Genomic DNA, 72,089 nt, shown 5'->3' with positions numbered 1-72,089 from the left:
TTATTTTCCGGTGATTGCACGTTGGACAATAGAACGGATGGTAGAGGCGGGTTACCCACTCGCCGACGAATTCTCACAAGGCACCCCGAACACATCAAACACACCAAGACAGTCGTGAAGAGGGCACGACAAAGCCTATTCTCCCTCAAGATTTGGCATGGGTCCTCAGATCCTCATAAAGTTATACTGCTGCACCATCGAGAGCATTCCGACTGGTTGCATCACCGCCTGGTATGGCAACTGCTCGGCCTCCAACCACAAGGCACTACAGAGGGTAGTGCGTACAGCCCAGTACATCACTGGGGCCAAGCTTCCTGCCATCCAGGACCTCTATACCAGGAGGTGTCAGAGGAAGGTCCTGGAAATTATCAAAGACTCCAACCACCCTAGTCATAGACTGTTCTCTCTGCTACCGCACGGCAAGCGGTACCGGAGCGCCAAGTCTAGGTCCAAAAGGCTTCTTAACAGCTTCTACCCCCAAGCCATAAGACTCCTGAACAGCTAATCATGGCTACCCGGACTATTTGCATTGTCCACCCCACCCCACCCCCTCTTTTACGCTACTGCTACTCCGTTTATTATTTATGCATAATCACTTTAACTCTACCCACATGTAAAAATTTCCTCAATTACCTCGACTAACCAGTGCCCCCGCACATTGACTCTGTTTCGGTACCCCCTGTATATAACCTCCCTACTGTTATTTTATTTTACTGTTGCTCTTTAATTATTTGCTGTTTACTGTAATGTCTACACCTGTTGTATTCTGCGCATGTGGCAAATAAATTTTGATTTGATTTGATATCCGCCCCCTGTATTTCTGTATTTTCTTCTCGATAATGACTGGGATTTGGGCCTGGTCTCGGAGAAGCAGTATATCCTTCGTATCGGACTCATTCAAGAAAAATCTTTATCCAGTTCGAGGTGATTAATCGCTGTTCTGATGTCCAGAAGCTCTTTTCGGTCATAAGAGACGGTAGCAGCAACATTATGTACAAAACAAATTACAAACAAAATAGCCCTGTTGGTTAGGAGCCGTAAAACGGCAGCCATCCCCTCCGACGCCATTATCTTAATGTCAAGTTCCGCTGATTAAATAGTAGCTGGGAGCTTGCAGTGTCTGATACTAGTGAGATTTGCTTATCACATTTTGCGGTGGAACACATGAAAATTGCATGTACTTTCAGAATTGTTTGGCGAGCTACTCATAGGTGGTCTTCGAGCTACTGGTAGCTTGCGATCGACCTGTTGGAGACCCCTGAGCTAGGCATTCAAATGTTTTCTGTCAGTCTCTCCCATTGCAATATAGACGTGGTACATTACCGCGTCATAGATAGTCCTGAGGAACTCAAGCTCATCAGTAAGACAGTCCCGCTTGGCCTTCAGCTCCATCTCCATCATGTAGGCAGCATCTGCATCCTGAGAAAGCATAGCAGAACATACCTGGTTCATGTACTTTTCTACTTCAGCCAATTTTTGTGGTTAAGCAACAATGCACTGTAAGTTATCCATGTAGGGGGGCTTGTAGAATTATTTAGTCTACTGACCTTCTTGAGGAGAACAAAGTTGTTTTCAGACTCAGTACGCTTGTTGATCTCATCCTCATATCTGAGAATAGAGCAAGCCCATCAATCAAACAAGAAACATTGCTGACAAGCTTAAAATTAAAGAACGTTTAGGATTAAAGATTTGAATTTATTCAATCAAAAACAATAGCTCCTTGAAATCATAACACTGTATTTGAGACTCAGATTTGGGTCCCTCCTAGTCAAAATGTTTTAATTCTAACTATACAACATACACCACTTATAAGTTAAGAAAGTAGTTCAATAATAATCAAATTTGAGTGAACTACCCCTTTAACTTTTAATGTCAAACCCACTCACTTGGTCTTGAAGTCTTCCACAAGCCCTTTCATGTTGTGCAGGTCCAACTCCAACCTCATCTTCTCGTTGCCCAGGCCGTCGAGCTGTCTGCGCAAGTTGGAGATGTAGGCCTCAAACATGGCGTCGATGTCGGAGCGGGTGGTGGTCTGGTCCTGCAGGAGGCTCCACTTGGTCTCCAGCATCTTGTTCTGCTGCTCCAGGAAACGCACCTGCAGGGACAAAAAGGGAAATGGTCAGTGTCATTGACTGAAACTTGTGAATGACTGGATGAATGAAGGAAGGAAGGGATGGCCAAGGTGAGAGAGGAAGGAAGGGTGGATGGATGGATGGAAGGCACGAACAAACAAATGAATGAATGGCAGGATGAATTAATGTATGAATTAATGTATATATATTATGCATGAATGGATGGAGCAAAAGTGTGAATTTATGTACAGACTAATGAATGGCCAACAAACAAATGTGTGTCATTGAAGCAGAGTACCGTGTTTCAGCATGATGTGGCACTCTTTCTCAATCAAAGTTACACACATGATTCATGTTGTTCAAGTGTTTTCTTTTGACCCCCTGCCCCTGGGTGGGGTTCCACTCAAACACAAGCATGGAGGAGAGAACAGAGGAGGTGTGTATCTCTAAGGTGTGGAGGAGGGGTCGAGGAGGGGTCGAATGCCGCACATAGGTTAACCTGGCGGTAAACATAACTGATTTATGGCTTAACCTGTAAATTGATCCTTGAATTCTTTGGTACTTTACAAATAAGGGATGCTTGAAACATGTAATCAATGTAGTTGACAGTTGATAAGCCCTGTGCAGGAATGGGCTGATATATCTGACAGTGAACCTGCCAAATCCTGTTTGAGTGTGTAGGCCACAATGGCACATTGAGCAGACAGGATCCTGTGACAAGATAGATTCCTGCCCAACAACAAATCCCTAGTAGCCTACAAATTCTGCAGACAACAAAGTGTCACCATATATCATTTTGTGGACTTAAGAGTCAGTAGTTAATTTCTAGAAGGGGTTTCCAAACAACAAACTCTGTATTCATACAACCAACCACATATTGTGCCTCTGGCCCTATTTAATAATAATAATAATAATATGCCATTTAGCAGACGCTTTTATCCAAAGCGACTTACAGTCATGTGTGCATAAATGTTTACGTATGGGTGGTCCCGGGGATCGAACCCACTACCCTGGCGTTACAAGCGCCATGCTCTACCAATTGAGCCCATCATGCCACTCTTTATTTTACAGTAAAAGGGGAGTGGTCAGTGCGGGAGGGTTTTCTGTTGAAAACCAAGTTTGTATTTTATATTCTTGCATGCCTAAATAGTACCCAATTAGTCTTAGAATGTATTTCCATAGTTTTGTTGACAATATACATTCAGTTTTGTGCACAATGTTTTGCACACAATGTATATTCAGTACGGATTGACTGGAGCAGGGAGCTTATTCGATGAAGTTAAAAGGAATTGTTATAGCTAACATAAAAAATCCAAAACAGATGACCGAAATCACAAGTGAATCTGCCCCTTCCCAAAGGCCAAGTTAATACAAACCAGACATGGGTCAGGTATTTTACTGTGCAATGCTGTAAAATACCTGATGTGAGTTAGATTTAGCTTGACCGCTGTGCAGAGTGGGCGAGGTTTGCACCTTCAGGACTACTCCACCATTGTAAAAGACAAGCTAAATCAAGCTCAGCTCAAGTGTATGAAAGTATTTGGCATGCACTATGCATTTGACCCTGGTGTGATCAGAACTCATGAGTAACTGACCTTATCGATGAAGGAAGCGAAGCGGTTGTTGAGGGTCTTGATCTGCTCCTTCTCGTGGGTGCGGACCACCTGGATGTTGGGGTCGATCTCCAGGTTCAAGGGTGCCAGCAGGCTCTTGTTCACCTGAACAGCGGTGATTTGAGGGGGTCCCGTACATGTCATCTTCCCACCCCCCATCCCCATACCACCACCCATTCCCAAACCACCACCAACACCCATGCCCGCATACCCAAACTCCATCACGCCCCCTCTTTGCCCGGACCCACCAGCCACGTACCCCCCAACTACCCTATAGCCACCTGCTGCCACACCCCCGGCACTGCTGCCAACGCCCCCATAAGAGCTGCGGACGCTGTAGCTCTGTTGTCTGGCGCCGCCGCCATAGCCGTCGGAGAAGGAGTTGCTGCTGAAGTTTTGAGGCCCCATGCCTGCAGAGGAGGACCTCACAGAGTAGCTGGTGCTCTTCACAGCTCTGGTGGACATGATGACTTTGGTTTTAGCAAGTGCTACAGTAGGTGGTCTGTGGAGACTGGGAGATTCGCTGCAGAGAGAGAGAGACTCGTGCAGATGGAGCTCACTGTTCCCTGGCCCTCTTTTTATCTGGAAAGGGGAGGGTCCGAGGGGTGTTGTGATTGGCTAGCATGCAGTAGGGGAGCGCAGAATGCTGGAGAAAAAGAATAGAGTCATGTTACATATTTACAGCACACAGAGTGAATTTGAGAGAATACAAAACTTACATAACAGGGATTGGAGCTGCTTTTCCTTGTTTGCAGCATTATGTGCTGTTATAATGATATTCTGACCATTCATATTATAAATGTATTTATGTTAGAGTCTCAATGCATCTGACCAGTGCAGAATGCATTCTTTGCATCATCAAAAACCTCTTCAAAATTCATAATTAATTGTACAAAAACAAAGTACAGGTCTGGGAATGGGCTCTTGTTAGATGATTGTTAATGAACTTGGTGCTTGGCATTATCATTAACAGTTTGTCACCATTAAGAATGTACCTTGCTGCAGCAGGCATTTTGCGTGTGGAAAAAGTAACTTTCTAATGCCCAGAACTGTATTAGTGAGCTAACATACAGTATATAGTGCAAAGATATTCCATTAGTCATATTCTCCCAAAATCAAGAGGCGTATTTCAATATGACCAATGAAATCTTACACAGACCAACTGCACTTGTAAGCCAGTCCTTCTATACACATTAAACCTCATACAGCAGATTGTGCAGCTTTTTACTGTCAGATATGGCGAGTCTGTGTTGATAGTGACTGAATGACTCACAGTTGTGGGAAAAGTGGGTTTTAACGTAGACTTTAGTGACATTCCATATCTTAACACCCCTTAAAGTGAGTCACACATACTGTATAATATGTTGCAATACATTTTTACACAGACAACTTTATTGTGTGGAGAGTGTCACATAGGCTATTGATTACCTTCCTCTCTTATCTTCTGAACGAAGAGCAAACAGTGGTTGTTTTAGTTTCCTCTCTATAAAGAATGCCCAAGCCCACCTTGGTCAGACACACCCTTTTTCCCCTGCACCATGAAAAGCAGTGTATGACCCGTATTCATAAAGTGTCCCAGAGTAGGAATGCCTTTTAGATCATAATAAATAAAGACTATATGGACAGGTGGAATCTGATCCTAGATCAGCACTCGTTTTATAGATACTGGCCAGACATCTATACCTGGAAGTCACATCCTGTACAAGTTGTCGTTCTTGTACCTGTACATTTCTTTAAAGTACGATGTATACTGTATCTTTACCTTCGGGCTTCACTTCTTCTAGTGTTGACACCGTGATTGACTAGAATAAGACACTCACTGTACTTCAATGGAAATAATGTGATTTAGTTGATTAATAGTTAGCAGTTAGAGCAGGGGTGTCAAACAAACCACCCGCGAGCCGGGTCCAATATGGGCCGCGGGTGGTTTGAGTAAAATATTTTTCTGGGGGGGGGATACGAACCCAATATACTTTAAAATGACTAAAACCAAATCGAAACTGTGTAGAAATTATAATGGACCTATATTCATACAGTTTCTTGACTATCCAGCTCACTAGTAATTGCTGTGCACAGTCAGTAGACCTACATTCATATAGTTTATTTGCTGTCCAGCTCGCTAATAGTCACTAGACAGTCAGGGAGCATGGAAAATTCCCAAAACGATGGATAGAGGACTATTTTTTGCAAATTCTGAATGCAAGGAAATATAACCAATTTTCAATGCGGCCCTCGGGACCTCGTTGAAGACCGAATGCGTGTTTGACACCCCTGCTTTAGAGAATGGGGTCCTTGAAAGAGCCTGGCCTATTGTGTTCACATGCAAAGCAAGGGGCCCCTTTTTTTTATTTAGCCCTGAGCAATGAAATGCTCCTATAAACACGTGGAGCACTGTACAGGATGACTGTAATGACAAGAGCATATCAAATGTTCTGAGGAGAAAGTAAAAGTCTGTGCTGACTGTTGACCCAGACATGAAGCATGTGTATGGATGTGGGTGTGTAGGTGTTTTACCCATGTTAACCCATGCACTCCCCTGGGAAAGGCTTATCAGAGTTTAACTGCTGGGTTGAAGAGATAAGTAATGACTGTCACTCAATGAACTCAATAACTCACCTCAATGAAGTCAGTTGGGGGGAAATGATATAGTATTTCATTTTTCTAATAATTTAGACTGCTCTGATCGAGTAGTAAATCAATATTTTTCAGTTTATCCCAGGTATTGGAAACTTGAACTCCATTTGTAAACAGTCCCGAAGTTGCGCTGTGAAGAGTTTGCACCAATGGATTACTGTATGTATATTTTGCCATACGGAAGTAACATGGCTCATGTTTGCATCGGCCATTGGGAGCCTTATCTGGCTCAAGCGTTACCAATGACCTATTGTTAAACACATTCATCACTAAACAAACAAAAACAGCTGCAGCTCTCTAATCCTATCGACCTTAATAACTGACATACGTGGGACAAAATCTCTCTTTTCCTTTCTGGGAGAAATCACTGCATTCCTCATCTGTCGTCAGAGACCTTGGGTAATTTAAGACGCCCTTTGACATCTGACCCTCTCGCCCCGTTGCCTCCAGAGTCGAGAGATGTTTTGGTTTGTGTGCGTCGGTCTTCAAATGCGACACATAAAGATTGGAATGTGCTGAGGTAAACACGTCCATGCGATGAGTGGGTGAGCGTTGGAGGGGCAGAAGACAACGATTAGCGCTGAGAAGATACAGACCCTCTTTAGAAAGAGTCAGAGGGGCTGCTGTTCCAAATAACCCTAAGGACGTGTCGGTAGGGGTTGCATAATTGCCCTACAGGCCTCTTCCTGCCACCTACATCTGTGTCTGAAGTGTAGTCAACACTAGGGTAGCGATATTAGCATCCCATAAAAACAATGGGATGGTCAAAGTACGCCTGCCCGTTTGCACCTTGACTGCCACACCTTGACTTGGGGCTGGCTCCCCCTAGTGCTCCTTCGGAAGAATCTGATGCTTTCAGCACAATACGCTGTAAAATTGGTGGACTGTAATGTGTATGTAAACCCCTGTGTTGTTTTTTGTCTTGTGATACATCATAAATGCAATAAAGCCAAGCTTGTTTAATAGGAAAACAAGAAAAATCTTTTTCAAGGTGATTCAATAAAGGTAAGTAAGTAAGTAGATAGTTACTAACTAACTAAGCTTTATTTTACAGTCCCCTATCTATCTGGTATTTACCTCCCAATGACAAGTTAAAATGGAAAAAAACATATTTGATTATACAATCAAAATAATGATGTGTTGGTTCCTGGAGTGAGTTTGTTGAATTACCATGCATTATTGTTACCATGTAATTTCATTGCAAATACAAATAAATACCAGCCAAAATAGGACTGTAAAATGAAGTGTAACCAGATGTTCTGGTGTGTGAATGTGTGTGCAGGCATACTGTCTTAATTTTCCTGTGCAAGGATCCTAATAGAAAAGAGGTGTCATCCAAATAACCTTTATTCCTATGTTCCTAAAGGAGGATGAAGGCTGACTATGTATTTTCAGTGGAATTTTATAGACTCATGAACTGTAAGTCTACAGGGAACATGTTAAAGGGATAGTTATCAGTTTCCTTACCCCGTAAGCCAGGGTTCCCCAACTGGCGGCCGAATTTGGCCCGCGGGTGGTTTCATTTGGCCCTCCAAGTTTTCTGAGCTTCTATAATAATAATAATAATAATTTTCATTGTTGTACATAAAAGACTAAAAACACCAGGAAATCAGCTCTAAGTGATTTTAATTTAAGAAATCTGTTCCCAAGTATTCCCACACATAATAGAGAGACATGTGATCGCATACAAATGTAAGCAAGTTTTGGAAATGATTATGTTTTAGTCAAACATATCCTGTTTGGGCTTGCAGTAAATGTGTAGTTACAAATTATTTGTAATTATATTCAGGCCGCCCGACCATCCGCTCAACAGAAAATTGACCCACGGATTAATCTAGTTGATGATCCCTGCTGTAAGCAATCTAATATAGGATATTGACTTGCATTGGTTTTGGTCCACAAATGCTAAAAAGTTAAACAAAACCAAAGCATGGATTGATGTCATACCTTGCCCATAGACTGCTTATAGGTTAAGGAAACCATTATGCAATTTGTATTTGGGTGAACTATCCCTTTAAGAGGCTATTGTGGTGATTGACTGCATTTTCAGTAGAGGGTTCGTGTATTCGTTGTCATATATGTGTGCAAGTTAAAAGGGAGCATATTAATTAAGTGACCATTGTGCTGACTATGCATTTTCAATGGTGTGTTACTGTATTTGTGGACATGTGTAAAAACGGAACATACTGGTACTAAGACTCTAAAGATGGACATGACAACTCTGAGAGAAAATGGCCCGTAACTGTCACATTTCACTCATGACTGATAAGTGACCTTCACACCTTGACCATGGTCAGCACAGACCCCCATGGCCACACCTTGCTCGTAAAACTGGAATTCCCACGCAGATATAAGAATGTAAGCAGGACATCCAATAATGCTCAGGGTCTCAGGGTGTCTCAGGTCTTTATCTAAGATTTATACTCCTAATTTGCTATAAAGAGATCAAGATCCACCCTCCCTTTTCTTACCCTTGTTCCTCTTTTTTCCCCCACCCTGGCACAAGTCCCGGTCATGGGATTGAGTGAGTAACTGCCCTACTGACATATGACATTGGCACAACGTTGAAGCACTGTAATTTTCTTAGCTGGGTAAGCACTCCCGAGTTTAGGGGTAACAGAGTGGAAAGTTAGTAAAATAGAAGAGGAGAATAAACAAGTCCAAGTTCATCCAAGAAAGATCAAGCTGGGAGCTTTCATTCTCTGACAGTTGTCCAGAATCCCTGAAGCACATAAGCTCCTGTTGAGTTTCCCAGAATCCTGCTGTTATTGGTATGAGTCAGAGTCTCAAGTTTCTCCTCAATTTTCTTCTCTCTTTCCCTCTCTCCCTTGGCCTCCCTGGACTGAGGGTCTCCAGAGCTACTAAGGCCTGGATTTCTGCACATGCAGCAGTTTGAAGTGATAGTGCCTCCCGAAACAAACGTTTGTCAGATTAGTTCAAAAGAGGTCAAATGTTGAGATAAGTCCACGTCTTGAGCTTAATGCATGCTCCAATGGATTTAAAGCTAGACCATGGCCTGTATACAATCAATTGTAGAATGTGGATTTTCACTGACAAACTTAAATTTCAAAGTGGACAATCATTTTAAACATTTAGAAATGGCGTAGAAGCAGTGAGGTGAGTCACTCTGATTCTATTGAGAAGTTCCTCTTCTTCTGCCATTAAACTGTTTTAAATCATTGAGGTGTACTGTCCAAGCTTTGTGTGATATGACTGGACATTGATACATACTGAATGATATGAGAACTGTTATGATGAAGAGGTGAAGCTTTGAAACTTGATCAACCATGAAGGTGAGGTAAAGTCAGAGTATAAAGAAAACAGGGGAAGTGTATGAGCTTTAGCCAACTTCCCCTGGGTACTTTGTTTTGTTATTTTGTCTCTGGGGTCCATTTTGTGAATCCGCCCTAACCAGGGCATACAGTAGTGTCGTCAGTGAGGGTCATTGGGAACCTGTTATTTTCCACTGCTATAAACGCCACCACCTATTAACTTTGAGACCATCTCCCTAAGGGCACAGGTTTTATTTTGGTGCATTCTGTTACATTTCCACAAACAAATAGCCCTTCATTTAATTATGTCTATGATATAGCTGTAGTAAGTAAAAAAGCAAGTAGCGTTAAAGGGATACTTCGGGATTTTGGCATGCTAGCCAATACCCATAGACTTCCAGTCGTTGCGCTAACGCTAGTTAGCATTGGCTCGCAAAACTACTTCTAACTTCCTTCATACTGGACACAGAAACATAAAAATGGTATCCCCGAATTCATCGTTGCCAAAATCCTGAAGTATCCCTTTAAGCCTTGTCCGAGCAAGAACGGCCCATGTTTCTGTAGCGTGAGGCAGCTTGACATACAAGTACACACCCTGGACATGTGCTAGTTTGAGAAGATAGTTTGAGGCTATGAACTTGCTTGTTTATTGTCAAAATAAAAGTGGCAAGAGTCAGAGTCAAATGTTACATACTGCATCTTTCAAGTCTGTCCATTCATCTATTATGTCATGCTATGTTGTTTCTGACCTTTGAGAGGTAACGTTTCCACTCACAGTCCTTTTCTGGTATGTTTTCTTAAGAACAATGGATATTGATGGGTTTTTTGTGTACTGGATGAAAAACTCAATGGCTCTGTCTGTCTGTGTCTGTGTGACCTTATTACCTTTCGGGTGACACAATCAACATTCCTGATGATCAATGAGATACAAACCACTAAAAGATATAATTCAGCCTGTCACAGCTATCTGCAGACGTCTTCTCAAAGGTATCACCTTGAAGATATCAACTACTCAACCAAGGAATTTCGTGAAATCAGTGTCCGGCATTCTATCACTCAAAGGTGACTCAAGAGCACCCCCTCCCTTCCCCCAATCCTATCGCCGAAGACAGAGAGACAGAGACACTGTGGTATCAGCTTACCAAAGTCTTTGTGCACATCACCTCATTTACAGAATGTGCCGTTCTAGGTGTATTTGAAGCTTGGGTGTTGCCTTTTTAATATGGGTGATGGGGCGTTTCAATACATGCTTATTCTATACACTAATGGGAATAAGCTGTTCTTGTGATCATTACATACATTGCAACAGCCCATTCTCTTCACTGTTCCCCGGGCGCCGATGATGTGGATGTCGATTAAGGGAGCCCCCCGCACCTCTCTGAATCAGAGGGGTTGGGTTAAATGCGGAAGACACATTTCAGTTGAATACATTCAGTTGTACAACTGACTAGGTATCCCCCTTTCCCTTTCCTTTCTGCAAGCCAGTTTACTTTAGCCCTGCTGCTAAGTGTGTCCGTATCCAGTTATTTTGGGGGTTTGGCTGATCAAGTACATATAAACTACACACTGGGCACAGATGTCAGTTCAACATCTAGTTTTGATTTACATTTGGTTGAGTTGTCAACTAACATGAACTCAATGTGAAATCAACAAAAAATGTCACCATGTCATTGGATTTAGGTTAAAAGAAAAAAATACAAAATTCCCTTACATTTATGTCTTTTTTCAAATCCAATCAGTTTTCCACTTGATTCAATCCCACCTAGCACATAACGTTCTGAGAACCATATGTGTCTTAGAGCTTGGTGAGAGCCTGGTTGTCCTATGGTTATTTTGCATACAACCTTTTCACAACTTCCTGGCAATGGAGTTCAAAACAGTTAACCTGAACTAAGCTAGCAGTGTTATTAAAAGTCTTATGGAAATATGTTCTCAGAACTTTATTTAATGACCTTCAAAATGTTAATAAAACCTCGTAGGAAAACTTTAAAGGAACCATAGTAAAACGTTCTCAGAACCTCCCTGCAACCTAAAAATGTAAGTTCCCAGAACAGGTGACATTTTTACTTCCGTTCTCAGAACGTTTAAGAAATGTTCCATTTTACAGGTCAGGAAACTTCTGGCTTCGTTCCCAGAACCAATTGGGAAAACAAAAATGTACGTTCCCACAACTTCCAAGGAACCAAATGTGCTAGCTAGGATGTTATTCACATAGAATTGTTTGGTTGAAATAATGTGGAAACAATGAGAACGGCTCATAATAATGGTCGGAACAGAGCAATGGAATGGCATCAAACACCTGGAAACCATGTGTTCAATGTATTTGATACCATTACACAAATTCCGCTCCAGTCATTACCACAAACCCGTTTTCCCCTATTAAGGTGCCACCAACCTCCTGTGGATTCAACCCATTTTTGCCCAGTGGGTATGCAGCAACCATTCCAAATTATGCCTTTTATGGGAAAAACCAAAGAATGTCAAAGCATGCCCAGGATAAAACCTTGCTTTCTTTAATTGTTTTCTTCATCATTAACTCCAGTCTTCTCTCTTTTCTTCATTTTGTGTCTCTTTCTTTTTTTCTTTCTGTCTTACATTTTCTTTTTGCAGTGTGAGGAATTTGTCATCTGAATTGACAAGATAGAAAGTTCTCTTGTATTAGATTTCACAAATATGTGTTTTACATTAGATTCATGCTAAAATAACATAATTAGCAACGTTTTGCATGTAGATAGAAGTTGAGGAGTGTCCAAGGGCAAATGCAAATGCTAGGGAAAAGAGTGTGGAATGAGAGCATGAGAGAAGAGGTGGGAGAGTAGGAAAGAGAGGATGGGGGATGTGGATATAGGCAGGGTCTTGGAGGCCGGCCTGGAAAAGAGAGAGAGAGGAGGGTTGTGTGGGGGAAGTATAAGTTCTCCGGTTCACTCTACCCACGTCACTCTTTCTGTAGCTCAGCTCAGAGGCTCCTTTCTCTCTCTCTCTTTTCCATTTGTTCATTCGTTCCGACTACTCCATCAGCAGTCATGAGTTACAGACCGTCCAACAGTCACATCTCCTTCCAACGCACCATGCCCGTGTCCTCCTACCGGGCCGCCAGCACCTATGGCGGGGCCGGCGGCCAGGGCACCCGCATCTCCTCCGCAGCCTACGGGGGCCTCCGCAGCGGTGCCCCAGCCGGCTCTTCCTCCTACTCCTCATCCTCCTTTAAGGTGAGCGGCGGTGGTATGGGCACGGGCATTGGTGGTGGCATGGGTGCCGGCATGGGCGGCATGGGTGGTCTAATCAACGCTGCGGCAGTAGGTGGTGGCAGTGGTCACGTCATGGGCAACGAGAAGGGGGCCATGCAGAACCTGAATGACCGCCTGGCCAACTACCTGGAGACGGTGAGGAACCTGGAGCAGGCCAACGGACAGCTGGAGGTGAAGATCCGAGAGGCCCTGGAGAAGGGAGGACCGGACGCCCGCGACTATAGCAAGTACAGCACCATACTGGACGACCTGCGCAAGAAGGTGGGGGTGTGAATGAGAAAGAGAGAGGGGGGTGTTGAGCCATATCACATTCAAACAAATACAGTATCGTTACAAGAGTGATAGAGACAAGAGAGAGAGAGGGGGGTGTTGAGGAAGAATAATGTGTGTAAGAAAAGGGTTAAATTGAGGAATTTGTGGTTTTGTTGTCTTTTGTTGCTTTAGATTAGTATGTTGATTTGATCAACCAGTAAATCAAAATATGAATGTAATGTCACCACTCCTGCAACTTTTCGTTGAACTAAAACCCATTATGGTATGAGAGAAGATGTCTGTCCAAGAATGAGTTTAAGCATAATGACAATTATTTATTTACCAATTTACTTTGCTTATGCTTTGACTTCAACATTTCTGTGGGGAACCCTGCATTGGAACAACTGGCTTCTCAAAATTCCTAACTGAATAGAGGGTCAATCATGTATCTAAACCCTGATTTTGCTGATGCTATGTATTGGCCAATGAGATACTTTGAAGCCACCAGTCGGCCACATTGACATTCCTCAGAAAAGCAGTCCTCCATATGAATGAATGGAATTCTACAGTATTTCATTTAAATGTTTCAAGGACAAAATTACATGTATTTGAGTATTTTGTTGTTGTAGTGGGGACAGTAACATTAGTACTTTCAAAAATTAATACTTTAAGGACATTTATTTGTTATATTATTAAAATGTAAATGTTTATGTTTAGCTCACAAAAAATAATTAAAAAGGTATGTATTAAGGTGTCGGTAATAGAATACATGTGGCAAAAACAAATTCAGACCTTTGTAAATACATTTCTATAGCTTCCAAAAAAATTAATCCGTTTTTACAACGGTGGGGGAGTGCCAAGATGGAGGCTTCAAAACAGCGCCCCCTGTGAGTCATCTAGTGTATATATAAATCATTGTAGAGGGTGTGGCAGGCCAGTCAGATAGCCACTTTCCCTCCCCCTCCTTCCCTAGTTCCCTCACTCCTCAATTTGGTCAAAGAGTTCCTCAAATGAATCACAAAAAACGGAACAAAACCCATACACAACGTTCCAAGCGTTTTGACCTCACCAGGTCACTGTCTCCACTCTGGGGCGTAGTGTAGTGTGGGAGGGACCAGCGATATGAACCAGATGTGTGTGACAACACACAAAAAGAATTCCCTGTGGGATTGGAAACACATTGCTGGCGGGTGTGTTGTTTCTATAACCATTATAGCTCCAAACAGCACAGTCAAAGAATTCCAACAAGATCTCACGAACTCCCTGCAAAAACAGACATTTGTTCAAAAGAATTCCAAAGTCCTCTATAGTTTATGATGACACTCTTATGATGAATGTTAGCCTTGTTCCACTTGCCGGACACATAAACCGACAAGAGTTCCCCTTTTTTTTGTGATTCACATCAGAATGCCATAGTTACAAACACACAGATTGAGGGGGAGGACAGGAAGCCTGGCCCGTTTTCTCTAACAATGCAAACTGAGAACAGACAGCCCTGGCACGGAAACCCATTTTGCTGCTTTTCCGTTTCGCGGGTTCCTCTTTTTCAGGTGCAGTCGTAGTTATATGGCCGTAACCATAGATTCAGTTGTGTTTTGGTCCCATTATGTAATCACTCAGACTCTGCGGTTTCAATATCACCCCCCTGGGAGGCGTACATTTTAAACACAGGTTTTAGGATGGTGATGAGCAGCAAATCCTATGATGGAACATATTAGTTCTTCTTTTTTATTGCCAGCTAATGTATGACACACAAAATTATAGTTAGAAGTTCATATATATTTGCATTAAACAGTAAATGGGGGAAAGGCCTTCCTCTATAACTGACATGGATTCAAAAGTCAAGGAAAGTAAAGCATCATAAAGCAGGCTTATGTCACATGCAAAAATAGTTTCTGAAAATATTTTGTCTTTCATGATAAATAAGAAGTAAGTCCATTATATCTCTTTTTGTATATATTCAATGGAAATTAACTATATTTTTCTCCAATAGGTATTCGATGCGACAGTGGACAACGCTAGTATTGTCCTCCAAATCGATAATGCTCGCTTAGCTGCAGATGACTTCAGAGTAAAGTGAGTTTACCACTGTAAATGACATCTTTCTGCACGCATGTTGAGCCATAACTTTGTATACAATACAGGGGTTCATTTGGGATTTTGTTTTTCTGTTATGAAAATCAATTGATCTGTTCAATTTCCTACTGTACTTGTGCTTCTCACAAAGTTCATTGACTCAAACCCCCCACTGGGCACAGATGTCAGTTCAACGTCTATTCCACATAATTTCATTGAAATGATGTGGAAACAACGTTAGTTCATCCAGTGTGTGCCCAGTGGGCCACTATAAAGTCAGCCATTAAGCAAGGAAAAACTCTCAAGAGTTTGAGACATGCCAGACCCACAAGAGAGGAAGTCTTGTGCCGGTACCAGTGTGCAGAGTTGGCACAGAAAGTCTGATCTCTCATAATGAATCTGTCATCTTGGCATCTGTACGTGAATGTCTGATGTGCATGTAACCTCTTACATGCAACCCCTATGCTGCATAGCTCTTTTAACCTTGGTGAACTGCTCCAGAGATAGTAATTGCCCACAGACACAGATCTAGGATCAACTTTCCCTCCCCAAAATTCTAATGATAATCAAAAGGAGGAGAAAAATACAAAATTGACCTCAGATCAGTGTCTGCTTCAACTCCATCCTACTCCTAGTAAACTGAAACATGGCAGCCATTTTGTGCCTTTACCCCAAAATGTCAGTGTATTTCATGTCAATGCAGAGTTTAGTGAGTGTCCCTGTGCCCACAGATTTGAATCTGAGTACAGCATTCGTCAGTCAGTGGAGGCGGACATTGCTGGGCTGAAGAAGGTCATCGATAACACCAACATGGGCAGGATGAATGTGGAGAGTGAGATCGAGGCCGTGAGGGAGGAGCTCATCTTCCTCAGGAAGAACCATGACAATGTGAGCTATAGCATTGAGATCGAATGTCCATATCAAATAATCATTTGAAATATAACATTTTCAGTATGGAGAATAGAAATAGAATAAATGGAACAATCCAATTCCATGAAGAACAACGATAACGTGATAATATCAGACTAACATTATCACTAGCTATGAACTTTTCAAATTTCACAGTTGGCTAATATTGGAATGCCTTACTTTCCTTTGTCTGTCTTTTTTTCTGTCGCTGTCTGTTTCTGTCTCTCTCTCTCTCCCCCTCTCCCCTTCCTCCGACCCCTCTCCAACAGGAGGTGATGGAGATGAGGACCCAGATATCCCAGTCAGGGGTGCAGGTGGACGTGGACGCCCCTAAAGGTCAGGACCTGAGCCTGGTGATGGAGGAGATGAGGGCCAACTACGAGAAGATGGCTCTGAAGAACGCAAAGGACCTCAAAATGTGGCACGAAAACCAGGTACCCCATCTTATTTTCAGTGTCCAGAAGGTACATCATTGTATCATACTATCATTACACACCACATCAAACCTATAATTATTGGTTTTTGATCTGCAATTGGAACTAAAATGGAGTAACCCACACCCACTGGACAACATAAAAAATGTTATCCACTGAAAGTGTAGCTTTCCATTGAAAAAATGTTTTGTTGTATGGGTGGTCTAGTCAGACAAAGAAAGCCTGAAATCCAAAACATGAATTAAACTTTCAAGATGACTAAGGGCTCTTTTCAATCCGCATCGCGGATGTTCAGCTTTACAGCGCGATTGAAATGTAAGGCAATGTTCCCGCTTTAGCGGAGACTGCATTCACGGTAAACGCTGCATACGTTGGCGCAATCGGAAATGACCTATAAATGTATATCGCTGAATCTGTAACGCTTCAGCATTACAGATTGAATAGAGCCCTAACTTTCCCTTCTTCCCTAACTCCTTCCCTTCTTCCCTCCTTCCATATCTCCTTCCCTTCTTCCCTCCCTCTCTCCTTCCTTTCTTCCCTCCTTATCTCCTTGCCTATCTCCTTCCCTTCCTTTATGCTGTGGTATAGATCTCAGACGTACAGGTGCAGGTATCCCAGAACACAGAGGCCCTGCAGGGGGCCCAGATGGAGATGAGCGACCTACAGAGACAGTTACAGACCCTCGAGATCGAGCTCGCGTCCCAACAGAGCTTGGCAAGGACATTCTTTCAATATGATAACATATTTCCGTAAAATTCCTTAATTCCTCCGAGTAAAATTGAACTGATAGTAGCCCATGTATGTCCTCTATGTACGACCTCCTTTTGAAGTCCGCTGCCATACCTTAGCCATACCATCCATATCTCCAACATTCTAATAATCCCAGTATCATTCAACAAAATTTCGAAGACCATTCCCAACATTCCCCTGTTATTCCCAACAGAAATCCTCCTTGGAAGATACCTTGCGCAACACAGAGATGCGCTCCAACATGGAGGTGGAGAAGTACAATGCTATCCTCATCCGTCTGGAGGGTGAGCTGACCAACCTGCGGGGCAACATCCAGCAGCAGGGCCAGGAGTATGAGGCACTCCTCAATATGAAGATGAAGCTGGAGGCCGAGATCGCCACCTATAGGAGCCTGCTCGATGGGGGAGACTTCAAGTAAGTGGACGAGGGACTAAAGGGGCTAATGGCTGACTAGGGCTGTGTCTCAGTCTAAAGTGGATTCCTTTCAAGAGACTTCAAGCAAGTGGATGAGGGGGAGTGGCTGACTGACTCTCCTCTGCTTGTTTCCATCATCTGCACTGAACTAAAGACACATGGATAGGTGACTGTTATAGGGTGGTGGCTTTGTCCACCAATCCAGTTCCTTACACATTAGTGAAGGTGAAGGAAAGGATGTGAGAAGGAGATGAAGCAACTTTTGACAATTGAGATGCACACTCTGCTCTTAGGCTTGAGGATTGATAGTAATTAAACTGTTTATTCTTTTAGCATCTCAATGCTTATGTCAGCTATGCTTCAAGTTAAAGTACCACAAACGGCCACAGAGCATAGTTTAAATAAAATTGAGGGAGTTAAAACAGGAAATAATGATGGGGAAGTGGGGGTGACACATACCATTATTCAAATACTTGGAAATTGTGACAAAGTGAAATGGGAGAAACACAAATATGATTTTGGACGCATCAGTAGCAATTAGTGTGTGAAGTACAGTACTTGAGGTGGTTTGACGCCATCTACAGTAAAAACTAGGTATGGCAGTATCATCTGTCCTGTCAATGAATTCATTTCCTGTGTTCTAATACCTATTAATTCTATTCCAGGCTCCAAGACGCTATGGATGAACTGAAAGCATAAGGGAATGAGGGCGGACAAAAGTGATGACCAATTGTAAACTTCATGGAGAGAGAGATATACACCCACAGACGCAGAGGAGTCAAACCCATCAAATGGGCATAACATCGTGTCATAAAAAAATCATAACAACAACAAAAAATCAAACTTTGATGCAATAAATGCAATGGTTACCATTTAACATGTTGTTTCTTATATTTGTTTCTTGCACCATGATGAACTGAGGCCATTGCGAAATTTTAGGAGTATCTCAAATGTATATTTTTTTAATGTGATGGATAGAAAACTGTTATTCCATTTTTAAAAATCTTATTTATTTTTCATATTACCAAGTACTGGCAATCAAAAAGTCACAAACTCATAAACACCTCTTAAGTGGCAATACAAGAAATACAAGTAAAGTTACAAAAACCTTAAAACCATCATGAAAAAATCATAATATGTGATTGGAAAAAAAGCTTATCACAATAAAACTAAGGATGGTGTGGTTTAGTAATGAGGGAAGATATTGATGAATATTTATCATGTGTATAACCATACAGTCATAATTTAAACCAAATGTGAGGTAAACAACTAGAAACTAAACATCCATAAAGTACATAATCACAACACATACAGAAAATCATTCATTATACAGTGGGGAAAAAAAGTATTTAGTCAGCCACCAATTGTGCAAGTTCTCCCACTTAAAAAGATGAGAGAGGCCTGTAATTTTCATCATAGGTACACAACAACTATTACAGACAAAATGAGAAAAAAAATCCAGAAAATCACATTGTAGGATTTTTTATGAATTTATTTGCAAATTATGGTGGAAAATAAGTATTTGGTCAATAACAAAAGTTTCTCAATACTTTTATATACCCTTTATTGGCAATGACACAGGTCAAACGTTTTCTGTAAGTCTTCACAAGGTTTTCACACACTGTTGCTGGTATTTTGGCCCATTCCTCCATGCAGATCTCCTCTAGAGCAGTGATGTTTTGGGGCTGTCGCTGGGCAACACGGACTTTCAACTCCCTCCAAAGATTTTCTATGGGGTTGAGATCTGGAGACTGGCTAGGCCACTCCAGGACCTTGAAATGCTTCTTACGAAGCCACTCCTTCATTGCCCGGGCAGTGTGTTTGGGATCATTGTCATGCTGAAAGACCCAGCCACGTTTCATCTTCAATGCCCTTGCTGATGGAAGGAGGTTTTCACTCAAAATCTCACGATACATGGCCCCATTCATTCTTTCCTTTACACGGATCAGACGTCCTGGTCCCTTTGCAGAAAAACAGCCCCAAAGCATGATGTTTCCACCCCCATGCTTCACAGTAGGTATGGTGTTCTTTGGATGCAACTCAGCATTCTTTGTCCTCCAAACACGACGAGTTGAGTTTTTACCAAAAAGTTCTATTTTGGTTTCATCTGACCATATGACATTCTCCCAATCCTCTTCTGGATCATCCAAATGCACTCTAGCAAACTTCAGACGGGCCTGGACATGTACTGGCTTAAGCAGGGGGACACGTCTGGCACTGCAGGATTTGAGTCCCTGGCGGCGTAGTGTGTTACTGATGGTAGGCTTTGTTACTTTGGTCCCAGCTCTCTGCAGGTCATTCACTAGGTCCCCCCGTGTGGTTCTGGGATTTTTGCTCACCGTTCTTGTGATCATTTTGACCCCACGGGGTGAGATCTTGCGTGGAGCCCCAGATCAAGGGAGATTTTATCAGTGGTCTTGTATGTCTTCCATTTCCTAATAATTGCTCTCATTTCTTCAAACCAAGCTGCTTAACTATTGCAGATTCAGTCTTCCCAGCCTGGTGCAGGTCTACAATTTTGTTTCTGGTGTCCTTTGACAGCTCTTTGGTCTTGGCCATAGTGGAGTTTGGAGTGTGACTGTTTGAGGTTGTGGACAGGTGTCTTTTATACTGATAACAAGTTCAAACAGGTGCCATTAATACAGGTAACGAGTGGAGGACAGAGGAGCCTCTTAAAGAAGAAGTTACAGGTCTGTGAGAGCCAGAAATCTTGCTTGTTTGTAGGTGACCAAATACTTATTTTCCACCATAATTTGCAAAAAATTCATTAAAAAATCCTACAATGTGATTTTCTAACTCAATTTGTCTTTCATAGTTGACGTGTACCTATGATGAAAATTACAGCCCTCTCTCATCTTTTTAAGTGGGAGAACTTGCACAATTGATGGCTGACTAAATACTTTTTCCCCCACTGTAACTCATTGTGAATAGGCTACTATGGAGCAGAATGCTTTAGGAAGCAATTGATGCTATTGCTCTTCTTGAATTTAAGTAGGCTACTCTGTTAGGCTACATTTAAGCAATAAGGCCCGAGGGGGTGTGGTATATGGCCAATATACCACGGGTAAGGGCTGTTCTTAAGCACGACGCAACGCGGAGTGCCTGGACACAGCCCTTAGCCGTGGTATATTGGCCATATATCACAAACCCCTGAGGTGCCTTATTGCTATTATAAACTGTTTACCAACGTAATTAGAGCAGTAAAAATAAATGTTTTGTCATACCTGTGGTATACGGTCTGATATACCACGGATATCAGCAAATCAGCGTTCAGGGCTCGAACCACCCAGTTTATAATAGGTAATAAATAAGAAAGACTAGAGTGCAATGCATAGTTTATGCTACCTATTATGAAGGTTAGTAGGTTATGTTATCGATATATCTACAAGCTGTCACTCAAATACTGAATCAATAGCCTACAACATGGATAACATAAGGAGGAATAACTGTACTTCCTTAGAATATTGATCTATTTTGGTTTATAAAAATAAAGATGTGAATCTGCTTGTTTTTTTCTTGCAGTGAATTATCCTTGAGTGCAGCAAACTTTCAGTTCAATAGCACAAGATGAGATGAAGCACAAAAACACACATGGAGAGTTAGTGAGACACCTCATCTTGGCACCCAGAACCAAATCATGAGACTAGAAGACATAATATTGACATTAGGTACGACTGTTTTTATTGGTCAGGTTGGTACTATAATGAATTAATCGAATGAATGAGTAAATGAGTAAATGAATGAATGGGTTGATGGATAAATGAATTAATAATTATTAAAAAATAGACAACAGCATGTAAAACACATATCCTGCCTACATATAAAAAATAAAAAGTATGAAAACGCTTTGAGATGCCTAGAATTGGCCAGTACTATGTAGGCATACACACGATAACAGAATATTGTAATAGAAAATTGTCCTAATAGAAAATACACGGCATGGGCAAGGCGGGAGGGATTTGAGGCTCGCGACCAAAGATGCGCGTTCTCGTAAATAAACTTCGGACGTCTTCATCCGGATATCTGGTACGGACTCGCTCTCCAACATGGCGGCGGCAGGTGAGGTTTATGTGGGTGAACGAGTTGGGAGATTTCAGAGGGTATCAGCTAATATTGTTTGACGGTTGTTTACACCTTGTCGTGTCCTATGTGTATAATTGTATCAAAGGACTGTTTCTGAGGGATAAAGACGGCCCGGCCGGCGAAGGGATGTAACGTTAAAGCTAGCTAGCGTTACGCGAGGCAGCGATTTGCAAGTTCAATCATTTTGTCCCGCCGGTGTTTTTGATAATGTTACGTGTAGCAAGTTGACTTTAGAGGTAGTCTTTTGCTTTCATTATAAATTGTTAAGCAGGTCGTTATGTGATGTAATGTTGTTATACATAAACAACTAACGTTACTGAAAGAACGCCCACATTGTGTCTAACGTTAGATAGTGGACGATTTACTGTGCACTCAGACAAGCTACGCTATTGTTAGAGGCGCAAGCGAATTTCTTGGAGGAGGGGTTGGTTGAATGAAATTCCCCACGTGCGCGTTTTTGGTAACGGATGGGTGAAGTGCGACAGTTGCCGGACACTCGTACTAACCATCACTGGCCTCTCCCCAACTTTTAGCAGGCTGGATAGCCAAGTCCTGTTCTGGCGATGGCATATATCAGTATGTCATAGCCACTAGGCCTTAAAGTGGAGCTGAACTCGTTTTAACTACTTTGCAGATATGAAACAAACATACAATAATAAAATCTGTCAAATATCAAATTCCGAGTTTATGCTTCAAAACCAACTTTATACGTTTTTAAAAGTAGGTTATTTGACTCAAAATTCCATGACATACAGTAATGCATTGTTGGCAGAATAGATGGACGCAGTTCAATGCATGATGCTCCCGAGTGGCGCAGCGTTCTAAGGCACTGCATCTCAGTGCTTGAGGCGTCACTACAGACCCCCTGGTTCGATTCCAGGCTGTATCAACAACCGGCCGTGATTGGAAGTCCCATAGGGCAGTGCACAATTGGCCCAGCGTCGTCCGGGTTTGGCCGGTGTAGGCCGTCATTGTAAATAATAATTTGTTTTTAACTGACTTGCCTAGTTAAATAAAAAAAATCTGCAATATAACTTTCTGGGTGACCTGACCAAATTTATAATAATGATAATAATATGCCATTTAGCAGACGCTTTTATCCAAAGCGACTTACAGTCATGCGTGCATATAGATCTGTCATTCTCGTTGAAAGCAGTAGATCTGTTCTATGTGCGTTATTTATATGCTTCCCGTTAAGTTTCGTTTTTGCATCTTTTGCTTTCGGTTTTGTACACCAGCTTCAAACAGCTGAAAATACAATATTTTTGTTAATGGAAAATATATTTCACAGCTGTTTAGATGGAACAATGATTCTCTACACTATACTTGCTTGTTTTGTCACAAACTGAAATTAGGCGAACTATTAGAATTTCAGCAACCAGGCAATGGCAGAGCGATTTCTGCATAGTGCATCTTCAATATAATTAACCAATACATTTCTTGATAGTCCAAAAAATATTGCTATCAGGTTGTAAATCACAGTTGGCATGGTACATTGGTTGCTGCCACCACCCATTCGGGATGCACTGCTTCAGTTTTAATGACTCAATATTTTGAACAAAAACGGACTACTGTAACTAAGGCTGGGAATGTCAATACAATCAAACTAGCAAGGGCAATGAGTCAGTCATAATGTGGCTAATAGGCTAGCGCATATGTGTGAAGAACAAGGCCCTCAGGCCGAATAGGACACAAGCGAGTATGAAATTACAGCCTGATGCGCTCTCATCGGTAAATTCAACGAAAGGAAAGTGTACAGACACATGCCACAGTCCTTGCTAGGCTACTAAAATGTTGCAGTTTGGCTTCGGTGTTTAAAGCTTGACAATTAATAACCAAAAAACAAAACCTGCAACAAAACACCATGCGAAGAAGAAACATGTAGGCCTATTACAGCAACATTTGAGCAGTAGCCTAGGCTTGCTACTCAACTATAATACATTTTGAGTGCACCATACAGCAATGCTACATTCAACAACGTTGATCCATGTAGTGCAAAAACATGAAAAACATTTTCTAAGTTTAAACGTTACAACGACCTGTAGCTATGTTTTTGTTATTGAGTTAAATACTTTTTGATTAGGGTCGCAGCATATTATGCACATCTGCAAGCATAGCAGCAAAGGCTGGACAAATATTATTTTTCTTTTGTTTTAATATCTTTAAAATGCTTTATACTGTGTCATAAGTGGACATTATAAAGGGCCATATTTTTTTCGAATAAAGCAATGGGCAGTTTGGGTTGCAAGTTTTTGTGTAAAATAAAATGGGCTATGTCTGGCCCGCGAATTCGTTGATTTTTTCAATATGGCCCGTGTGCTGATTGACTGACACCCCTGGGCTAGCGTATTTATTTATGTAGCTAGCTGTTTATTTAGCAAGCTAAAAACACGTAGCCTAATGTTAGCTAGCTAGCTGCCAGGAGGGTGTCATGTCATTGGAGAAGTGGGTGAACGACCTACTTTTTCTCCTTATATCGTTTTTCATTGGCTACAGCTAGAGATGCAGGTGTCATTTGGTTAGCTAGCAAGACATTTGAATTGCTTCGCTAGCTATGCTGAACTTGAACGACTGTTATCCACAGTTAGCATATCTCTTAGTTGTCAATCAAATGTATTTGGCATCGATGAAATTGGCGGGCAGGCAAGTTCCCATTCAGTTCTCAACGTGGGTTAGGACAAATATGCATTGGCAGGCAAGCTGCAGAAGGATGAGCAAGCTACTATTCCCAATCGTTTATCAGTGGAATTTTGATGGCCAACTAGTTGAAAAAGGTTGAAGGTTTATCTAATGTTCCCTCCTTAGATTTGAGCTCATCTCTGTTATGCTAACATTAGTTGTTGATCTTGTTGATGTGCATTTGCAACTGAGGGAGAGAGGGCCTACATTTTCATGGTTGTTTGATCAATAGGACAGAAGTTCCCAAATGTAAGGGGACTCCCGTGGTATTTACAGAAATCCATTCAGGTGGCTTTTGGCGAATGCGTTCTAATGACCTAAAGTCACGTTGTCTCTGCCTGTAAACACACAGTCCCGTTCAAAGTGAATTATGGCAGGCCCGTATGACTTATTTGCATATAGGCCTACTGTAGCTCTGATTGGCAACGCGCATCGGTCTGCGTAGACTCCGGTCCTGGACAATAAATATTTTTGTTATTCGGTTTTATTTGCTGCAGTGTCAATTCATTGTCCAAACGCATGTCCGCTTTCCCACTATATTGCTATAGAATTTTCACAAATGCCTTCCCAAACATTATATGGATTAAACGCTGTTAGTTTCACTTTCATTCAAGCAGTCTTCCCTGTCTTTTGCTGACTAAAGGCGACTGCATGCTTCCCAGCCAGAACAGTTTGTGCATATATTATGATGACATTGTGATGTTTTGGTCTTCGGCAAAGGTTATTTCTGTTGTTCGGGCACAACATTTTTCTTGAGGCAATCTAAATTGGCAGCAGAAGTCTAAGCCCCTTCGTTGGTAATTGGTCAACAGTAGGGATTCGTCAATTATGTGTTTTGTCATTCAACGAGAGACGACTCGTTTTCATGCAACATTTTTCAATTCACCAAACATTGGTTATATGTAAAATTGGGCGACTAAGATCTCCTCGGCAAAAACGTAAAATGTATGGCCGATTTCTTGAGTTATCTTAGATTAATTCTAACTATTTTGAGGACGTGTATACTGGCTAATGCGTCTCAAAATTGTATTTTAAGGGAGTATGCGAGCACACTCTGGCTAGGCGCTAGCCGAACTGAAGCATGCTGACGCCTTAAGCAAGTGGGTGTAATGACAATGGCTAGCTTAGCAGGTAGCTAGCTAGTCCAATATTGGACTAAAGGAGCCTAACGTTACTCCTTATAGTCCAAGGACCTTACATTGTTCTGTTTAAAGGTGAATTGGCACTGGAAGCCAAAACAGCCAAATACTCGCATCTAAACGTGAATCGATTCTCAATTGCAGTACGGTCTAGAAAGATAAATCCCTCTATTTTCATATTACATCAAAATAACTTCACAAATGCCAAATATACACTTACTGTTAGAAGCACCGTGTTAGCACTTGTTAACCGGGTTTAACAGTTGCAGCCGACTGTTTCTTATTGACAACACGTTTGTGGCGCCCGTCTTCCGTTTACACACAGGTGTTAGGAGGCGCAGATACCTAATTAGCTGAGGTAGTCGACTGTCTTCCTTCTGTTTTCCGTAAACATGCACTGTAACATGGAGATATGGTCGTGTGGGATCACTAACCCTATAAAGGTGTGTAGTAATTTAACCTTTCCTTTATTGCTGATATGAAATGTGGCTACGTCCCTTGTTTCCAAAACCGTTTAAACTTTCAGAACGAGCGTTGGGTCTGTTAACAAAACTCCCCCGTCCAGAAGATACTATCGTCAAATGGCGCTAAAACCAGTTAGCGTCTAGGTATGGGTTAGTAACTAGCTAGTGAGCTTAATCTGTATTGATAACTAGCTAGGAACCATCTAGTTGTTCTAAATGGATTTGTGTAACTAGCAAGCTTTGGTAAGATGGCTAAACTCTGAGTCGGTATTCATGTCATAAGAAGGAATTCCCCTCGACCACGCCCACAAATTGGGGGCAACACTCTTTCCTATTAACCCCCCACTTCGTCTTAGATTTTTTATTTAACAAAACATGCCGAAAAGCTGCTGTGTTGTTCAATGGACATGTAACCAGGTCAAAAATCGAGTGGGTAATTCTGGGGACCCGGTGTCCAAGTAGGCTACACCTAACTGTGTGTGTGGAAAACATTTAATCACAGGTAAGACATTTAACTCGTTTAGTATAGTCCGTTTGTAACTCCACTCACTACTTGTAGTTTTATAGTCCGTTTGTTTGTGTTGATCTTGGTAAGCATAATTAACTGGTTGGTAGCTAGCTAGCTAGCACTCACGTTGCTAACATTAGCGCCATCATGAAAGGGGGCATTAATAATTAGTCATTTAGCAGACAGCGACTTGCAGGAGCAATTAGGGTTAAGTGCCTTGCTCAAGGGCACATCGACATATTTTTCACCTAGTCGGCTCGGGGATTAGAACCAGCGACCTTTCGGTTACTGGCACAACGCTCTTAACCACTAAGCTACCTGCTGACCTAATGAGAGCATGAGAGAAGACTTACAATATTACGTTTTTCTAAGTAGTGAGAACACGTGGGAGCAGGCAATGTTGAAACGTAATGTTTTACTTATCTTAAATGTAGTTTTTCTATATGACTAAAACAAGCAGACAGCAAGATACTTTTTGCTGTGAGCCAATGGGGTAACCACAAGTTGTTTTCCCAACAGGCAGGCAGGGCCGCAACGTTATGTTTAATACCGACTGGGACTATCCTTAACTTGGTTTCAGATAATTCATAATAATGATACAATACCTTGCACGTAGGCCTATATGCTGTCTGCTAGGATAAATAAGGCTAGCTAGTTGCCAGGATGGATAAAGCTCATAACTCACTACTTCTACAGTTCAAGTGTGCATTCATGGTATTAGTTGCTACTCATTGCACGAGTGCCATCATCCATTGTAAACAGTGTGCGTGTGTGACCCACTGACTAGATACCAATTGTAAACAGGCTGTGATGCTCTGGAGTGTGTGAAAAGAATGTCCTGACAGCTGGGATTTTCACAATGACACTCACAGCCCTCGTTTGTTTTTCTCAGTCTGCTTCAAACCAAAATAAACAGACCAAACCTGCTCCATCAGAATAGCTGGGTCCATTGAAACCCCTGGAACCAGTAGTCAACCATTTCTAGGTCACTAAAACTCATTATGATGAGTGTCTCAGAAAGTATATAATAATATATATATAATAATATATAATATAATAATATAATATAATAATATGCCATTTAGCAGACGCTTTTATCCAAAGCGACTTACAGTCATGCGTGCATACATTTTTTTTTTGTGTATGGGTGGTCCCGGGGATCGAACCCACTACCTTGGCGTTACAAGCGCCGTGCTCTACCAGTTGAGCTACAGAGGACCACAAGTAGTCATACCCCTTGACTTATTCCACATTTTGTTGTTACACACATTCAAAATTGATTAAATATATTTTTTCCCTCACCCATCTACATACAATACCCCATAATGATAGTGGAAACATGTTCAGCAAATTTATTGAAAATGAAATAAGTATTCACACTGAGTCAATATATGCTAGAATCACCTTTGGCAGCGATTACAGCTGTGAGTCTTTCTGGGTAAATCTAAGAGCTTTGCACAACTGGATTGTACAATATTTCCACATGTATTCTTGTTTTAATTCTTCAAGCTCTGTCAAGTTGGTTGTGATCGTTGCTAGACAACTATTTAAGTCTTGCCATAGATTTGAGTCAAAACTGTAATTAGACCACTCAGGAACATTCAATGTCGTCTTGGTAAGCAACTCCAGTGTACATTTGCGGCAGGTAGCTTAGTGGGTAAGAGCGTTGTGCCAGTAACCGAAAGGTCGCTGGTTCTAATCCCCGAGCCGACTAGGTGAAAAATCTGTCGATGTGCCCTTAAGCAAGGCACTTAACCCTAATTGCTCCTGTAAGTCGCTCTGGATAAGAGCGTCTGCTAAATGACTAAAATGTAAATGTAAATGTGTTTTAGGTTATTGGCCTGCTGAAAGGTGAATTCATCTCCCAGTGTCTGATGGAAAGCAGACTGAACCAGGTTTTCTCTAGGATTTTGCCTGTGCTTAGCTCCATTCAGTTTATTTTTTTATCCTGAAAAACTCCCCAGTCCTTAACGATTACAAGCACCCCATAACATGATGCATCCAACACTATGCTTGAAAATATGGAGAGTGGGACTTAGTAATGTACTGGATTTCCCCCAACATAACACTTTGTATTCAGGACAAAAAGTTTATTGCTTTGCCACGTTTTTTGCAGTATTACTTTTGTGCCTTGTTGCAAACTGGATGCATGTTTTGGAATATTTTTTAATCTGTTTTTAATGTTGTTGATCCATCCTCAGTCTTCTCCTATCACTGCCATTACACTCAGTAGCTGTTTTAAAGTCACCATTGGCCTCATGGTGACTGGGTGTATTGGTACACCATCCAAAGTGTAATTAATAACTTCACCATGCTCAAAGGGATATTCAATGTGTATAATATTTTTTTACCCATCTTTAACCCCCTTCTTTGCGAAGCATTGGAAAACCTCCCTGGTCTTTGTGGTTGAATCTGTGTTTGAAATTCACTGCTCGACTGAGGGACCTTACAGATAATTGTATGTGTGGGGTAGAGACATGAGGTAGTCATTTAAAAAAACATGTTAAACACGATTATTGCAACTTATTATGTGACTTGTTAAGCAATTTTTTACTTCTGAACTTATTTAGTCTTGCCATAGCAAAGGGGTTGAATACTTATTGACTCATGACATTTCAGCTTTTCATTTTTAATTAATTTGTAAATAAATTCGGAAAAAAATAAAATAAATCCACTTTGACATGATAGGGTATTGTGTGTAGGCCAGTGACACAAAATCTCAATTTAATCTATTTTAAATTCAGGCTGTACCACAGCAAAATGTGGAAAAAGTCAAGGGGTCTGAATACTTTCTGAAGGCACTAAGTGGTGTTGCCCTTGAAGAAACAATCAAACTCAGTTGCTGTAAATACGATAAGCTGACATTTTTCGTTGCACCCTTCTCTTCCACCTACTCGTATTTTGAGTTGTAAAAACACTTGTCTGTGATGCCCAGTTTGTTTTGGAACTTTGCAAAATAGTGGCGGTTAATATGCAGCGAGAGGGACCACTCCCTGTTTTAGAATGTGTGAGTGAAGCCAAGGCTCATCTGGCTGGCTTTGGCCATACACCCACACACACAATATGAAGGACCATTAAACACACACACTTATCATGGTCTGCACATTGCTGCTCCCTTATCTGACATGCTGCTGGACCAGAGCACTCTACAACAACGGTTCAAATAGAGTAATCGTTTGTGCGCAGCTGTCGGCATAAAGGGAGGTTTGAGCCCTTTTCTAAACCAATGCGCTTATTTCGCTTTTGTCAGAGAATGTCAATGGCAGTATGTGAAAACGACGCACTATAGGTTCAGGCATTTCCACTAGCTCCATATGGACACTGTTTCTTTGTGGTTTGCGAAACAAGTGGTGGGCTGCCTGGAGGCTAGTAGTTACAAATCAAGTTTAATGGACCGTGTGTAGTGGGCTATGGCTTCAAGTCATTACATCAGTCAGTGTCTTCAAAATGTACCCTCTTTATCTTACATAAGAGCTCTCCATCCACCTGCTTGGTGTCTTCAGTTTTGAAGACACTGGCTGATGTAATGACTTGAAGCCATATCCCACTTTACGTGGTCCATTTAAATTTGATTACAATTACTCCCATGCCTGGTCCGAATACAACCCCTTAACCTGTCCCCTTACCCCTTCGGTTTTCAATGACCTGAAGACACTCTGGATAGGTCTAAGCAATACACCAGTCGGAGCCACATTACTTACACCCATCCAGACCTGGCCTGATCCCAGATCTGTTTGCGCTCTTGCCAACAATGTTTGTCATGACAGTTCCACAAGGAGTTCTCAAGAAGGCAGAAACGGAAGGCAGACCCCTCAGACTAGAAAACGCAGAAGAAAGGCAGGGACTAGGGGTTGTTTTTGGAAAGTTCCCCTGTGTTCATTACATTTCACTACAATGTGTCATGCAGCCCACTTATGTCTCTCAACTCGCTCCCTTTCCAGCTAAGAAAAAGGGGAATAAGAAGGGGAAGACACTGACGCTCACTGACTTCCTGGCAGAGGACAGTGGGAGTGGGGGCAATGCTCCACCACCGCAACCCAGCTACGCCAAGTCCACCAGCTGGGCTGACGAAACCGATGACCTGGAAGGAGATGGTGAGGGACAACTTCATTCTTGAAGTTTCATATGGGGGCACATCCAAAGAAACAAACTTTACAGGGTTTCAATGTGCACAGGATATCTCAGATCTGTGAAATGTCTTGTAAAGAGCTAACATGCTTCTCTGTCATGTACCATTGGGAATCATCTCTTGTTGTTCCACATTTTTGCTATGACGTCTCACCTATCCATTGAAATCCATTTGTCTCTGGAAAAACAAATCCCTCTTCCTCACTCCTCTTTTCCTCCATCTTTCTCTCCCTCAGTGTCCACCTCCTGGCACACAGGGGAGGACAGTTACCGGGCCCCGGCAATAGACCGCAACATCCTGCCCACAGCGCCACGGTCGGCCCGCGAGCCCGATGTGGACCGCTCGCGCCTCCCCCGCAGCCCCCCCTACACTGCCTTCCTGGGCAACCTGCCCTACGACGTCTCAGAGGAATCTATCAAGGACTTCTTCCGGGGCCTAGCGGTATGTACTCAGCTGTGTTATCAAATGGGGACAAAATCTGGGTCGTGTTCAGTTTGCACAAAATGGCGCAACATTTTTTTGTCCTACCTAGGGCTGCACGATTTGGACAAAATATCGAATTGTGATTTTATTGGGCCAGATATTGCACTTGTGATTATGAATTGCGATTTTCAAGAACTTGGTTAAAACAACTGTCACGGTAGAGAACATCCCTTCTAAAATGACAACATATGAATGAATACATGCTGTGCTAACTGAATACAAAACCAAATGAAAAATATTGTCCAACCTTGTTATAGGCTACATATGATAATATACACTGCTCAAAAAAAATAAAGGGAACACTTAAACAAACAACACAATGTAACTCCAAGTCAATCACACTTCTGTGAAATCAAACTGTCCACTTAGGAAGCAACACTGATTGACAATAAATTTCACATGCTGTTGTGCAAATGGAATAGACAACAGGTGGAAATTATAGGCAATTAGCAACACACCCCCAATAAAGGACTGGTTTTGCAGGTGGTGACCACAGACCACTTCTCAGTTCCTATGCTTCCTGGCTGATGTTTTGGTCACTTTTGAATGCTGGCGGTGCTTTCACTCTAGTGGTAGCATGAGACGGAGTCTACAACCCACACAAGTGGCTCAGGTAGTGCAGCTCATCCAGGATGGCACATCAATGCGAGCTGTGGCAAGAAGGTTTGCTGTGTCTGTCAGCGTAGTGTCCAGAGCATGGAGGCACTACCAGGAGACAGGCCAGTACATCAGGAGACGTGGAGGAGGCCGTAAGAGGGCAACAACCCAGCAGCAGGACTGCTACCTCCGCCTTTGTGCAAGGAGGAGCAGGAGGATCACTGCCAGAGCCCTGCAAAATGACCTCCAGCAGGCCACAAATGTGCATGTGTCTGCTCAAATGGTCAGAAACAGACTCCATGAGGGTGGTATGAGGGCCCGACGTCCACAGGTGGGGGTTGTGCTTACAGCCCAACACCGTGCAGGACGTTTGGCATTTGCCAGAGAACACCAAGATTGGCAAATTCGCCACTGGTGCCCTGTGCTCTTCACAGATGAAAGCAGGTTCACACTGAGCACGTGACAGATGTGACAGAGTCTGGAGACGCCGTGGAGAACTTTCTGCTGCCTGCAACATCCTCCAGCATGACCGGTTTGGCGGTGGGTCAGTCATGGTTTGGGGTGGCATTTCTTTGGGGGGACCGCACAGCCCTCCATGTGCTCGCCAGAGGTAGCCTGACTGCCATTAGGTACCGAGATGAGATCCTCAGACCCCTTGTGAGACCATATGCTGGTGCGGTTGGCCCTGGGTTCCTCCTAATGCAAGACAATGCTAGACCTCATGTGGCTGGAGTGTGTCAGCAGTTCCTGCAAGAGGAAGGCATTGATGCTATGGACTGGCCCGCCCGTTCCCCAGACCTGAATCCAATTGAGCACATCTGGGACATCATATCTCGCTCCATCCATCAACGCCACGTTGCACCACAGACTGTCCAGGAGTTGGCGGATGCTTTAGTCCAGGTCTGGGAGGAGATCCCTCAGGAGACCATCCGCCACCTCATCAGGAGCATGCCCAGGCGTTGTAGGGAGGTCATACAGGCACGTTTAAGGACATTACATCAAAGTTGGATCAGCCTGTAGTGTGGTTTTTCACTTTAATTTTGAGGGTGACTCCAAATCCAGACCTCCATGGGTTGATACATTTGATTTCCATTGATACTTTTTGTGTGATTTTGTTCTCAGCACATTCAACTATGTAAAGAAAAAAGTATTAAGATTATTTCATTCATTCAGATCTAGGATGTGTTATTTTAGTGTTCCCTTTATTTTTTTGAGCAGTGTATATTAACAAACATACATTTTTAACATGGTCATCAAAATGTAGTGTGATATAAGCGGAGCACTTAACATTAAGCCTATGAGTTCTTAAATAAACTAAGTTAATTATTTATTCAGGCAGCCATAGGCTGCAGATGGAATAGGAAGCTTATGATTGTGTAATTATGTATAAGTAGGCTTAATTATTATTATTATTATTATTATAATTAAAATTATAAGTCAAAGTGCCTTAACATGTACTGTAACACGTAGCTTACCGATTGCAAGGTGCAGCCTGTGTCCAAAACATTGGAGTCTGGTCCACTCATTCAACACGACATTCAATGTTTCAAATTCTCTCATTTTGTTATACAGTGTTGGGATGGCGACTTGGGAGAAATATGAGAGATGGAATCTTGTATCTCCTGTCCAGCTTCTTCATCATCTTCTTGAAGCATTCTTTGCTGACTCTGTAAATAGGAACCATGTCTTTGGCTATGTGATAGCCTCTGTGATTTCTATGTGTCTGCGGGGTGTTTTTCTTCAAATGATTGAATACATTTGTCGTGTTGCCTCATGTTGTCGCCACAACTCTCAGGCACTATTTGCACAACACTTGCATTTCATTGACATCGGTTTGCATGTAGCCGAAATACTGCCATACCACTGAAAATGTGGCCGCCTTTGGCACCAAATCGACATTCTTGTTAGCACTTGCAGCACTCATGTTTCCGACACACACCCCGAGGTAAAGCCCTTTCTCTGCTCACCAGCATCTAACTTCATGCTCTAAGCGGGGACTCTTGTGATTGGCCAGCATGTGCATGCCATGCAGAGCGTGAGAGAGCCTGCTTGTGATTGGTCAGCATGCTCTGTGCATGTAGATAGTGAATGAACATCTAGCGCATCTCATTGGAGGAGGTACCGTAGTCTAGCTTTTGTTGCATTAACAGAGTGTCAAAGAAAAGAGAATGGCAGCCCCTTACGAAATGGATATTGCACAAGTCAATATCACAATTTCAATCTGAATTCGATTAATTGTGCAGTCCTAGTCCTACCTGAACTTGTCTAATCAGAAAGCTAGTTTACAATTGGGTCATTCCATATGATTTCTATGTCATTGCATGAGGCTTATTGTGATCACACCAGATACTGACTGGTTTTCTGATCCACTCCCCTAACTTTTTTTTAAAGTTACACTACATAGCCAAAGGTATGTGGACACCCCTTCAAATGAGTGGATTCGGCTATTTCAGCCACACAGCCATGCAATCTCCATAGACAAGCATTGGCAGTGGAATGGCCCATACTGAAGAGCTCAGTGACTTTCAACGTGGCACCGTCATAGGATGCCACCTTTCCAACAAGTCAGTTCGTCAAACTTCTGTCCTTCTAGAGCTGCCTTGTTAACTGTAAGTGCTGTTTTTGAGAAGTGGAAATGTCTAGGAGCAACAACAACTCAGTCGCGAAGTGGTAGGCCACACAAGCTCACAGAAAGGGACCGCTGAAGTGCGTAGCGCGTAAAAATCGTCTGTCCTCGGTTACAACACTCAAAACCAAGTCCTGCCTCTGGAAGCAACGTCAGCACAAGAACAGTTCGTCTGGTTTCCATGGCCGAGCAGCCGAACACAAGTCTAAGATCACCATGCGCAATATCAAGCGTCGGCTGGAGTGGTGTAAAGCTTGCCGCCATTGGACTCTGGAGCAGTGGAAACGCGTTCTCTGGAGTGATGCTTCACCATCTGGCAGTCCGACGGACGAATCCGGGTTTGGCAGATGCCAGGAGAACTCTACCTGCCCCAATTCATATGCCAACTGTAAAGGAATAATGGTCTGGGGCTGTTTTTCATGGTTCGGGCTAGGCCCCTTAGTTCCAGTGAAGGGATTCTTAACTCTACAGCATAATATGACATTCTAGATGATTACGATTCTTCCAGCTTTGTGGCAACAATTTGGGGAAGGCCCTTTCCTGTTTCAGCATGACAATGCCCGTATTCACAAAACGAGGTCCATACAGAAATGGTTTGTCGAGATCGGTGTGGAAGACTTGACTGGCCTGCACACAGCCCTGACCTCAACCCCATCGAGCACCTTTGGGATGAAGTGGAATGCTGACTGCGAGCCAGGCCTAATCGCCCAAAATCTGTGCCCGACCTCAGTAATGCTCTTGTGGCTAAATGGAAGCAAGTCCCCCCAGCAATGTTCCAACATCTAGTGGAAAGCCTTTCCAGAAGAGTGGAGGCTGTTATAGCATCAAAGGGGGGACCAACGCCATATTAATGCCTATGATTTTGGAATGAGATGGTGTCCACATACATTTGGCCATGTAGTGTATCTGTGACCAACAGATGCATATCTGTATTCCTAGTCATGTGAAATCCATATATTAGGGTCCAATGTATTTATTTCAATTTACTGATTTTCCTTATGAACTGGAACTCAGTAAAGTCTTTGAAATTGTTGCATTTTGCGTTTATTTTTCAGTATATGTTGTAGCTTAGACTATTTTACATCCTCAGAGGTGTTTGTGTTATTCCAACCACCCGGTTGAGAGACAGCATGTACATGAATACAGGGTGGGTGTCATGTTTTGGCTAATACATTAACTAAAATGTGTATAAAATGTAAATGTTAACTTTCAAATGGTACCACAAAGATGGTTGGAGGTCCACACATCAGAGAATGTTGACTTGATTGGGAATATCCATTGTTTTAATTGTTTTTTCATGGAGAGATGCTGGAGAAAGCTTTGAATAGGTCAGTAGTCTACAGAGTAACATGAGAAGGATGCAACTGCTGAATTTATGTAGATTTTCTAAACTAAGTGTTTTTATAGCTTTCAGTGTAGTAACAGGTCCATATAGAATAACCAACCCTTTACATAATACCATAGAAGCAGGGTTCAGCTAATATAACAATGTGCACCTTTCATCTTTCATTGTCTTTCCCAGCCGATACAGATACTGTGCCTATCGGCATTTAGTCTGGTGGTAATGGGGCTACCATGGCGAACATGTCAGAGTGGTCATACCTTCCTATGTGGTGTCCCGTATACAACATGAGTTCCCTGATCAGGGTTTCTCCTTCCCCCAATGACTTATACCATAAAATAATAATAAAAAGACAATACAAATGAAAGTTGTGTAGTAAAATTGTATTGCCGATTGGCAGGTGTCTCTCCATTCAGAGACATCAGTATAATATAATATATGCCATTTAGCCGACGCTTTTATCCAACGTGACTTAGTCATGCGTGCATACATTTTTACGTATGGGTGGTCCCGGGGATCGAACCCACTACCCTGGCGTTACAAGCGCCGTGCTCTACCAGCTGAGCTACAGAGGACCACAAGTATCAAGTCAGTCTGCACATAATTTTGCAAGTCTCCGTGCTTTCTTCATGCATGTGTCTGTGAACACATACACAAGTAGTCACTGTTCTATTACAAATGTCTGTTAGGATAGTATATATGTTTGTATCAGATTTCCCCTATGTTAAAGTTGGACAGGTCAGACTAAACCTACCGAATTCTGTTCTCCCCACCGACAACCTTTGGTGAGGCTGGAGGGGAGGTCTTTGCCAGAGCCCTATTAATGGGCATAGCAGCGTAGATCAGCTCCTGGCCCCCCCTCAAAGATACTGGTCAGTCACACACACACAGAGAGCACTGATTACATTATCAATGGTGGATTATATGCATCTAAGAAGTATAAAATAAGGAACACATTTCAGTTTACATAAATTATGTTTCATAATTGGGTTATCGAAGTAATGAAGTGGGTTACAGTCTGTATTTTTACAAATGATGAGCCTGTGAAAGCTGTTGCTGCTGACGGGTGAAGTTTGCTGGCCGGATACTTGCCAACGTGGCTGACTGTTCTATTTGTAGGAATGCTCACAGCGAGGGCATGTCTGCATGATGCTGCTGATGAGGGCAGCCTTGCTGGTCTTCTCTATGCTGCATGTTGAGCTGCAAACTGGACATCTCTCGAACTGCAGCAGGCAATCTTATGAGGTGGTGTTGACTGGGAGGGCCTTTGACCGGGTGATATAATTGACTGCCAAGTGGTAAATTGCATTTTGTTCTAGAGAAAGGACCACATTTTTTGCTAATGCACTTCACAACCAAAATTACTACTAGTTGTATTTGCTTTGCTTGGGAATTAGCCTACTAGTTTATCAAGCCGGGTATTTTTTAATAGAACTTTTCACATAACACACATTACCTGTCATTGTTGATGAAGCCGTCTGTCAACAGGGCAGTAACTCTAATCACTATCAGAGGCCTCATGATGGCTTGTCCTTTTCATAGGAGCTGAGGGAGCCTGGCAACAGCGGAGGTGTCGCATGAAACACTTTTATTCTGAGGCTTTGCCTGACAAGCTGTGAAAATAACAAGTGAACAATTAATAAAATTATTGTGGAGGTCGCTAATCCATTGCAATCAAATTGCTGAACATGTTATGATGCCCACCTTTACTCCTTCTGGTAGGTCCCGGCCTCCGTTCATGACCAGGGGATATCAGTCTGGCACCCAACTATGCACTTTGTCTAACTGGAAAAACAGGTTCAACGATTGTCATCATCCCTCAATTATAAACACAGTTAGAGAAATAATGTAATCTCGTTTGGAAGCTAATTATTCTATGCTTTTAAGATGTAGACTGACTGGCTCCAGATTCAGGCTGGTGATGCCATTACACTAAACAACCAACTGTGACATGTTTTGCTATGGCCCTGGGTTGGTTTGAGTTTGTTGCTGTTAGTACACAGTTTTAGTCAGACATGAGTTAGCTAGTACCACCATTGCTGCATCCAATATTTATTTGTGCCCTAGACATGAGTTGCACCTCGGAGGCTGTGACTGTTTTGTATAAATTACACTAATTTACAGTTGAAGTTGAAAGTTTACATACACTTAGGTTGGAGTCATTAGAACTCGTTTTTCACCACTCCACACATTTCTTGTTAACAAACTATAGTTTTGGCAAGTCGGTTAGGACATCTACATTGTGCATGACACAAGTAATATTTCCAACAATTGTTTACAGACAGATTATTTCACTGTATCACAATTCCAGTGGGTCAGAAGTTTACATACACTGGGAATGTGGAATAAATAATTCTCTCTACTATTATTGACATTTCACTTTCTTAAAATAAAGTGGTGATCCCAACTGACCTAAGACAGGGAATTCTTACTAGGATTAAATGTCAGGAATTGTGAAACTTAGTTTAAATGTATTTGGCTAAGGTGTAGGTAAACTTCCGACTTCAACTGTAGATGAAAATACGATGTCATTTGTGTTAAAGTAGGCAAATAATTCGTAGGAAACAACTTTGCCATATCGTCAGATTTACTTTAGAGAGATTGCAATGTTGCCATTACTGTTAGTAGCAAAGTTCGTAGCTGGCTAAACTTATACTGCATCTAAAGTCAATCAGGCGACATCACAATCATGATGACATTTTCTTTCCAAGCCAAATCTGAGTTGTATTGAGGTAGGCTAACCTTAGCGCCTATGTGAAGCTAGCCACAATAAGGATTAGCCACAATAGTGGAATTTTCAGTTCGCCTTCAAAATAAAAGTCCCTCTTTTGAAAGTGATGCAAATACAAATAGTGGAATCATGTCGTCTTTGGACTAGATAATGCTGAACAAGGTTAGAATGTTATATATAAATTCAGCAAAAGACAATTAGTTCATTTGAAAATAAGAAACATCTGAAAAAGCACTTTGGATGTATTAGACATCAGGATTACATTGGGGGCATACTTATATTTCATTTTACAGCCTTATCTATGCATTGTGGAACATTGAAATGGTGTATCAGCCTACTCAGTGACACCCACAGAACACAACTGTGATGAGTTTACATAAATATTAGCGTCGCCATTTACGGAAAACCGATAAATGGCTGTTCAAAGGTTAAGCAAAAATGTCATTTTGTGACATCTCTATTTTAAATTAAACTGTCAATCTTCTATAGGAAACCTATTGAAATCTAGATAATAGAATAGACATTTCCATTCAAGTTGACATTTGATGGTTGGTGGACTAGTGGTCATCTTTCTGGTAGTAATTGAAACTATACTGAACAAAAATATAAATGCAACAATTTCAAAGATATATTTCATATGAAAATCAGGCCCTAATCGATGGATTTCACATGACTGGGAATACAGATTTGCATCTGTTGGTCACAGATACCTTAAAGAAAAAGGTAGGGGCGTGGATTAGAAAACCAATCAGTATCTGCTGTGACCATTTGCCTCATGCAGTATGACATCTCCTGTGGAATGTTGTCCCACTCCTCTTCAATGGTTGCACGAAGTTGCTGGATATTGGCGGGAACTGGAACGCTATCGTACACGTTGATCCAGAGCATCCCAAACATGCTCAATGGGTGACATATATGATTATGCAGGCCATGGAAGAACTGGGACATTTTCAGCTTCCAGGAATTGTGTACAGATCCTTGCGATTATCATGCTGAAACATGAGGCGACGGCGGCGGCTGAATGGCACGACAATGGGCCACTGGATATTGTCACGGAATCTCTGTGCATTCAAATTGCCATTGATAAAATGCAATTGTGTTCATGGTCTGAAGCTTATGCCTACCCATACCATAACTCCACTGCCACCATGTGGCACTCTGTTCACAATGTTGACATCAGCAAATCGCTCGCCCACGCGATGCCATACATGTGGTTTTAAGGCCGGCTGGACGTACTGCCAAATTCTCCGAAATTAAGTTGGAGGCGACATATGGTAGAGAAATTAACATTCAATTCTCTGGCATCAGCTCTGGTGGACATTCCTGCAGTCAGCATGCCAATTGCACGCTCCCACAAAACCTGAGATGTCTGTGGCATTGTGTTGTGTGACAACTGCACATATTAGTGGCCTTTTATTGTCCCCAGACAAGGTGCACCTGTGTAATGATAATTCTGTTTAATCAGCTTCTTTATATGCCACATCTGTCAGGTGGATGGATTATTTTAGCAAAGGAGAAACGCTCACTAAAAGGGACGTATACAAATTGGCACACAATTTGAGAGAAGCTTTTTGTGTGTGTGAAATTTCTGTTGCGTTTTTATATTTTTTTCAGTATAAAACAAATCAATTTTAATGGTGTACCAGCTAATTTGCAGTGGTATGAAGGGATAGGTCCATTCTATTAATTATTTTTCTATAATTGAAATGACACCCAGCCTGTATTCAAGAGAATGCTGTGTCTCAACCGATGACGGGCACAACACAAACACCTCAATGTAAAATAGGGTCTAAGCTACAACATACAGTGGGGAAAAAAAGTATTTAGTCAGCCACCAATTGTGCAAGTTCTCCCACTTAAAAAGATGAGAGAGGCCTGTAATTTTCATCATAGGTACACGTCAACTATGACAGACAAAATGAGAAGAAAAAAAATCCAGAAAATCACATTGTAGGATTTTTAATGAATTTATTTGCAAATTATGGTGGAAAATAAGTATTTGGTCAATAACAAAAGTTTCTCAATACTTTGTTATATACCCTTTGTTGGCAATGACACAGGTCAAACGTTTTCTGTAAGTCTTCACAAGGTTTTCACACACTGTTGCTGGTATTTTGGCCCATTCCTCCATGCAGATCTCCTCTAGAGCAGTGATGTTTTGGGGCTGTCGCTGGGCAACACGGACTTTCAACTCCCTCCAAAGATTTTCTATGGGGTTGAGATCTGGAGACTGGCTAGGCCACTCCAGGACCTTGAAATGCTTCTTACGAAGCCACTCCTTCATTGCCCGGGCGGTGTGTTTGGGATCATTGTCATGCTGAAAGACCCAGCCACGTTTCATCTTCAATGCCCTTGCTGATGGAAGGAGGTTTTCACTCAAAATCTCATGATACATGGCCCCATTCATTCTTTCCTTTACACGGATCAGTCGTCCTGGTCCCTTTGCAGAAAAACAGCCCCAAAGCATGATGTTTCCACCCCCATGCTTCACAGTAGGTATGGTGTTCTTTGGATGCAACTCAGCATTCTTTGTCCTCCAAACACGACGAGTTGAGTTTTTACCAAAAAGTTATATTTTGGTTTCATCTGACCATATGACATTCTCCCAATCCTCTTCTGGATCATCCAAATGCACTCTAGCAAACTTCAGATGGGCCTGGACATGTACTGGCTTAAGCAGGGGGACACGTCTAGCACTGCAGGATTTGAGTCCCTGGCGGCGTAGTGTGTTACTGATGGTAGGCTTTGTTACTTTGGTCCCAGCTCTCTGCAGGTCATTCACTAGGTCCCCCTGTGTGGGTCTGGGATTTTTGCTCACCGTTCTTGTGATCATTTTGACCCCACAGGGTGAGATCTTGCGTGGAGCCCCAGATCGAGGGAGATTATCAGTGGTCTTGTATGTCTTCCATTTCCTAATAATTGCTCCCACAGTTGATTTCTTCAAACCAAGCTGCTTACCTATTGCAGATTCAGTCTTCCCAGCCTGGTGCAGGTCTACAATTTTGTTTCTGGTGTCCTTTGACAGCTCTTTGGTCTTGGCCATAGTGGAGTTTGGAGTGTGACTGTTTGAGGTTGTGGACAGGTGTCTTTTATACTGATAACAAGTTAAAACAGGTGCCATTAATACAGGTAACGAGTGGAGGACAGAGGAGCCTCTTAAAGAAGAAGTTACAGGTCTGTGAGAGCAAGAAATCTTGCTTGTTTGTAGGTGACCAAATACTTATTTTCCACCATAATTTGCAAATAAATTCATTAAAAATCCTACAATGTGATTTTCTGGATTCTTTTTCTCTCAATTCGTCTGTCATAGTTGACGTGTACCTATGATGAAAATTACAGGCCTCTCTCATCTTTTTAAGTGGGAGAACTTGCACAATTGGTGGCTGACTAAATACTTTTTTCCCCCACTGTATGTGAAAATGAAAGCAATATGAGTTTACACATTTTGATTTAAAAAAAATACAACTTTTTCAAGAAATGATAGTTTGACAATCCTGTTATTAAGTTTTCAAATGATATCAAATTCAACTTTTATATTTTTCAGTGATGAAGACATGGGTGTCTCATGGTAGGGTGGGGTATGCAAAGTGGGTCAACTTTGAGCACCTATCTCCTGAATGTTTTGGCATTCAGGTCTAAAAAGTCACTTCTGACCACTTCTACCATGGGCAAACATGTTTGGAAGGTTTCGTTCAAATCTAAAGGGGTGAAGTCAGAAAGTGATTGAATTAATATGGAACGACCCAATTTCTAAATGTTTAGCTAACTTGACCCTGGTGTGAGGAGACTTGACTACTTTAGATGTGTTGAACGACAGTCTTTTTTTGTGTTACGCAATTTATGAATATGACCAGACCGCTAACATGAGGGAAAATGTAATTTAACTTTAATGACACTTGATTACACACATACAGTACCAGTCAGAAGTTTGGACACACCTACTCATTCAAGGGTTTTTCTTTATTTTTACTATTTTCTACATTGTAAAATAATTGTCAAAACATCAAAACTATTAAATAACACATATGGAATCATGTAGTAACCAAAAAAGTGTTAAACAAATCAAAATATTTTATATTTGAGATTCTTCAAAGTAGCCACCCTTTGCCTTGATGACAGCTTTGCAAAGTCTTGGCATTCTCTCAACCAGCTTCATGAGGAATGCGTTTCCAACAGTCTTGGAGTTCCCACATATGCTGAGCACTTGTTGGCTGCTTTTCCTTCACTCTGCGGTCCAACTCATCCCAAACCATCTCAATTGGGTTGAGGTCGGGTGATTTGTGGAGGTCATCTGATGCAGCACTCATCACTCTCCTTCTTGGTCAGATTGCCCTTACACAGCCTGGAGGTGTTTTTTAGGTCATTGTCCTATTGAAAAACAAATGATAGTCCCAATAAGCGCAAAGCAGATGGGGTGGCGTATCGCTGCAGAATGCTGTGGTAGCCATGCTGGTTAAGTGTGCCTTGAATTCTAAATAAATCACAGACAGTGTCACCAGCAAAGCACCATCACACCACCTCCATGCTTTATGGTGGGAACCACATATGCGGGGATCATCCATTCACCTACTCTGCGTCTCACAAAGACACAGCGGTTGGAACCAAAAATCTCAAATTTGGACTCATCAGACCAAAGGACAGATTTCCACCGGTTTAATGTCCATTGCTCGTGTTTCTTGGCACAAGTAAGTCTCTTCTTCTTATTGGTGTCCTTTAGTAGTGGTTTCTTTGCAGCAATCAACCATGAAGGCGTGATTCACACAGTGTCCTCTGAACAGTTGATGTTGAGATATGTCTGTTACTTGAACTCTGAAGCATTTATTTGGGCTGCAATTTCTGAGGCTGGTAACTCCAGTTAACTTATCCTCTGCAGCAGAGGTAACTCTGGGTCATCATTTCCTGTGGCGGTCCTCATGAGAGCCAGTTTCATCATAGCGCTTGATTGTTTTTGCAACTGCACTTCTTAATTTTCCGGACTGACCTTCATGTCTTAAAGTAATGATGGACTGTCATTTCTCTTTGCTGATTTGAGCTGTTCTTGCCATAATATGGACTTGGTCTTTTACCAAATAGGACTATCTTCTGTATACAACCCCTACCCTGTCAAAACACAACTGATTGGCTCAAACGCATTAAGAAGGAAATACATTTCACAAATGAACAAGGCACACCTGTTAATTGAATGCATTCCAGGTGACTACCTCATGAAGCTAGTTGAGAGAATGCCAAGAGTGTGCAAAGCTGTCATTAAGGCAAATGGTGGCTATTTTGAAGAATTTCAAATATAAAATATATTTTGATTTGTTTAACACTTTTTTTGGTTACTACATGATTCCGTATGTGTTATTTCTTCGTTTTGATGTCTTCACTATTATTCTACAATGTAGAAAGTAGTAAATATAAAGAAACCCTTTAATGAGTAGGTGTGTCCAAACCTCTGACTGGTACTGTATATGCTGAATGCCAGTCATGTTTGACAAATATAATGTAGGATCATTATTAAAATTAACGTCTAAATGGTTGATTCTGTCCACATACTTGAGGCACTTTTAGTTCAGATAAAGGCCAGTGCCTGTTGCGCACTGCAACATCACCCACCTATTTAACCGTAAACTTAATTGTTTAAAACCTCAACGGTTTTTGGCATTTTATGAGACATGTCTTGCTGTGTTCCGACCATAGGGATTTTAAGACCATAGGAATTTTAAGGGGATTCTTTTATAAACATTTTCTGAAATGCCATTAAACCAGTATTTCTTATGTTCTCAACTTTCTTTCGTAGTCCAGCAGCGAAATACACAATCCTAGTCATATTAACAACCCATGCTCAGTTTCTACATTACTGAAGGATATTTTCATCTGTCATATGAAACAGCTCGCATTTGCGGTGCAGTTTTGAGAAGTGTTTTCCTGCTAATTGCATTTTGGAACATTCACGCTTGCAGCCTACTGCCGTGTGCGCATTGCTACGCTCATAATGTGAAGAAATAGTTTATCAAAATGTTAAGCTAAACTTTCTGATCTGTTGCATCAGCCTCATTTGCTTTTAAAAGTTTTGATATACAGTGGTTGTATTAATTTGCGTCCCACGACTGTCCCAGAGTAGGCTGTGTTTGGAATATTTATTTGTAGCACAGAACGACAAGCTGACCAATAGAATAGGTCAACTTTTGTTCTGTGGAGGATAGTTGATTGGCATAGGCTAGTGCTTTTGCTGTTCGCTACTCATCTTGTTGGCTAACGAAAAGTAAATGTGGACAGTTCTTCTAACACATTCAATATTTGCGTTCGAATTCGATAAGAAGGACTTGCGCCGTTGTATCCCTGACGTGTCCGTCTTCACTTGTAGCTACCTGCTTCGGAGCTGCGATGCCTATGAGAAGGACCCGATCACGTGAAGGGCATTGGCTAATAAGAATTGAGATATCTGAGAGAGCCATGTGAGTGAGAGGTGCTTCAGAGCAGGGCGATTGGCAGCCGGGAAAAGGGAATTATAATTATTATGTTCAGCCCAAGGGCACAACGGCCACTTTGGCCACAATGCATGGATTTGTTTAGGGGGCATTACGGCCACACAAGGTGGAATGCCGCTGGGAAATTCAAGGCCTGTCCTTTTGGCTTGACATCCAAACCACATGAGGTTGTCCTTTGCCTAGATCTATAGAATAGGCTTAACTGAAACCATCAACCTGTCTAGGCTGTTTTGAAAGCACCAAGGGTCTTCTGGGTATTGACATTAACACTTGATTGACACTTGCCCATTGGGCAAGTCGGCAGCATTTTTATACTTGCCCAAAGGTTAAGATGATTTGCCTGAAATGTTGCTGTTTTATACAAATCAAGTTTTATTGATCACATACACATATTTAGCAGATGTTATTGTGGGTGTAGCGAAATAAACACCATGCATTGGAATATCTTTCACGTCAACATAGGGTGCCTCAAATGTAGATTTTACTGGAGTTGTTGCAGTAAAACATTTTTTTTCCGCTGTAGCTTAAACATTGAAATGGAATTACAAAAGGTTATGTGGGAATAGAGCTGGCAATGTAAGCTAGGGAAGTGTTTATCCTATTGCCCTCAAGGACATTTTGATTCATCTCACGATACCCATACCCATGATATATCAATTTATGTTATGTCACTGCAGTATTTCCACTCTTCTGAGACTATAGTGGGGTTCCTCTCGCGTTCACTCGTCCGTCTTATTTCTAACCTCAGACCAGTACAGTTCCCCATCAGCCCTCTCTCACCCTCTCACTGGTCCACATCTCCCCTCTCTTCTCAGATCAGTGCGGTGCGCTTGCCACGGGAGCCTAGTAACCCAGAGAGGCTGAAGGGCTTTGGTTACGCGGAGTTTGATGACGTGGACTCCCTCTTGAGGGCGCTGACTCTCAATGAGGAGGTAAGGAACGGCACACTGAGGAGAGAAAGGATCGAAGGGTCTTAATGCTGAACCACGTGTCTGTCTCTAATTAGGATTCATCACACATACATTGATCATATCAATCTCAACATCCATTCAGCGTTGGTAGTAGTTTGGTAATAGATGGGTTAGCTGACAACGTCAAGAAAATGATGCACACGCTTCAATGGGGCAGAAGTCTGAGTTGTGATTCTGGATGGCCACATAGCTACCAACAATGACAAACTGCCATGTGGGGAATCGTAAGTTCTTGATACCATGTTTTGTTTTGGCTGATTTCATGTCAATGCTAATATGGCAAACATTTGCTAGCTAGCTAACCAACAACTGTAATGATGTATTTGAGACAGAAGTGCTCATTTGTTTCCAATAAGAGACTAAATATAGTTGACATGTCAACAATCTAAGCCAACTCGTCTGTTTTGCCCCATAGTTGCGCACGCGCCGGTTTTGTTGCTAAACAACCAACCTGTCTGTAGTTTACTTCAGTATCTACAAGGGACATAGTAAAAACAAAAAAACGATGTGCTGTAGATTTAGTAAAGTAGTAAGAGAGCTTTCAATTAATCATTAGTGAAATTAATTTTTTGATGAGTGCTCAAGACAAGTATATGGAATTTTAACTGTTAGTGACAGGTAAATAGTTTCAAGCTATCACGCTGGAACATGCTATTATGGAAAGGAGATGAGTTGGTCATTTAGGCCACATTACTGGTAATGACTTGCATGTCTCTGAGCTTGTTTCCTGCCTGTCTGACCTAATAGAACCTGGGAAACCGCAGGATCCGGGTAGATATTGCAGATCAGTCCAACGACAAGGGTAAGTTACACACAACATTTTACATTTTAGTCATTTAGCAGACACTCTTATCCAGAGGGACTTTCCCATGACCTTCCTAATTAATTAATGATGCACCGATTTAGTAATTTCAATACGAATTCTAGACTTTCTACTGTACTATGGGTACAGAATGGCAAAAGAGCCTCTATAAATCCATGTTTATCTTATGGGGTGGTTTCCTGGACACAGATTAAGCCTAGTCCTGGACTAAAAAGTATTCTCAATGGCGATTCTCAATTAAAAGTGCTTTTCAGTCCAGGACTAGGCTTAATCTGTGTCTTGCAAACTGGCCCTATGTGTCAGGAGGTCAGTTGATGCACGTCCCACATTTCCTCACCAGTGCCCGGCCAAATAACACTGCTGAAGGCCATTGCAGCCCAAACGTTGTCTTTTGTGGTGTAGGAATAAAGCACTTGGGGGCAGCATTTACAGTGTGGGCTTTTTCTTTATTTATCTTATCATTTGATCCCTAACCTTGAATGGCCAGAGGGGAGAGACAATGGCCAGATGGGCGGACGAGACAGGATGGGCCGTATGGGAGACATGGGAGGCCCTGAAAAGACAGACAGTGATGACTGGAGGGCACGGCCCACTGCAGACGCCGACGATGGACCCCCAAAGAGAGAGGAATCCGCCTTCGGTAAGAGTGTTTCCCTCTAAGCTAAAAGAGCCACAGATCTATAGACTATATGTATGCACTCAGCAAGCACACATCCCTTCTTTTAAAGCACCCTGCTAAAACCTCTTTCTTAATGTCCTTTGTCTCAAAGCTCTATGCTACACTATTTATCTGAAATGTCAAGCAGGCATGGGTATGTTTTATGCTGTCCACATAGTTCCAGTTATCTTGCAACTGTGTGACCAGAACCACATCCTTTGACATTTCTTCTTAATAATGCTTGAATCTCAAGAGACTTTTACTTGATTTGTATCCCTTTCATAATTCCATTAACTCTTTCGTTCCCTCTCAGGGTCACGCGACCGCTACGGAGACCGTGACGGGCCTCGAAGGGAAAATGACCGCGGCTTTGGTGGCGACCGGGACCGCGGCTTTGGTGGCGACCGGGACCGCGGCTTTGGTGGCGACCGGGACCGCGGCTTCGGTGGCGACCGGGACAGTGGCCGGGACCGCGGCAGAGACCGCTATGACGACCGGGGAGGTGAGAGTGGAGGTGAAACTACTGCTCAAAACTTAACGTATCGTCATCAATCTAGACTGTGCTGTATTTACTTTGTTATCCAAATCCCCAACGCCTCCTGTATGATTATGAATATCAAGTAAGGTTGGGCGATATGATAGTATCGGATATCGAAGATGATTGACAGCCATCGTCGATGGTGACAACATGATGCGACAGACGATGTATAGCCTATTTCAACTTGACTGGCACCACACAGTAAAGTGCAAATGTCCAGTCAGATGTATTTATTTTTCTCAACGTCGGATGACCTGGGCCATATGGCCTACCCCTTTTGAAATTTTTTATATCTGAGACTCCGGTATTTAATAATTTCAAAAGCCACATTTTTGTATTTTCTTTCCATTTGATGTGAATATGACGTCAGTGTTTATGCATGCTGGCTTTCTTCCTCTGCCTTCCACCATTCTAGTTAATGACAGGGTTCACACAAGGTGCTTAAAGTACTTGAATTTGGCACTCTGAAATTCAAGTACTGGAATACCTTAAATCAGACATTTTCTCAAGTTGGTACTTGAAAAGTACTTGAATTAAAATTAGGAGAACAGATAATGACTCAGGAAACAGCAGAGGGTGCACCCCCCCTATCCACATTGACGGGACCGCAGTGGAGAAGGTGAAAAGTTTCAAGTTCCTTGGCGTACCCCACTGGCAAACTGAAATGGTCCACCCACGCAGACAGTGTGGTGAAGAAAGCGCAACAGAGCCTCTTCAACCTCAGGAGGCTGAAGAAATTTGGCTTGGCACCTAAAATCCTCACAAACTTTTACAGATGCACAATTGAGAGCATCCTGTCGGGCTGTATCAGCGCCTGGTATGGCAACTGCACTGCTAGCAACCGCAGGGCTCTCCAGAGGGTGGTGCGGTCTGCCGAAGGCATTACCGGGGGCAAACTACCCACCCTCCAGGACACCTACAGCACCCGATGTCACAGGAAGGCCAAAAAGATCATCAAGGACATCAACCACCCGAGCCACTGCCTGTTCACCCCGCTATCATCCAGAAGGCGAGGTCAGTACAGTTGCATCAAAGCTGGGACCGAGAATGAAAAACAGCTTCTATCTCAAGGCCATCAGACTGTTAAATAGCCATCACTAGCACATTAGAGGCTGCTGCTGCCTATTGAAATCACTGGCCACTTTAAGAAATGGAACACTAGTCACTTTAATAATGTTTACATATCTTGCATTACTCATCTCATGTGTATAAAATGTATTCTATAATATTCTACTGTATCTTAGTCCATGCCGCTCTGTCATTGCTTGTCCATATACAGTGGGGAGAACAAGTATTTGATACACTGCCGATTTTGCAGGTTTTCCTACTTACAAAGCATGTAGAGGTCTGTAATTGTTATCATAGGTACACTTCAACTGTGAGAGATGGAATCTAAAACAAAAATCCAGAAAATCACATTGTATGATTTTTAAGTAATTAATTTGCATTTTATTGCATGACATAAGTATTTGATCACCTACCAACCAGTAAGAATTCCGGCTCTCACAGACCTGTTTTCTTTAAGAAGCCCTCCTGTTCTCCACTCATTACCTGTATTAACTGCACCTGTTTGAACTCGTTACCTGTATAATAGACACCTGTCCACACACTCAATCAAACAGACTCCAACCTCTCCACAATGGCCAAGACCAGAGAGCTGTGTAAGGACATCAGGGATAAAATTGTAGACCTGCACAAGGCTGGGATGGGCTACAGGACAATAGGCAAGCAGCTTGGTGAGAAGGCAACAACTGTTGGCGCAATTATTAGAAAATGGAAGAAGTTCAAGATGACGGTCAATCACCCTCGGTCTGGGGCTCCATGCAAGATCTCACCTCGTGGGGCATCAATGATCATGAGGAAGGTGAGGGATCAGCCCAGAACTACACGGCAGGACCTGGTCAATGACCTGAAGAGAGCTGGGACCACAGTCTCAAAGAAAACCATTAGTAACACACTACGCCGTCATGGATTAAAATCCTGCAGTGCACGCAAGGTCCCCCTGCTCAAGCCAGCGCATGTCCAGGCCCGTCTGAAGTTTGCCAATGACCATCTGGATGATCCTGAGGAGGAATGGGAGAAGGTCATGTGGTCTGATGAGACACAAATAGAGCTTTTTGGTCTAAACTCCACTCGCCGTGTTTGGAGGAAGAAGAAGGATGAGTACAACCCCAAGAACACCATCCCAACCGTGAAGCATGGAGGTGGAAACATCATTCTTTGGGGATGCTTTTCTGCAAAGGGGACAGGACGACTGCACCGTATTGAGGGGAGGATGGATGGGGCAATGTATCGCGAGATCTTGGCCAACAACCTCCTTCCTTCAGTAAGAGCATTGAAGATGGCTCGTGGCTGGGTCTTCCAGCATGACAACGACCCGAAACACACAGCCAGGGCAACTAAGGAGTGGCTCCGTAAGAAGCATCTCAAGGTCCTGGAGTGGCCTAGCCAGTCTCCAGACCTGAACCCAATAGAAAATCTTTGGAGGGAGCTGAAAGTCCGTATTGCCCAGCGACAGCCCCGAAACGTGAAGGTTCTGGAGAAGGTCTGTATGGAGGAGTGGGCCAAAAACCCTGCTGCAGTGTGTGCAAACCTGGTCAAGACCTACAGGAAACGTATGATCTCTGTAATTGCAAACAAAGGTTTCTGTACCAAATATTAAGTTCTGCTTTTCTGATGTATCAAATACTTATGTCATGCAATAAAATGCAAATTAATTACTTAGAAATCATACAATGTGATTTTCTGGATTTTTTTTTTTTTAGATTCCATCTCTCACAGTTGAAGTGTACCTATGATAAAAATTACAGACCTCTACATGCTTTGTAAGTAGGAAAACCTGCAAAATCGGCAGTGTATCAAATACTTGTTCTCCCCACTGTATGTATGTTTTCTTAAATTCCATTCCTTACTTAGATTTGTGTGTATTGGGTATATGTTGTGAAAATGTTAGATATTACTTGTTAGATATTACTGCACTGTCGGAGCTAGAAGCACAATAATTTCGCTACACCCGCAATAATATCTGCTAAACATGTCTATGTGACAAAAAACATTTGATTTGATTTAATGTTCAAATATTTTTATGAAAAATATTAGAAAAATGTATTGGTCTCAATTAATTTCCAGGCAGACTACAGAGTTTTATTTCCTCACGTGTTTTGCGCTGTGCTTGCCAGGCGAGCTCGCTCATTCCACCGACATTGCCACTCAGCCAGGCAGGTATAGAACTGACTTTGGCACCGCCAAATATCACATCCATAGCTAAGATGGCGGGCAAATGTAGATTCAATTTTGCCTTTTGTGCGTCTGGAACATTTCTGCTATCTTTTATTTCAGCTCATGAAACATGGGACTGACACTTTACATGTTGCGTTTTTATATTTTTGTTCGGTATAGTTTACCCACTACATCACTGGACCCAACCCACACCGTGTAAGGTGGAAAAATGTGTCAGCATGGGTGAATCTGCCCTGAAGAGCCACATGAAGGGGGAAAGACACACCGCTGCTTCTGGCGGCAGTTCTACATTGTGACTTTTTCTCTGCAACAACCTCCTGAGCTTTTTTGCCAATCGCCTTATTCAGGGGGTGCCTGCGATATTCCGCTTTATCAAGCGGCAGCCGTGCTCCTGCCGTTCTGGTGGCCGTTCACGTGATGTTTTCCACACACAGCCCACCCACCCTTGTCCCGACCCGGCGACACTAAAGCTGCCAGTCGGAAGCAAGATGCTTTTCGTAGCTAGATTCCCAAATGCCCAATAAAAAGTCATTAAGCTGGAATTGTGTGAATAGGAAATGTGTGCTCACCAGTAGGCATGTCCCAAAACTCTGCTCATCACTACTCAAATTACAAAATCATCAGTACTGACTTACCACTCATGTATGTAGTTAATAAGTAGTGAAACAACGTATTATTGAGTAGAACTTGTAAGGTAGTGATGAATACTAAGTTTGTGTTTTCATTAGGTTTTTTTGCGATATACTGCCATCTGGTGGCGACTAGAAACAATTGCATATATACTATATATACTATTACAAATTGATGGTCCTTGAAAATTAATATTAGTGTTTGAAAAAGTACTTGAAAGTCCTTGAATTTGACTTGCCACTGTCTGTATGAACCCTGTCATGATCAAGTAATGTATCTAAGAGTTCAAGAAGTTTTAACTTGTTTTTGAATAACCTAAAAACATGATAGGCCTAAGGAAATAATGAGGTAAAACAAACAATAGCAAGATAAAAAAAATCTAATGAGTAGTTTGAACACACCTTAAGCAAAGCTTAGTCTAAAGGAAATAATGCATGCATCCCTCCTTGCCGTTGCGAACCAAACTGCCAAAAGCAAAATTAAAATAGCCTATCAAAAGCATGAAGACAAGTTGAAGTTATGAAGTGTTTCCCAAATAGGCTATTCTAATAGCGTTTAATGTCCTAAAGTTGCAGCTTTCAAATGGTAACAGTTGAGACAGTCAGAGACTAGGCGATTCTCTCTCAGCTTTATTTTGAATGACCAAAATTCAATTAAACAAGAAGTGAAATTGAGAAAACAATATCAAAATGGGAAAAGCAAATGCGAAGTCTAAACATTCTCTGAGGATGATAATTCCTCAGTGCAGGAACAATATACTGAGGAAAGAGCCTCATTCTGGTCCGCACTCTTTTTTTGTGTGCTCTGCAGTGTTTTTTACAGGCCATCTAATAATTTGGTCAGGTAAAAATGTCAACTTGCATTTCACGATCTGAGATAATGGTAGGCAATGTTTTAGGCCTTAAATTAGAGCGACTACTTTTTCATGGTTTTAGTTAAATTTCTAAGCATTACTGAACTAAGAGCCGTTTGGGAGCCAAATTAACGTCTCTTTTTAGGTGATTGGAGCCAAATGAGGCGGCTCACAGAAAAGACTCGGAATGCCCATCACTAGTAGTTGATATAACTATCTTGTGGGTTGCCAAATACTTCCCCCAGAACTTCTCAATTAAATATTAACTGCAAAGTAGGCTTACCTGGCAGAAGTACAGTTGAAGTTGGAAGTTTACATACACTTAGGTCGGAGACATTAAAACTCATTTTTCAACCACTCCACAAATGTCTTGTTAACAAACTATAGATTTGGTAAGTCGGTTAGGACATCTACATTGTGCATGACGCAAGTAATTTTTCCAACAATTGTTTACGGACAGATTATTTCACTTATAATTCACTGTATCACAATTCCGGTGGGTAGGAAGTTTACATACACTAAGTTGACTGTGCCTTTAAACAGCTTGGAAAATTCCAGAAAATGATGTCATGGCTTTAGAAGCTTCTGATAGGCTAATTGACATCGTTTGAGTCAATTGGAGGTGTACCTGTGGATGTATTTCAAGGCCAACTTCAAACTCAGTGCCTCTTTGCTTGACATCATGGGAAAATCAAGATCAGAAAAAAAATTGTAGACCACCACAAGTCTGGTTCATCCTTGGGAGCAATTTCCAAATGCCTGAAGGTACCACGTTCATCTGTACAAACAATAGTACGCAAGTATAAACACCATGGGACCACACAGCCGTCATACCGCTCAGGAAGGAGACGCGTTCTGTCTCCTAGAGATGAATGTACTTTGGTGCGAAAAGTGCAAATCAATCCCAGAACAACAGCAAAGGACCTTGTGAAGATGCTGGAGGAAACCGGTACAAAAGTATCTATATCCACAGTAAAACAAGTCCTATATCGACATGATCTGAAAGGCTGCTCAGCAAGGAAGAAGCCACTGCTCCAAATCCGCCATAAAAAAGCAAGACTACAGTTTGCAACTGCACATGGGGACAAAGATCGTACTTTTTGGAGAAATGTCCTCTGGTCTGATGAAACAAAAATAGAACTGTTTGGCCATAATGACCATCGTTAGGAGGAAAAAGGGGGCTGCTTGCAAGATGAAGAACACCATCCCAACCGTGAAGCACGGGGGTGGCAGCATCATGCTGTGGGAGTGCTTTGCTACAGGAGGGACTGGTGCACTTCCATAGCTCGCAACTGCAGTAAAACAGATGTCGTTGACCCTGCCACAATGTGCGATTCATGTGCTCCAGTTTTTGGACCTAAAGATAATGAAAAATAGTCCAACGCGTGAATTGTGCCAGTATCATTCTCCAAACTCGTACTGTGGGTGCTTGGCATTATTCAAGTCCTTTTTTTCATCCTGACACCTTGCAGAGGGGCAAAGTTTAGATCCTGCAGTTGCATTGATCTGACTGCGGTTGCTCGTTCTAAAATCTAGCAGTTTCTTAAATACGGCAGCTCCATTTTTTTGTTCTGTGAACAGCTTTTAAAGCAGCCATCATGTGTATTTGTGTGCCTTCATGAGATAAATATACAGTACCAGTCAAAAGTTTGGACACCTACTCATTCAAGGGTTTTTCTTTGTTTTTTAACTATTTTTTACATTGTAGAATAATAGTGAAGACATCAAAACTAGTGCAGTCGCAAAAACCATCAAGAGCTATGATGAAACTGCCTCTCATGAGGACCGGCACAGGAATGGAAGACCCAGAGTTACCTCTGCTGCAGAGGATAAGTTCATTAGTTACCAGCCTCAGAAATTGCAGCCCAAATAAATGCTTTACAGAGTTCAAGGTACAGACACATCTCAACATCAACTATTCAGAGGGGACTGTGTGAATCAGGCCTTCATGGTCGAATTGCTGCAAAGAAACCACTACTAAAGGACACCAATAATAAGAAGAGACCTGCTTGGGTAAAAAAAAAATGAGTAATGGACATTAGACCAGTGGAAATCTGTCCTTTGGTCTGGAGTCCAAATTTGAAATGTTGTGTTCCAACCGCCGTATCATTGTGAGACGCAGCGTAGGTGAACGGATATCCGCATGTGTAGTTCCCACCGTAAAGCATGGAGGAGGAAGTGTTATGGCGTGGGGGTGCTTTGCTGGTGACACTGTCAGTGATTTATTTAGAATTCAAGGCACACTTAACCAGCATGGCTACTACAGCATTTTACAGCAATACGCCATCCCATCTGGTTTGTGCTTAGTGGGATTATCATTTTTCTTTTCAACAGGACAATGACCCAACACACCTCCAGGCTGTGTAAGGGCTATTTTACCAAGAAGGAGAGTGATGGAGTGCTGCATCAGATGACCTGGCCTCCACAATCCCCCGACCTCAACCCAATTGAGATGGTTTGGGATGAGTCGGACGGCAGAGTGAAGGAAAAGCAGCCAACAAGTGCTCAGCATATGTGGGAACTCCTTCAAGACTGTTGGAAAACGCATTCCAGGTGAAGCTGGTTAATAGAACGCCAAGAGTGTGCAAAGCTGTCATCAAGGCAAAGGGTGGCTATTTGAAAACTCTCAAATATAAAATAAATGTTGAGTTGTTTAACACTTTTTTTGGTTACAAAACTATTATTCTACAATGTAGAAAATAGTAAAAATAAAAAACCCTGGAATGAGTGTGTCCAAACTTACTGTATCTCATATTTCAGTCGCTTTATCAATACCGCTGTCTAAGTCTTGGCGCTTGTACTCCCTCTACTCTACCACAGCCTTTGGCTCCCGCAGGGATAGGGATGACGGTGGGCGGCGTGCCTTTGGCAGTGGGTACCGCCGTGACGATGACTATCAGAGTGGCGGGGGTGGTGGTAGCCGCTACGGGGACCGGGATCGCTACGGTGGAGACCGGGAGGACCGGTACGAGAGGCAGGACGAAGGGAGTGAGGAGAGACGTGAGGGTAAACTACCCTCAAATTGTGCTCAATATTTTATTTATTTATTATTGTTATTATTCTGTATATTATTCAACCACGTAACCACATGTCCATCCTGCTACCCCCCACTGACACCACCCTTCCCTCAGGTCCCCTGCCTAGATCCCCTTTAAATAATTAGTGTTATATTCCATCACAATATGATCAGGTCTCCCTTGGGGATGTATCCAAGGTTCAAATAAAGGTTAAATATAGACAAAATGTCAACCCTGTAACCCATGCCCCCCCCCCCCCAACCAGGTGGTCCCACCGAGAGGCCCAAGCTGGTCCTGAAGCCACGCAGCATGCCTAAGGAGGTGGAGCAGGCCGGTGGTGGTGGGGCTCCCCCAGCTGCTCCGGCAGCCGCCCGCAGCTCTGGTCGAGCCTCCATCTTCGGAGGGGCCAAACCCGTGGACACAGCGGCTAAGGAGCGGGAGGTGGAGGAGAAGCTCCAGAGGCAGCTGGAAGAGGACAAGTCCAGGGGCTTTGAAAGGAAACCCCGCGACAGAGACAGGTGAGGGGTTGGGTGTATAGCAGGAAGCGGCAGAGCTGACTTGAGCATGGGTCTGGCAGAATTCTTGAGTAATGTTATGGTAAGCAAAACACTATGCAAGGGCAAACCTGGTGCAACATAAACAGCATGGCAATTGGCACTAAAACTCAGATTATGTGCCCGTATCTGTCTGTTTTCAGCTCTAAATTATAAATTTGCGCAGCGGTCTAAGGCACTGCATCTCAGTGCTAGAGGTGTCACTACAGACCTTGGTTCGATTCCAGGCTGTATCACAATCCGACCGTGATTGGGAGTCCCATAGGGAGGCGCACAATTGGCCCAGTGTCATCAGGATTTGGCCGGGGTAGGCCGTCATTGTAAATAAGAATTTGTTCATAACTGACTCGCCTAGTCATTATTATAATAATAATAATAATATGCCATTTAGCAGACGCTTTTATCCCAAGCGACTTACAGTCATGTGTGCATACATTTTTTTTTTTTTTGTGTATGGGTGGTCATTGCTAGAACTAACATGCTGACCACACCGGCCGCGTTGCAACCAAAATAAATTTACACATACATTATTTTCAATCATTTCATCCAAACTTCTTGACTGTCTGCGTAGCCAGGCGCTAAAATAGAACTTGGTTCTATTTTTGACGCTTGAAGTGCTGCAAGTCCCGCCTCTCCTCATTGGTTTTTAGGAGCATATACCCACGTGGGTGATTGAAAGGTGAACATCCAGTTGGTGCCAGTAATGCACCTTAAAGTTGGTTGCCAACCGCCATATAAAGTCAAAGACGACTGAAGGAAGAGAGATTACTAGAAACTAACTAGGTTTCCCCTCATCTGTGGATTAATTGGTGGAGTAGAGAACACATGATTTTGTGACCTAAAATAGGTCAAAATTCTACAAAGATCCAGGAAAAAAAGGACCTTGTGCATTTCAGGTAAAATAACAACCCAATGTTTATATCCCAGGACAAATTAGCTAGCAACAGCAAGCTAGCTAGTTAAATATACCATAATAATAATATAATATACCATTTAGTAGACGCTTTTATCCAAAGCGACTTAGTCATGTGTGCATACATTTTTACGTATGGGTGGGCCCTGGGATCGAACCCACTACCCTGGCGTTACAAGCGCCGTGCTCTACCAATTGAGCTACAGAGGATCATGAATGTTTGATGTGTTTTGACCTGTCACCAAATTAATATAGTTGGTTCAGAGTTAGTTTTGATATTTCAACATGCGTGTCTAGATTGCGTCTGGTGTGGATGGACAAAATCAACATGCGCACATGGACGCGCGTGACTGGTCTAGTCAGCATGTAATTGATATTATGCATATCGTCTTAAAGTATTTACTCAAAACCTTTCTCTTCTGTCCTCAGGGACCCAAGCTGGAGGAATGAGGAGCCACCTTCTGAGCGGTCCCGCACAGGAAGTGAGTCATCACAGCCAGGAAGTACATCTGGAGGGAGAGGTGAGGGTCAACCTTATTTAGCTGCTTCTTCTGAGTTCAATCCGGTTCTCTTTGTGGGCTCTTTGCTTGTGGTTTAAGCACCCTTACATGATCAGCTTTTAAGTTTAAACCACAATATTCAATGTATTGTCACGGTAGATATTTGTTTTCTGTCAGTTATCAGACTAGTGGCCACTCTTTTTCAGCAGTATTTCAGGGAATGCATATCTATAATATATACATTCCAGTGGAGGCTGCTGAGGGGAGGACAGCTCATAATAATGTCTAGAAAGGCGCAAATGGAATGGAAACCATTTGTTTGATGTATTTAATACCGTTCCATCTGTTCCGCTCCAGCCATTACCACGAGCCCGTCCTCCCCAATTAAGGTTCCACCAGCTTCCTGTGATACATTGGGGTCAGAAATGATTGACACCCTTGATAAAGATGAGCAAAAATCACTGTATAAAATAAATAGTTCAAATACTGAGCTACACAAAAAAAAATGCAACGTGAATGGTCTAATATCTAGGGCCGGGACAATACCACTATCGCAATACTCATTAGTATCGTGGTAAGTATGGTTGGGCCGATGTATGACTAAATAAAATATCATGAGAAAAGTGCAAGACTATACTCTACTTGAATTTTACAAATCAAAACTGTGCAGTTTTATCAGTTGGGCAGTATCAATATGTTGAAAATTAAGTCTAAATGAATTAAGCCTTATTTGATTGCCACAGAGATTATTTAATGAGAATGTGACTATAATATTGTTAATAAGCACAAAAATGGCACAGTCTGAAATAATTTAGTCATTAACGGCGCAAAAATGATTATATCGGTTATCGCAATATTTGGAGTAGCATATCGTAGAAGAGGTCTCCCCAAATATTGCCCAACCCTAGTGGCAAGGAAACAAAACATGAAGCGGATTTAACTTATTTAGGAAAACAGCCCTAATGCTGGAAACAAACAATTGTCTTGTCATCGAGTCATATTTTATTTATTTTCCAAGGTGTTTGGTCTGCTTTGTGTTGTCATTTTTGGCATGGAAAAAATATTGTGATACTGGTATTAGAGGTTTACACTGGTCCAAAAAGTTGGACCTGTTCCGAAATGGACCTGGGGCTTTCCCACCCGGATCCGATATGCATAATTATATATTTTTTCATATAGAGACCCGTTCCGATTGGATCCGAGAACAACTAAACCTGTTCCGTATAGACTTGGTCGGATCCAGAACCCGAAAGTCATTTTTTAAGCTACTCTATTAACCGGAGTTGATAAAGCGCCAGAGGAGAGGTGCCCCTCTAGCAGGAGGGGGGAGGGGCCGTACTGTGAGTGAGTGACACGGGGGAGGGAGTGAGGGACAGAAGAGAAACGGCAACCAACCAAGCAGACTTGCGCTTTAGAAGACTAATAGCTGCCTTAGGTAGGTTATTTATTATCAAATATGATTACGTAGTACCTGTCTCGACTGCATCAAACCAGGAGAAGCTAATTAAACTAGCTAATGTTAGCTAGTTAGGCTAATTGAGGCTGCATTGCATGCGCTTTCTCATCCTACAATTACAAATAACTCCATTCAGAATATTAGTGCCTTCAGAAAGTATTCATACCCCTTCACTTATTACACATTTTGTTGTTACAGCTTGAATTCAAAATTATTTAAATATATTTTTTTCAATGTCTGCTTTTTTAAATAATTATTTTCCATGAAGCAATTAGGTCCCCTTCTTTGTGAGGCATTGGAAAACCTCCCTGGTCTTGGCGGTTGAATCTGTTTGAAATTCACTGCTCATCTGAGGGACCTTACAGATAATTGTATGTGTGGGGTACAGAGATAGTCAGTCATACAATATTTTTTTTTTAAACACTATTATTGCACACAGTGATTCCATGCTACTTTTGTGACTTGTTAAGCACATTTTTACACCTCAACTTATTTAGGCTTGCCATAACAAAGGAGTTGAATACTTATTGACTCAAGACATTTCAGCTTTTCATTTTTAATTAACACCACTTTGACAATATGGGGTATTGTGTGTAGGCTAGTGACCAAAAATCTAAATTTAATATTTTAAATTCATGCTTTAACACAACAAATTGTGGAAAAAGTCAAGGTGAGGACCGTATTTTACGCACTATAAGGCGCACCGGAGTATAAGCCGCAGCAGCTAAATTGAATGATGTGTACATATATAAGCCGCACTGGACTATAAGCCGCAGGTGTTTTAATGTTTAATACCTAGGAGGTCTTCTAGTGGCCGTTAGCTGTAAAAATCCGTAGATTAGCCGCACCGTTATATAAGCCGCAGGGTCGAAAAATTTGAAAAAAGGCGCGGCTTATAGTCCGAAAATTACGGTACTTTCTGAAGGCACTGTAAGTAGCAGCCTACCTGTTGGCTCTTGGTCGTTGTAGCCTATCCTTGTCTAATTTTTATTTCCGTAATTTTAATTCCATGACTAGCCTATTGCTGCTTTGATGACTTATGATTGGCCAACAAGCTACACGCGCCACGCTCCACTCTCGTGAAAAGCAGCAGCATAAATTATCATATGTCTCTCTCTCGGCTGCCGCTGTCTCGTTCGGATCTGTACGGGCCCTTCCGGACAAATGAGTTAAAGTTACACATACCCGAGACCTGTGACAATCATATCAGCTCCGACCCAGACCCGTGACATTTAGAATGCCGGATCCGGATTGGACGCTCTGGTCCCAAATGGTATCGTCACAGCCCAATGTGTTCTCCAACTCATAAAGCATTAAGCTCTATTGTTATCCTCTATTGTTATCCTCACTAGGTGAGGTATTGAAAAATAGGGGTGTCAATAAACAAAATATATTTATCTGAGCAATTGTGTGTATGTATGTATGTATGTGTGTGTGTGTGTGTATGTATATGTATGTGTGTATATGTATATGTATATGTGTGTATATGTGTATGTATATATATATATGTGTATGTGTATATATATATATATATGTGTATGTATATATGTATATATATGTGTATGTATATATGTATATGTATATATATGTGTATATATATATGTGTATGTATGCTGTGTATGGTCTTGCTTTGCACTTCTCTTCTTTATCTGCACCAAACTAAAAAGACAGCATCCCATCTTCACCCCACAGCCTCACGGCGCAGAGAGAGCGAGCGCTCCGTGGAGAACGAAGTATTCAGCGGTAAGGAGGACGACCCTCCCTCTCTCGGAGCTTGCCCCTCTTCCGCCAACTCTTCCACCTTCTCCTCCAAGGAGCCCCTCAAGGTGATGCCTGCACCGCCACCTAAGGAGAATGCCTGGGCCAAGCGGCCTGTGGTGAGCGCAGGGTCCAGCGAGGGACGTTCCCCTATCTCCCCCAGTGACGCGGCACCCCCCAAACTGAGGTCAGAACACGTTCTTATACATCTTGTATATTGTATAGCGTCTCTGGATAACGAAGTGGCCAATTATGTCTCGTATTGATGTCACAGCCATTACCAAAAGCCTGTCTATTTTAGTGACTGTAGCTAAGAATAGTTTAGAATAGTTTTGTTGCAAGCTAGTTAGTTAAACGTCTGAATGTCCCGTCTCTCTTTTCAGCTCGAGTTCTGCAAATGAAAGAGGATCTGGAAAGGGTAAGACTCTGAGACCGCAAAGACCTTGTGCTTGTGTGTTAGAAGTACCTTCCAAATAAGGAGTAATGGAGACTTTGTCCTAATCTAATCCCAGAGTGGACCGACTAGGCCTTTCGGTCCTACTCTCAAACTAAGAGATTCTGAGTGTGATTGACACTTTTGGGTTCTATTCACCCCCTCGCTGTTGAATCGCTGCTGGATTATGATATTTTACAACATCCACAGGGCTTGACATTAACTTTTATAGCCACTTGTCCTTTTTTTTTTCTTGTTCAAAAGCCCAAGTCACTTGTTTTAAAAATAAAAAAATAGATTTGCAAGGAACCACTTTACAAAATAAAATGCTATCTTTTTACCATAGAGAATCAGACAAAAATGTAGACTGCACTCTGGCTATTGGCTTCTTTTGCATATTCAAGCCTGTCTCAAAATACAACACTGCCTCTTTTAAGGCTCTCCTGGAGAATGGTTAGCCTGACGACTCACATGAAATTATTCTGCTGCTCTGTCGTTCGCTACATACTTTGGTCTGAGACTGCCATCATTGAAGTTGTTTGTGGTGACACTGACTAGGGGCGTTGTACAAAACAAAATCCTCAGCTATTGGATCGGCTCTAACCAATCAGAATAACAAAGCCTAATTTTCAAACCGCCGCTTTACCAACGTGTGTTCTGGCTCTGGCCCAACCCATCAGTTACTGGACCAATCAGACGGCCCTGAATGTGTTCACATTCGGTGAAGGGTCGGGGATGTACTCTGATCCAGACTCATTGCGAAGAAGAAACAAACGTCCATGGGCGTGGCGTAGCGTTTGGCCTGAGCAAGGAGTCTGGGTAGCCAGGCAATTGTTTGCCACGCATGGGTTGCGTTTACACAGGCAGCCCAATTCTGATATTTGTACCACTAATTGGTCTGTTGACCATTCACATCAGATCTTTTAACATCATATTTTTCAGAGCTGATCTGATTGGTCAAAGACCAATTGGTGAAAAAAATCTGATTTGGGCTACTTGTGTAAAACGCAGCGTTGGTGGCCTATAAAATATTACATTACAATTACAACCATATAGTTTTTTATGTCTTTATAAAATAATTCCCTCCAGGGCTCTTAATTAAGGGTGTCTCGTCTTCCCTGGGACGATAAAAAATATGTCTACGGTTCAAAACACTCTGGGACAGTTCTGGGAGTACAGATTCAAAATCCATACAACTGCTGCACATTAAAACATTTAAAAAGCAATGAGGCTGATGCAACAGATGAGACCATTTTCTTAAAATGTTAGATTTATTTCTTCATATTATGAAGGCTTTTTTATGTACAGTTGAAGTCGGAAGTTTACATAGACCTTAGCCAAATACATTTAAACTCAGTTTTCACAATTCCTGACATTTAATCCTAGTAAAGATTCCCTGTCTTAGGTCAGTTAGGATCACCACTTTATTTTAAGAATGTGAAATGGCAGAATAATAGTAGCGAGTGATTTATTTCAGCTTTTATTTCTTTCATCACATTCGCAGTGGGTCAGAAGTTTACATACACTCAAATAGTATTTGGTAGCATTGCCTTTAAATTGTTTAACATGGGTCAAACGTTTCGGGTAGCCTTCCACAAGCTTCCCACAATAAATTGGGTGAATTTTGGCCCATTCCTCCTGACAGAGCTGGTGTAACTGAGTCAGGTTTGTAGGCCTCCTTGCTCGAACACGCTTTTTCAGTTCTGCCCACAAATGTTCTATAGGATTGAGGTCAGGGCTTTGAGATGGCCACTCCAATATCTTGACTTTGTTGTCCTTAAGCCATTTTGCCACAACTTTGGAAGTACAGTTGAAGTCAGAAGTTTACATACACTTAGGTTGGATTCATTAACTTGTTTTTCAACCACTCCACAAATTCTTGTTAACAAACTACAGTTCTGGCAAGTCGGTTAGGGCATCTACATTGTGCATGACACAAGTAATTTTTCCAACAATTGTTTACAGACAGATTATTTCACTTTTATAATTCAATGTATCACAATTCCAGTGGGTCAGAAGTTTACATACACTAAGTTGACTGTGCCTTTAAACAGCTTGGAAAATTCCAGGAAATGATTTCATGGCTTTAGATGCTTCTGATAGGCTAATTGACATCATTTGTGTCAATTGGAGGTGTACCTGTGGATGTATTTCAAGGCCTACCTTCAAACTCAGTGCCTCTTTGCTTGACATCATGGGAAAATTAAAAGAAATCAGCCAAGACCTCAGAAAAAATTGTAGACCTCCACAAGTCTGGTTCTTCCTTGGGAGCAATTTCCAAATGCCTGAAGGTACCACGTTCATCTGTACAAACAATAGTACGCAAGTATAAACGCCATGGGACCACGCAGCTGTCATACCGCTCAGGAAGGAGAAGCGTTCGGTCTCCTAGAGATGAACGTACTTTGGTGCGAAAAGTGCAAATCAATCCCAGAACAACAGCAAAGGACCTTGTGAAGATGCTGGAGGAAACAGGTACAAAAGTATCTATATCCACAGTAAAACGAGTCCTATATCGACATAACCTGAAAGGCTGCTCAGCAAGGAAGAAGCTACTGCTCCAAAACCACAATAAAAAAGCCAGACTACGGTTTGCAACTGCACATGGGGACAAAGATCGTACTTTTTGGAGAAATGTCCTCTGGTCTGATGTCCATTTGGAAGACCCATTTGCGACCAAGATTTAAATTCCTGACTGATGTCTTGAGATATTGCTTCAATATATCCAAATAATTTTCCTTCATCATGATGCCATCTATTTTGTGAAGTGCACCAGTCCCTCCTGCAGCAAAGCACCCCCACAGCATGATGCTGCCACCCCCGTGCTTCACGGTTGGGATGGTGTTCTTCGGCTTGCAAGCGTTCCCCTTTTTCCTCCAAACATAACGATGGTCATTATGGCCAAACAGTTCTATTTTTGTTTCATCAGACCAGAGGACATTTCTCCAAAAAGTACGATCTTTGTCCGCATGTGCAGTTGCAAACCGTAGTCGTCTGGCTTTTTTATGGCGGTTTTGGAGCAGTGGCTTCTTCCTTGCTGAGCGGCCTTTCAGGTTATGTCGATATAGGACTCTGTGGATATAGATACTTTTGTACCTGTTTCCTCCAGCATCTTCACAGGGTCCTTTGCTGTTGTTCTGGGATTGATTTGCACTTTTCGCACCAAAGTACGTTAATCTCTAGGAGACAGAACGCGTCTCCTTCCTGACCGGTATGACAGCTGCGTGGTCCCATGGTGTTTATACTTGCGTACTATTGTTTGTACAGATGAACGTGGTACCTTCAGGCATTTGGAAATTGCTCCCAATGATGAACCAGACTTGTGGAGGTCTACAATTTTATTTCTGAGGTCTTGGCTGATTTCTTTAGATTTTCCCATGATGTCAAGCAAAGAGGCACTAAGTTTGAAGGTAGGCCTTGAAATACATCCACAGGTACACCTCCAATTGACTCAAATGATGTCAATTAGCCTATCAGAATCTTCTAAAGACATGACATCATTTTCTGGAATTTTCCAAGCTGTTTAAATGCACAGTCAACTTAGTGTATGTAAACTTCTGACCCACCGGAATTGTGATACAGTGAATTATAAGTGAAATAATCTGTCTATAAACAATTTTTTGAAAAATTACTTTTCATGCACAAAGTAGATATCCTAACCGACTTGCCAAAACTATAGTTTGTTAACAAGAAATTTGTGGAGTGGTTGAAAAACGAGTTTCAATGACTCCAACCTAAGTGTATGTAAACTTCCTACTTCAACTGTATGTACATTAACAATAGATTTGAGTATTATTCCAATGTTGGCCTCTCTGATTATGATCAATTTCTGATCTAAGTAATTTTTTGATTTTGGCATTTTCTTTACTTGTCCATTCAGACAACTTAAATCTATATTCTTCTTGTCAGGCATTTTTATTAAACTTGTCCCGGACAAGAGGACAAGTGTTAATGTCGAGCCCTGATCACGTTCCAATTCTAAAATATACTGAACAAAAATATAAATGCAGCATGCAACAATTTCAGATATTGTTTTTTCATATATATATATATAAGAAACAAATATATATCATATATATATATATATATAAGAAACAAATATATATTTGTTTCTTTCTGAGTTACAGTTCATATAAGGAAATCAGTCAATTGAAATAAATTCATTAGGCCCTAATCTATGGATCTCACATGACTGGGCAGGGGCTGAACCATGGGTGGGCTTGGGAGGGCATAGGCCCACCCACTAGGGAGCCAGGCCCAACCACAAAAGGGCTTTATTAGACAGAAATACTCCTCAGCAACGTCCCCTTCAGATCCCAGTAAGACTTGCTGTCGCCATTGGTGTTGGCTATTGGGGATCCTAATAAATCAAATCAAAATCCCTCCCCTCAGACGATCCCGAAGGTGAAGAAGCCGGATGTGGAGGTCCTGGGCTGGCGTGGTTGTGAGGCCGGTTGGACTGCCAAATTCTCTAAAACGGTGTTGGTGGCTTATGGTAGAGAAATGAACATTCAATTCTCTGGCAACAGCTCTGGTGGACATTCCTGTAGTCAGCATGACAATTGCACTCCCTCAACTTGAGACATCTGTGGCATTCTGTTCTGTGACAAAACGGCACATTTTAGTGGCCTTTTATTGTCCCCAGCACAAGGTTCACCTGTGTAATGACATGCTGTTTAATCAGCTTCTTGATATGCCACACCTGTCAGTTGGATGGATTATCTTGGCAAAGGAGAAATGCTCACTAACTGGGATGTAAAGAAATGCGTGCACAAAATTTGAACACTAAGCTTTTTGTGCGTATAGAACATTTCTGGGATTTCTTTTATTTAACCTCATGAAACATGGGACCAACACTTTACATTTATATTTTGGTATAAATTGTTGATTATTTCCCCTTCTAGCTCTTCTACCCTTCTAGGGTTTGGTCATTAGCTAAAGCAGAGGATATGGGAGTGAATGGGTGGATTGGGACGAGGAGGCCACATCTTGACTAAAATGGATTGAAGTGTAGCACTGCCCAATTCTGGTCCTGGATAATCTCTCCTGTTGTTTCTCTTGCCTGGTTTCATTGGCTAGCTGGTCTGGAGTGTTGACAAAAAGCAATGTGGAAGCTCGACCACCAGTACTTCACTCACACACAATAATTTCAAATGAATGAGGATGATGAGGTAGGACAACTGAAGCAACTTTGAAGAATTGGAATCAAACTCTAATTTACTTAATTGTCAGTTGACACAACCCAGGAAAGAGGAGAAGGCAGGAACAAAACTGGGCAGCCCTGGTGTAAAGCAAAAGTGGGGAACGCTTGGTCCTGTAGGGGTGCAGTGTCTGCTAGTTCCCAGGGCAGTATTTAAAAGGCACCAAACGACCTGAATCCAGTATTAATAACACTCCTTTCCGTAAAACATTTTGAAAGTGTTCTCTCTTGTTTGTTCTTTTTGGTCACACCCCTGGTGTTATCAAGCTGTTGACAGATTTTCCCATGAATATGACAGTAACTCCTGGAAAATGAGGTAAGATGAGTACCTATTTAATGACTCTGGTTTATTAATCAGGTGAAGGTTGTCAGTCAGTAAAAGCAGCAGACCCTGCGGCTAGTAAGGAAAATGGGTTCCCCAGGCCCAGGTTGTATTCAAGATTACAAAGGTTTGAAGTGTGAAACTCCCATTCGACACTAGATTTTTTGCATAGCTGCGCAAACGTAATGATCTTGAACGCAACCTGGGCCGTAGGCTGTGTGGAATGCTGTTGTAGCCTTTAGTGGAGTTCCAGCCACCCAAACCCCTCCCTCAATCCTCACTGTTTGGGCTCTCCCTTCCAGACGAGAATAAAGTGGACGGTGTGCGTCTGGACCGGGGCCCCCCACGGGGGAGAGGGGGGGCCGCGGGGCCTGGAGCAGGGCGGGGCCGAGGAGAGGGGGCCAACAGAAACCGACGAAGGGAGGAAGACAGGTCAGCCCAAAACGAGTGGCATTAGTGGAATAGGCAGGGTATTGCAGCCAGGGAACCTCTAAAGGTTGGTTTATGGTTGACGCGTCGACCGCTTTTGGGAATGAAGAAAGTTAAAAACAATGCAATTGCTACCCTTATCCGTCAAATCAAAGGTCACCAAATGCTTGCTAGCTAAGTGGAAGCGCCTTCACCAGGGCCCAATGCTGTCTTCAGTGAGGAGATTGCAGATGCAACCGCCAATTCCTCGACTCTTGGCTCCCCCGAAGGTGACTGCTTAGCATGAGACAAGAAGCAAGGGCTAGCTTGCCTCCACGACAACAGCACAACATGATAATTTGGAAGTTTTGAACATCATGTTATCATGACTGTATTATGTAAATATTAATGATAAAATAACTAAATAATAATTACCCGCTTCCAAGGGTTGTAGTTCCTTGTTATGGTAACAGTAAAACCTGAACTGAATGGTTTTGGGGAATAAAATTAACACTTATATATTTGTACAAGACTTTGTTTAGCTAGCTAATTCAAGCGTGGGACTCCACGAACAGTAAGCGCATTTTATGCACTGTGTACGTCTTACACTCCAGAACAGTAGCTAGCGGTATATACCAGTTGTCAGTGTAAATTTAAGAAAACTTAAAAATAAAAGATGCTGACAGTGAGGATAGCAAGCTAGCAAACTAGTTTTGACTAACTAGCCAGAAAGCTAGCTATTGTAGCATCTAGCTCACTTGTTAGCTTGCCAGCAACACTCAAAATTCTTGCTAGCTTGTTGGCTAGCCATGCAAATAATAATTATGATTAGAAATATTTCACTAGTATTTCCTTGCAAGTAGCCTAACTTGGCGAACCAACATTTCTTTGGTTATAGTACTGGCTGATTTCGCCTTGGTTTTCCTCATGTAAAAAAAATCCCACTGGAAACGTTATTTGTGTCTTAGAGGCGTGCGTTCATGTGGGTGTTGTCTTGCATGTGTCGTCGAAAGTGGAAACGATTTTTGTTTTAGTATTTTTTTTTGTCACAGTTCCTATTTTAAACTGGATGGCGCTGGTTAAGGCTGCATACGTTCCTATGGTGTTTTCACACGTTGGTCAGTACCCCCAACTTATAACATTTGTGTTCTAGCCCCGCACAAGCACACCTGAGCTTGACTATTAGTTGAGTAGTTAAATAAGGAATGCTTGTGTGGGGCTTAAACAGGTTCTCAACATGACACATTTCTAAGTCGAAACACTCCTGTTGGCTAATTAACTATTAACCAGCCTTTAGAGGTTACTCGAGAGATTGTGAGGGTGAATACTATTAGTCTTCTCCTGCATATACAGTTATGAGTGGATTATATTGGATCAATTATCATTATTTGGTGTCCTACTGTTGAAGTGTGCTAGTGCCAGTTTGTGCGCACAGTCTCTGACCTGTAAGACTTAGCTGGACGGTGAAGTTTAACTGGGTGTTTATTCTGTTTATAGAAAGGATAAAAGAAGAAGCCGAGACTCGAGACCTGCCCCAGAGCCAAAGAAATACGAAGAGTCCCCCACCCTCGTGAGTCCTGGTGCCACATCAAGTGGTCTTGACACACCCTATTGTGTATTTGGATTTTCCCCAAAGCCTCACACACTATTCCCCTCTCCCATGTAAAGTTTTGATTATTCAGAAACTGAAACTTACCCCTGTATCATCTTCAGTCTTCCACTGAAACTGTCCCCAAACGGTCTTCAGTCCTTTAACCCATTATCCCTTCAAATTGGCTTCAGTCCTTGGAACCGCCCTTTCAGTATCCCTCATCATCGACAGCTTTTTCCCTCAATCTTTCCTTTTTTGTTCTTCTGTCTTTTTTGGCTTTTATTGCAAAGTCATATAACAGGAAAAACATGGGTCCCACTTTGACACGTGTTCTAATATCTATATACATAATAGTTATGCATACATATAATGCATAGCCGGGTACCATGTCATTACAGTTTAGGTGCACATTGTGACATAGGTCTTACGACAACTGTTATATCCGTTACCTGTGGTACCATAAGTATTTAGAACATTTATTGTAAAGTGGGACCAAGTGAGCAATGTTAGGATCTCTCATGTTCTATTTTGTTTTTTGTTTCAGAATTTCAGCTCAGCCAGTAAATACGCCGCTCTGCTAATGGACGGAGAGCAAGGAGATGATGCGGAGAACGGCGTGGAATAAAACGAGAAGGGGAGAAAGAAGAGGAGATCCAGCGAATGAAAGAATATCACATTAAATATGAAAATCTCCTCACCTGGAGTAGAGGCACCTGGGGAAGTCATCACTCCTTCCTTCCTTCCTTCCTTACTCAAAACCCATCCCAGACGTCTTCCCTACCCACTCTCTTCAGGACTTTTCAGTTTCTAAAAAGAATAGTCACATACCGAACTTGTTTTAAATGGAAAAGGAAAGGAGTAGTCGACACTCAAGAAAATATAATTTAATTAATTGTAATAAATAAATAAAGTGGTGTAAAAATGATTGCTTATGTTTATGGTATGCGTTGGGCTCCGTCCCTCTCCACAGAGGAAAAGGAAGAAGAGTTTGTTACTGGATGCTGACTTGCCAGGCTGACCTACTTGACCTTATGTGCAGTAAAAAAAAAAAATGCCTGTGTTTATTTAACCTCAGAAGGATCGGACCCTTTATTTCAATGTTTGCCTAAAATGACATACCCAAATCTAACTGCCTGTAGCTCAGGACCTGAAGCAAGGATATGCATATTCTTGATACAATTTGAAAGGAAACACTTTGAAGTTTGTGGAAATGTGAAATTAATGTAGGAGAATATAACACATTAGATCTGGTAAAAGATAATACAAACTAAAAAACATGCGTTTTCTAATTTCTTATTTTTTTTTTCATGATCTTTGAAATGCAAGAGAAAGGCCACAATATAATATTGCAGTTTAGGTGCACTTTAGCAGTGTGTGTGCAAAGTTTCAGGTTGATCCAGTGAAGCATTTCATTACTGGACTATTTTGTATCAAGTCTGCCCAAATGTGCCTAATTGGTCAATTGATACATTTTCAAGTACATAACTATAGAGAACATACAAAAATGATATGCTAATACAAATTGTAAGTTTACACACTCCCAGGAATGTCATACGTGATGGATCATTGGCTTATACACTAACTTTCACACATCTAGATGGCCGGGCGGGGTGGGTGTGGAGCGAGAGACAGCAGGGGTTCAAACTGTAGAACCCAGTTCTTACATGTATAAAATTTGATTTGATCAAACAAGAATATGCTACATTTTATCTCTGGGACACTGAGGATGACAAATCCGAGCAAGATTACTGTATATAAGTGCATTATTACATTTACATTTTAGTCATTTAGCAGACGCTCTTATCTAGAGCGATTTACAGGAGCAATTAGGGTTAAGTGCCTTGCTCAAGGGCACATCGACAGATTTTTCACTGGGTCTGGGATTAGAACCAGCAACCTTTCGGTTACTGGCACAACGCTCTTAACCACTAAGCTACCCACAATGTAAGCTTTCTGCCCATATAAGACGTCTATGTCCTGGAAAGTTCACATTAGCACACGTTAGCTCAACCGTCCTGTATATGGGACACCGATCCTGTAGAGGTTAACTGGCAGAATAGGATAAAGGTACACAGTGATTCGGAAAGTATTCAAACCCCTTCACTTTTTCCAATTTTTTGTTATGTTACAGCCTTATTCTGAAATGGATTTAAAAATACAAAATACTCAGCAATTTACACACAATACCACTTAATGACTAAATGGAAAACAGGTTTTTATGCAAATGTGTTAAATTAAAAACAATACCTTATTTACATAAGTATTCAGACCCTTTCCTATGAGACTCAATTGAGCTCAGGTGCATCCTGTTTCCGTTGATCATCCTTGAGATGTTTCTACAACTTGATTGGAGTTCACCTGTTGTAAATTCAATTGATTGGACATGATTTGGAAAGGCACACACCTGTCTATATAAGGTCCCACAGTTGACATTGCATGTCAGAGCAAAAACCAAGCCATGACGTCGAAGGAATTGTCTGTAGAGTTTCGAGACAGGATTGTGTCGAGGCACAGATCTGGGGAAGGGTACCAGAAAATTTCTGCAGCATTGAAGGTCCCCACGAACACAGTGGCCTCCATCATTCTTAAAAGGAATAAGTTTGGAACCACCAAGACTTTTCATCGATCAGGCTACCCGGCCAAACTGAGCAATCTGGGGAGAAGGGCCTTGGTCTGATGGTCACTCTGACAGAGCTCTAGAGTTCCTCTGTGGATATCCAGAAGGACAACCATCTCTGCAGCACTCCACCAATCAGGCCTTTATGGTAGTGGCCAGACGGCAGCCCACTTGGAGTTTGCCAAAAGGCACCTAAAGACTCTCAGACCATGAGAAACAAGATTCTCTGGTCTGATGAAACCAAGATTGAACTCTTTGGCCTGAATGCCAAGTGTCATGTCCGGAGGAAACCTGGCACCATCCCAACGGTGAAGCATGGTGGCGGCGGCATCATGCTGTGGGGATGTTTTTCAGCGGCAGGGACTGGGAGACTAGTCAGGATCAAGGGAAAGATGAATGGAGTAAAGTACAGAGAGATCCTTGATGAAAACCTGCTCAGGACCTCAGACTGGGCCGAGGGTTCACCTTCCAACAGAACAACGACCCTAATCACACAGCCAAGACAACACAGGAGTGGCTTCGCGACAAGTCTCTGAATGTCCTTGAGTGGCCCAGCCAGACCCCGGACTTGAACACAGATCGAACATCTCTGGAGAGACCTGAAAATAGCTGTGCAGCAACTCTCCCCATCCAACCTGACAGAGCTTGAGAGGATCTGCAGAGAAGAATGGGAGAAACT

General features: G+C 42.1%; 3 protein-coding genes across 5 annotated transcripts in view; 2 read left to right on the top strand and 1 right to left on the bottom strand.

Moving 5' to 3' along the window:
• Window positions 1–4,242, bottom strand: part of LOC121575535 (keratin, type II cytoskeletal 8-like) — an 11,733-nt gene extending 7,491 nt beyond the window's left edge. The window contains exons 1-4 of the mRNA XM_045223079.1: window positions 3,668–4,242; window positions 1,887–2,095; window positions 1,548–1,608; window positions 1,324–1,419 (exon numbers count right to left, since the gene is read on the bottom strand). Coding sequence (XP_045079014.1) covers window positions 1,324–1,419; window positions 1,548–1,608; window positions 1,887–2,095; window positions 3,668–4,150 — 849 coding nt within the window. The 5' untranslated portion in view covers window positions 4,151–4,242. The remainder of the gene's footprint in view (window positions 1–1,323; window positions 1,420–1,547; window positions 1,609–1,886; window positions 2,096–3,667) is intronic.
• An 8,259-nt stretch (window positions 4,243–12,501) lies between these two features.
• Window positions 12,502–18,551, top strand: krt18b (keratin 18b). The gene is made up of 7 exons (XM_041888696.2): window positions 12,502–13,100; window positions 15,085–15,167; window positions 15,899–16,055; window positions 16,346–16,510; window positions 17,099–17,224; window positions 17,454–17,674; window positions 18,340–18,551. The coding sequence occupies exons 1-7, from the start codon at window positions 12,615–12,617 to the stop codon at window positions 18,371–18,373; spliced, it is 1,272 nt and encodes a 423-aa protein (XP_041744630.1). The 5' UTR covers window positions 12,502–12,614; the 3' UTR covers window positions 18,374–18,551.
• Window positions 18,552–21,659: 3,108 nt separating this feature from the next.
• Window positions 21,660–69,862, top strand: LOC121575537 (eukaryotic translation initiation factor 4B). 3 transcript variants are annotated; one of them, XM_041888698.2, is made up of 15 exons: window positions 21,660–21,733; window positions 30,489–30,641; window positions 30,912–31,117; window positions 45,744–45,860; window positions 46,647–46,701; window positions 47,210–47,362; window positions 47,694–47,882; window positions 55,462–55,647; window positions 55,924–56,176; window positions 57,555–57,646; window positions 60,774–61,026; window positions 61,223–61,257; window positions 67,097–67,226; window positions 68,700–68,772; window positions 69,338–69,862. In XM_041888698.2, the coding sequence occupies exons 1-15, from the start codon at window positions 21,721–21,723 to the stop codon at window positions 69,416–69,418; spliced, it is 1,989 nt and encodes a 662-aa protein (XP_041744632.1). In that variant the 5' UTR covers window positions 21,660–21,720; the 3' UTR covers window positions 69,419–69,862. The 3 variants fall into 3 exon arrangements, with proteins under 3 accessions (XP_041744632.1, XP_041744631.1, XP_041744633.1); XM_041888697.2 differs by having other exon boundaries at window positions 47,694–47,894; XM_041888699.2 differs by lacking the exon at window positions 67,097–67,226 and having other exon boundaries at window positions 47,694–47,894.
• The last annotated feature ends 2,227 nt before the right edge of the window (window positions 69,863–72,089 follow it).

The sequence above is a fragment of the Coregonus clupeaformis genome, chromosome 10, assembly GCF_020615455.1.
Source record: "Coregonus clupeaformis isolate EN_2021a chromosome 10, ASM2061545v1, whole genome shotgun sequence".
In the NCBI taxonomy this organism is placed as follows: Eukaryota; Metazoa; Chordata; class Actinopteri; order Salmoniformes; family Salmonidae; genus Coregonus; species Coregonus clupeaformis.
This window is presented reverse-complemented; position numbering and strand designations above follow the sequence as displayed.

What these genes read in the sequence shown, in the direction of transcription:
- krt18b (XM_041888696.2), top strand. Translation starts at nt 12,615, where the DNA reads ATGAGTTACAGACCGTCCAACAGTCACATCTCCTTCCAACGCACCATG. An exon ending in TCAGGAAGAACCATGACAAT is followed by an intron (nt 16,056 to 16,345) that starts GTGAGCTATAGC and finishes CCTCTCCAACAG; the next exon opens with GAGGTGATGGAGATGAGGAC. An exon ending in CTCGATGGGGGAGACTTCAA is followed by an intron (nt 17,675 to 18,339) that starts GTAAGTGGACGA and finishes ATTCTATTCCAG; the next exon opens with GCTCCAAGACGCTATGGATG.
- LOC121575537 (XM_041888697.2), top strand. An exon ending in CGCTGACTCTCAATGAGGAG is followed by an intron (nt 45,861 to 46,646) that starts GTAAGGAACGGC and finishes CTGACCTAATAG; the next exon opens with AACCTGGGAAACCGCAGGAT. An exon ending in ACGAAGAGTCCCCCACCCTC is followed by an intron (nt 68,773 to 69,337) that starts GTGAGTCCTGGT and finishes TTTTTGTTTCAG; the next exon opens with AATTTCAGCTCAGCCAGTAA.